General features: G+C 40.4%; 1 protein-coding gene and 1 pseudogene across 6 annotated transcripts; both read right to left on the bottom strand.

Annotated features, from left to right (window-relative positions):
• LOC106700520 (guanylate-binding protein 6-like) overlaps positions 1–5,120 on the bottom strand; it is an 11,669-nt pseudogene extending 6,549 nt beyond the window's left edge.
• A 36,284-nt stretch (positions 5,121–41,404) lies between these two features.
• Positions 41,405–59,074, bottom strand: LOC102281332 (golgin subfamily A member 6-like protein 25). Of its 6 annotated transcripts, none has more exons than XM_070364294.1 (16): positions 58,935–59,074; positions 52,812–52,886; positions 52,255–52,442; positions 50,101–50,149; positions 49,341–49,499; positions 48,802–48,989; positions 47,332–47,413; positions 46,854–47,009; positions 46,325–46,483; positions 45,789–45,976; positions 45,205–45,253; positions 44,527–44,685; positions 43,758–43,916; positions 43,243–43,401; positions 42,764–42,891; positions 41,418–41,806 (listed from the first exon to the last, which is right to left on the bottom strand). In XM_070364294.1, exons 2-16 carry the CDS (start codon positions 52,855–52,857, stop codon positions 41,750–41,752), a joined length of 1,926 nt encoding a protein of 641 aa, XP_070220395.1. In that variant the 5' UTR covers positions 52,858–52,886; positions 58,935–59,074; the 3' UTR covers positions 41,418–41,749. The 6 variants fall into 6 exon arrangements, with proteins under 6 accessions (XP_070220408.1, XP_070220400.1, XP_070220369.1 ...); XM_070364287.1 differs by having other exon boundaries at positions 41,421–41,806; positions 42,707–42,891; XM_070364268.1 differs by having other exon boundaries at positions 41,408–42,891.
• Between the last annotated feature and the right edge of the window lie 13,015 nt (positions 59,075–72,089).

Below are 72,089 nucleotides of genomic sequence, written 5' to 3'. Positions count from 1 at the left end.
ACTAGAACACTTTCTAACGCCATACACAAAAATAAACTCAAAATGGATTAAAGATCTCAATGTAAGACCAGAAACTATAAAACTCCTAGAGGAGAATATAGGCAAAACACTCTCCAACATACATCACAGCAGGATCCTCTATGACCCACCTCCCAGAATATTGGAAATAAAAGCAAAAATAAACAAATGGGACCTAATTAAACTTAAAAGCTTCTGCACAACAAAGGAAACTATTAGCAAGGTGAAAAGGCAGCCTTCAGAATGGGAGAAAATAATAGCAAATGAAGCAACTGACAAACAACTAATCTCAAAAATATACAAGCAACTCCTGCAGCTCAACTCCAGAAAAATAAATGACCCAGTCAAAAAATGGGCCAAAGAACTAAATAGACATTTCTCCAAAGAAGACATACAGATGGCTAACAAACACATGAAAAGATGCTCAACATCACTCATTATCAGAGAAATGCAAATCAAAACCACTATGAGGTACCATTTCACGCCAGTCAGAATGGCTGCAATCCATAAGTCTACAAGCAATAAATGCTGGAGAGGGTGTGGAGAGAAGGGAACTCTCTTGCACTGTTGGTGGGAATGCAAACTAGTACAGCCACTATAGAGAACAGTGTGGAGATTCCTTAAAAAACTGGAAATAGAACTGCCTTATGATCCAGCAATCCCTCTGCTGGGCATACACACTGAGGAAACCAGAAGGGAAAGAAAGAGACACGTGTACCCCAATGTTCATCGCAGCACTGTTTATAATAGCCAGGACATGGAAGCAACCTAGATGCCCATCAGCAGATGAATGGATAAGAAAGCTATGGTACATATACACAATGGAGTATTACTCAGCCATTAAAAAGAATACATTTGAATCAGTTCTAATGAGATGGATGAAACTGGAACCTATTATACAGAGTGAAGTAAGCCAGAAAGAAAAACACCAATACAGTATACTAACACATATATATGGAATTTAGAAAGATGGAAACAATAACCCTGTGTAAGAGACAGCAAAAGAGACACCAATGTATAGATCAGTCTTATGGACTCTGGGAGAGGGAGAGGGTGGGAAGATTTGGGAAAATAGCATTGAAACATGTATAATATCATGTATGAAACGAGTCGCCAGTCCAGGTTCGATGCACGGTACTGGATGCTTGGGGCTGGTGCACTGGGACGACCCAGAGGGAGGGGAAGGGAGGGAGGAGGGTGGAGGGTTCAGGATGGGGAACACGGGTATACCTGTGGTGGATTCATTTCGATATTTGGCAAAACTAATACAATATTGTAAAGTTTAAAAATAAAATAAAATTTAAAAAAATTAAAATAACTGCACACTTCTACATACAATGAAGCAAAACTACTAAAGAAAATATATTATAAATAGTCAACACATAACAGGCCACACAGAAATATAATTTTGAAAAATGAAACTCGCCATTTCTAGTGACCTTCACCCCTTCCCTGAGGGTCTTGGTCCTTGCATAGATAAAGATACATGAACAGAAATTATTTGATTGTTCCTTGAATGTAGGATCCACTTGGCTTTCCAAAATTTCCTCAATATGGGCTAGGAATTCCTTTTCATGTACTGGCTGGTTAAAGATGAAACACTTCCATTTTGGAAAAAAGATGCCCGATACACTCCCTGGATATGTTGGAATTTTTAAGTTTGGAATTCTGACCTAAAGAAGAAAGAAAACAACAGAGTCTTGGCATAAGGCAACTAAAATTTTTATGAGAGGGGATTTTTTTTTATCTTTGGAGTCTTCTATTCTCATAGAACTCCTCTAACATATACATAAAAATTAAAAATCAAATTCACATGAATGGCATATCCCTGGAGAGCAATTTTAGGAAACAGCAGCTCCAAGTAAAGAAACTTACATCTTCAATGCACAGAAATACACATGGTACTCAGTTCATTAGATGTTTATCAAATAAAAGATTTAATGAATGATAATCAAATATCAATTTCCGGTTTACTCCAACTCATCTAGGAAGTAAATCATAGGAAAAAAAATGAAGAAGAACTACAAACAAAAGTAATGGAGTAATGATTAACATGGGACATAGATACCATGTTCAGTTAAGGAAAACTTCATTGATTGAATTCACATAATACAAATAAGACTAGCCATTTTGGGTAGAAACTCTGAAGAATAAAAGGAACCTAAATGTAATTTGAAGAACTTACCACTACTCCATAAACACAGCACTTTTTTCAAGTACTCACCCACCTTTAAATGTAATTCATTACAATGACTTACTAATTTAAAATAGTGACCAAGTAACTAAATATGACTAAATAGTGACTGAATATGTTAAAATAAAAAGAATGATATGATGAGGAAAATAAAATGAAAGATCTGGTTGTTATCAGAAATAATGAAAAAGTATAGATTGAAAGAAGATCATCAGGTTTTTTAAGGTTTAAAGTCACTTTTTGTAGAAGATACAACTATCCACACTTTAGAAAGTTATAGCCTTCCTATCCACACTCTAGAAAGTTATGTCCTTCCTATCTACACTCTAGAAAGTTATACCCTTCCTTGAGACGAATAAAAACTGATGGAAATATCTTTCATTATTATTTTATGCCTAACAATTATGTCATTGTTTTTCTCAACTCAAATCAGTTCAGTTCAGAAGCTCAGTCGTGTCCGACTCTTTGCAACCCCGTGAATTACAGCACACCAGGCCTCCCTGTCCATCACCAACTCCCGAAGTTCACTCAGACTCACGTCCATCGAGTAGGTGATGCCATCCAGCCATCTCATCCTCTGTTGTCCCCTTCTCCTCCTGCCCCTAATCCCTCCCAGCATCAGAGTCTTTTCCAATGAGTCAACTCTTCACATGAGGTGGCCAAAGTACTGGAGTTTCAGCTTTAGCATCATTCCTTCCAAAGAACACCCAGGACCAATCTTCTTTAGAATGGACTGGTTGGATCTCCTTGCAGTCCAAGGGACTCTCAAGAGTCTTCTCCAACACCACAGTTCAAAAGTATCAATTTTTTGGTGCTCAGCTTTCTTCACAGTCCAACTTTCACATCCATGCATGACCACTAGAAAAACCATAGCCTTGACTAGACAGATCTTTGTTGGCAAAGCAATGTCTCTGGGAGAAGCATAATAAGGGAAGCAAGCATCTGGTTCTTGAAAAGTCTTAGTTCCTACTGTATCTGAATGTTAAGGTACAAATTATCTTCAGTACAAACTAGTTTTGAATAATTTCACTTTGTTAAGCCCTATTCTTCTTGGGTGAGCATAACTGTAGTCACTAGAACTTATCAAGGAATAACAGCCTAGATCGCAGTCATCTATGGCCCTTGATCTAGTTTCAAATATAAATGCAACTCCAGAGATGATGGACAGTATTTAGTAGATCCTACCCTCTACTTGACTACTCACTGCCTAGGCCATGCTCTGATACCTCTAATCAGCTTCAAGGCATTGTCCAGGTACTCATCTTCTGTGATAGGGTAAACATGTACCTTCAACTTCAGGGTGAAATCCCGTACAGCCCAGGTAAAGTCTGGAAAGAAATTCATAAACTCTGTGGAATTTTCTACTTCATCCAATTTGGAGAGGACTTGGCCCTGGTGATTTCTGTGAGCTCTGACACATACCTAGGACTTGGTTAAGGAAAAAGAAATTTCTACCCATAATTCCCACATTTTCCTCATAAAAATGATTATAAACATTCTCTTTTGCCCTTGGTCCCCACTGTTCCACCAAAGGCAACTCAGCCACAGGGATGGGAAATCCAATTTGGTCTCCATTCTCATCAATTTCTCAATAAAACTGGGAAGGATACTGTACTTTCTCCAGTGCATCATTGTTGATGGTGCTCATGCTGTTGTTTACTAGAGTACTGCTCAGAAGCACAGCTAGGGCAAAGATCACCCTGGAAAATATATTAGAGCAAGCACTAGCAGTCTTCTCTTCAGAAATTCATTCTTATTTCTTTAATCAGTTTTCCATTTGTTATTTCAGATAGTAAAGTATTGATACAAAGGAAAAACCTTGAAAACAGAATTAAAAGTAAAATCTGAGTTTTGTCAATTACATTGACATTTCCTGTGACCTCAGTTTCCTCATCTAAAAAGGAATTCTGATAATACATTCCACAAAGAGCTCTTTTTTTTTCCTGAATGGGATAAAATGAGATAGTATGAGTGAAAAACAACTTAGAGTGCCTTTGAGCAATTCATTGTTCAATAATAAGCAACATCACATATTCATTTAACAAAAAGTAAGTCACAAGGTATACTATGCTAGTCACAACTGAAAACTCAGAATAGATCTAATTAAATTAAATGTCTATGTGCTGCTACTAAACATTACTTATCTTTATTAGTTATAAAAAGCAGATAAATATGATAGTGAATACACTCAAAAAGACTGTCTCATAGTATTTACAAACATTTTAAAACACTTGAAAAACAAATACAATGAAGATGACAATATATTCAAAGTGTTTACATATTAGCAGTGAACCTAAGCAATGAAATTGATAATCATTATATCAAATAAAAACAATGAATATGTCGAGGGAGACCAAGTAATGGAATAGAAGGATGTGGAGCTCACCTCCTCCTATAGATACTTCAAAAATATATCTACGTGTGGAATAGTTCTGGCAGACTGCCTACTGAACTCTGAAAGAACATCTCATACAATGAACACTGTAAGAAAGATCACCACATAACCAAGTAGGAAGAAAGAAAAAAAGGAATTAGGATAGGAACTGCAGCCCTGGGAGGAAGCTGTGAAAGAGGAAATGTTCCCTCACCCTGGGAATACCCTTAACCAGCCAGGAGATCAACTGGGACAGATAGGGAGGTTTAGAGGCTCAGAGGAGAGAGCACCAGCAAGCTTGCAACAGGCAGAAGACAGGGAGACCAGCACAGAGGGTCCGTGCCCATCACTGCACTCCCCCTCCCAAGATATGCCTTGGCTGGTGCACACAGAGTCTGGGTAGGGATACTCGGGTTTCAGTGGACAGACTTGAGGAGAAGACTGGGACTGGCTCATAGAAAGAGCCTGAAGGGGCAGGAATGTGGTAGGAGCTGCAAACAAGAGTGTTTGCAGGGTGGAGCCCAGATCCGCCATTAGAAGCCCTATTGTTACAGCTTGGATATAGAGGCACAGGGCCTGTCACTGCAGCCACAATCTCTGTCTGCTCACAATGGGTGGCCCCCACCTCTAATTGCTCTGGGAACCCATCAGTACCTGTGAGTTGACCACAGGAAGAGGCAGGGCTGAAATCTGACCCTTGTCCCAGTCAGCCCTGTGACCTGTGTAAACTCAGCACCTGTGGGACATCCAAGTAGATTACTGGTGCTCCCATGGCTAGGGTGGGTCTGATGCCAGCAGCTGTGAGTGTTGTGGGTACTTGCACACTGAGGTGGGACCTGGGATCTGGGCTGATTCCACCGCCTCCATAGCAGGTCCAGGTATGTGATGACAGCAGTCCTGGTGCCTGACCTCAGAATATCTATGGTGACAGATCTGCACTGCTGATTTTGTCAGCACAGCACCTGAGGGGCACCCAGGCTGATAGCCTGCATCTCCACAATTGAGGCAGGGCCAAGAGCAGTGCCAAGAACAGTGTACCCTGTACGCCAGTACAGTGGGTAGCAGGTAGCACCACAGAGTGTACTCCCTGATGGATAGGTCCAGCAGAGGAATACTCAGTGGCTTTTCTCCCAGCCCCTCCTAACACAGGCCACATCTCAGAAACAGATGGCTTCAACTCCAACAACTGGGGAGCAGAGTTTTCCCCCACCAGGGCCATGAAAACCACAGAGCAAAGAGAAGGCCACACTCAACATCCAGTGCAGGCTGTATTCACCACGACACTAATCACATGCCCTTTAATGGGCAGCACACACCGAGGAAAGATGTGGCAGGCACCAGGGCTAAGAACAGCACTCACGCCAAAAACATTAGACTCTTGCAGGCCACACAGGAACTCTCCCACATAAAAACAGCCCTTCTAGACCACAGCAGATAACTGAATTCTTCTCAATTCATTGAAGTTCTCATTCGTTCAGAGAAAAGTAAAATGAAGAAGCAGAGGAACCACTCCCAATTAAAAAATCAAGAGAATTCCCCTGAAAGAACAAACAGTGAAATTCTTTGTTTCACTGTCTACCAGACTCCGAGTTCAAAAAGGAGGCAATAAAAATGCTAAAGGAATCAAGAAAGGCTACCAGTAAAAATGCAGACCCCTATAACAAAAAACTAAAAACTACAGAGACCAGCTGAAATTAGAAAACGCATTTGCCAGGATAAAAGCTACTCTAAAAGCAAAAAATAGCAAACTAAATAATACAAAAAAGAAAAGTAAGTGATATGAAAGATAGAATAATGAAAATCACCCAGTCAGAATAGCAGACAGAAAAATGGGGGGAGGCAGGAAGCAATATATGGGATTATAAGATAATATAAAGCATGCCAATCTACCCATAGTAGGGATCTAAGAAGAAAGAGAAAGGAGGATTTAAAAAGCATTTGAAGAACTTATGGCTGAAATTTTTCCAAACCTAAAGAAGGAAACAGATATTCAGATACAGGAAAGAAAGAGGATTCCAAACAGATGAACCCAAAGAGACTTATACCAAGATACATTGTAATTAAAATGGCAAAATCCACATGATCACCTCAATAGATGCAGAAAAAAGTATTTGATAAAATTCAACATTCAGTCATGATGTTAAAAAAAAAAAAAAAACCTCACTAATGTGGATATCAGATCAGATCAGATCAGTCGCTCAGTCGTGTCCGACTCTTTGCGACCCCGTGAATCACAGCACGCCAGGCCTCCCTGTCCATCACCAACTCCCGGAGTTCACTCAGACTCACGTCCCATCGAGTCAGTGATGCCATCCAGCCATCTCCTCCTCTGTCGTCCCCTTCTCCTCCTGCCCCCAATCCCTCCCAGCATCAGAGTCTTTTCCAATGAGTCAACTCTTCTCATGAGGTGGCCAAAGTATTGGAGTTTCAGCTTTAGCAACAGTCCTTCCAAAGAACACCCAGGACTCATCTCCTTTAGAATGGACTGGTTGGATCTCTGATGTATAGAGGCTTTCTGTTGACTCTGCTATACCAACAACACATTCGCTAATGAACTAATGTGATGAGATCAATTCTTCCTACTTCTGCAGAATCAGGCTCTCCCTCCACAAACCACTCAGTGGTTTGATACCAGGCTCTTATCTTTTCTTGCCTGACCAGTGTTCCATCAAGGTTCTGGGTGACTTAGTATTTTCTGAATGGTGTGCTTTCATGTTTTCCTTCTCTTAATACTGTCTTTTATTTATTTAAATGAATTGGATGAACATCTGCTATGCTCCTGAAACTATCTTTGTTTCCTGGGATAAAATTATTTACAAGCTATGGCTCCTGCTTTCAAAGCAATACTAGATTAACTGTATCAGTTAGGATTAGGTTTAGTTGTGACAAATAGGACAAAAGATGCATAGACAACTTAATTAAATTAATCTCTTATATAAATTCTAGGATTAGTAGTCCACAACTAGTGAGTAGAAATTTGTTTCGTAAAGAACTCTAGCCCAATATATTGTACAGGACAGGGATATATGGCCATTATGTTTTATAATAACTTTAAATGGAATATAACCTATAAAGATATATAATCACTGTGCTGTACACCTGAAACTAATAAAGTATTGTAAATAGATATATCTCAAAAATAAATAAAATAATATAATATTCCCTTAAAAAAGACCTGTAACCCAGAACCTTTCTATCATAAGCTCAACCAAATATAAGAGTGAGTGAAGTCGCTCAGTCATGTCCGACTCTGCGACCCCATGGACTGTAGCCTACCAGGCTCCTCCCTCCATGGGATTCTCCAGGCAAGAGTACTGGAGTGGGTTGCCATTTCCTTCTCCAGGGGATCTTCCTGACCCAGGGAAGGAGCAGCCCAAATATAAGGAGTAGCCCAAGGTCCAAGATGGTGTACCATCATCATTTGTAATCAAAGTGAATTAGAGAATAGCTAGAAGAATAGATCCTTCCTTTAAGAACTAACCACTTCTACTTTTTAAAAAATAGCTCTTAAATTATTAAATTACCATATACTGCCATAAGAGAAGCTGAAATTGCCGTGAGTATTCTGGGAAAACATGTACATAGCAGACAAGCAAAGGTTCTATGAGTATGGGGGAAGGGGAAAATGGACATGAGGGGACAGCTACAAGAATTTTCCAGTAACCACTTCAAACTAGGAAAACCACAGATGATACAATACTGATCACAATTCACTGCTTATCACACTTACAATTATTTCCACTAAAGTCCAAGCTTGGGGGGACAGGTACCATGTTTCTCTTATTCTTGGCTCAGTCCCTATGCTGGGCACATAGAATACACTCAGTCAACACCTGTTAAATTGAAATTATTCTGAGGCAAAGGGGTCTGGGTGAGTTTTATGTATCTGAGAGAAAGTTGTGTATACATAGTAACAATGTCATGTGTTGAGGTGACCTAATTAACCTAGACAGCATATTAAAAAGCAGAGACATTACTTTGTCAATGAAGGTCCAGCTAGTCAAGGCTATGGTTTTTCCAGTGGTCATGTATGGATGTGAGAGTTGGACTGTGAAGAAAGCTGAGCACTGAAGAATTGATGCTTTTGAACTGTGGTGTTGGAGAAGACTCTTGAGAGTCCCTTGGACTACAAGGAGATCCAACCAGTCCATCCTAAAGGAAATCAGTCCTGGGTGTTCATTGGAAGGACTGATATTGAAGCTGAAAATCCAATACTTTGGCCACCTCATGTGAAGAGTTGACTCATTTGAAAAGTCAGTGTATGGCAAAACCACTACAATATTGTACAGTAATTAGCCTCCAATTAAAATAAATAAATTTATATTAAAAAAATAAATTTACTGGGCTAGTGCACTGGGATGACCCAGAGGGATGGTATGGGGAGGGAGGAGGGAGGAGGGTTCAGGATGGGGAACACATGTATACCTGTGGCGGATTCATTTTGATATTTGGCAAAACTAATACAATTATGTAAAGTTTAAAAATAAAATAAAATTTAAAAAAAAAAAATCAAATTAAAAAAATAAATAAATAAATTTAAAAATTGATAAAAAAAAAAGACCCTGATACTGGGAAAGATTGAGGGCAGGTGGAGAAGGGGATGACAGACGATGAGATGGTTGGATGGCATCACCAACTCAATGGACATGGGTTTGGGTAGACTCCAGGAGTTGGTGATGGACAAGGAGGCCTGGCGTGCTGTGGTTCATGTGGTCACAAAGAGTCGGACACAACTGACTGAGTGACTGAACTGAACTGAACTGAATTTAGCTTAACAGTACAAAGAAGAAAAACCTTGAGGAACTCTAAGGGGTGACAGTACAGGGGGAGCATGGGTTTTCAGAGGCAAGGAGACACTGAACAATGAAGAGATGGGAGAAGCCATTGATGGTAAACACAGAGAGATCTCACTGTAGTTGTAAGCAAGGAGGCCAAGAATGATCTTCCTGAACACACATTCACTACAATGATGGACCAGGAGCCAGAGTTGAAGGAAGGAACAGCCATGGGAATGAGGGAGAGCCAGGAATGCAACTCTCTTCCAAGAAGGAAGGTTGGAAGGTATCTGGATTTCAAGAGCTATGTGCTTACATGTTTGGTGCTGAAGGTCATGGCCTCTTCTACTGATACTCCCAAATAATAATCAGAATTAGAAAATAGAAAACTTATACATCTATTTATAAGGAGAGAATGCAAATGTCCCAAAATACCACCAAGAATAAGTATAAATGAAATGTATATGATATTTCATTGTAATCAAACTTTCTCTGTAATTCAGATTATTTTTTCAAAATAGTTTAATTTGAAATAATTAAATATTAAATGTATCATTATTGTATGAGTCTCCAGCAAATACTTATTCTTTGAAATATTTCTCTATGATATCTCTAAATTTTTTTATTGTAAGAACATGTAAAAGCATTTAGTCAGTGTGAAATATTTTTATGTTTTATATATTAAATATTTAAAGCACATCTTTACTTTCAATTTTCTGACTCTGTAGTTTGCTACCCATGTGACCTCTGCAAGGGGCTTAACCTGGCTAACTCACATTTTAAGTAATTGTAAGAGTGTTATAGGTAAAATAATAAATCCTACCTCAAGGCTTGTTTTGAGGTTTTATTGAGATGCTATAAGCTTTTGTCTTAGCAGAACGTCTAGCACAAAATATGCTTTCAGTAGTAGATGAATGACATAATGACAATTTAGTCAATTAATGTATAATATTTCAATGCATTGTATGAACTGTAAATTACAAAGACATGAAGTACAGAAATAAATTTTTCACCAGAACAAAACAGTAATCTGCTGAAAACTTACCATTTCTGCTCACCATTCTTCTATTGGATTTTTTAGACTCTGAAAAATGTCATTTGGTTGTATAAAGCATAACCTCTAATAACTACATTATAATCACTGGATTTGCATTCCCCCTTTTCAGCAACAAGATTAAGGGAAACTATAAAAAGATACGAATTTTATTGCAAACTCTTTTTTAACTAGTCTGTGTTGTATCAGCTCTGAAAGAAGCACAAATTTTAGATTCATATAAACAAAGCAGTGTTAAAAACTCCTGTTCAGAAGAGATTTTCAAAATTTGACATACACAAGGATCATCTGGCATGATTGTAAAACCTAGAGTCCCAAGCCCCAGTCTCTGAGTATAACAAAAGCCACCAGTGATTCTAATATTTCTATGGGAAACATGTCTACAAAAAACTCAGTTTTGACTATAGTAATTTTTTGTTATAAAAATTTGTGATATGATGAATTAAATTCATTCTTACCTGATGATTTTTAAAGCCATTACTGCAGTATTCTATAAATATGAAATGATCTCTTCCAAAGATAATTTTTTTTCTATCTTTGTTCTCTGGATCCATAAAACACCATTTCTGTAAGGGGATGGTATTTGATCAAGGAGGTCTACAGAGAGAATTGAACCCCCATTCTGAAAATGGGTACAGAAGCACTTTTTAAAAGTTTTTCTATAATTGTAGTAAAATACATATAACATAGTATTTACCATCCTAACCATTTTTAAGTAGAAAGTCCGGTGGTATTAAGTACATTCATATTGTGTATAATCATCTCCACCATCCATGGACAGACAGTTTTCATCTTATAAAATTGAAACTCTATAGTCATTACACAATAACTCTCCAAGCCCCCATTTTCCTAGCCCCTGGTAACCACCATTCTATTTTCTCTATATATAATTTTTACTACTCAAAATACTTCATATAAGTGGAATAACACAGTATCTCTCTTCTGTGACTGGATTATTTCACTAAGCATAATGTCCTCAAGATTCACTCTTGTTGTACTATATGTCAGAATTTCCTTTGTTTTTAAGGCTAAATAATATTCCATCATATGTGTGTACCACATTTTGCTTTTCCATTCATCCACTGGTGGACATTATGGTGACTTCTACATTTTACCTATTGTGTGCAATGGTGCTATAAAAATGTATATACAAATATTTCTTTGAGACCCACTTTTAGTTTGGGTGGATATGTATTCTAAACTAGAATTACTAGATTGTATAGAAACTATATTTTGAATTTTTGTGGGAAACATCATTCTTTTTTCCAGTGACTGTATCTTTTTTCATTCCTATCAATAGCACACAATAGTTCCAATTTCACCACATCCTTCCCAACACTTGCTATTTTCTGTTTTTTAATGGTAGTCATTCTAATGGGCCGGAGAAGGCAATGGCACCCCACTCCAGTACTCTTGCCTGGACAATCCCAGGGATGGGGGAGCCTGGTAGGCTGCCGTCTGTGGGATCGCACAGAGTCAGACATGACTGAAGGGACTCTGCAGCAGCAGCATTCTAATGGGCATGAAGTAGTTTCTCTTTTTAGTTTGTATTTGTATTCCCCTTCTGATTAGTATTGTTAAGCATCTTTTCATGTGGTTATTGGTTATCTGTGTATCCTCTTTATGATAGCTGTATATCTTCTTGAAATGTCTATTCAAGTCCTTTGTCCATTTTTAATTGTATTGTTTGTTTCTGTGTTCTTGAGTTTTAGGAGTTCTCTATATATTGTGGATTTAAGCCCTAACTGTATATACGACTTGTAAATATTTTTTCCCACTATCTGAGCTGAAATTTTACTCTATTGATACTTCTGGTGCACATTTTTAAAAATGTCTATGAAGTCCAGTTTGTCTGGGAGAATTACCAGTGAAGCTATCAGGTTCAGGGGTTTTTTGATAGGAATTTTTGATTACTGATTTAAATGGCAACCCACTCTAGTATTCTTGCCTGGAAAATCCCATGGACAGAGGAGCCTGGTAGGCTACAATCCATGGGGTTGCATAAAGTTGGACATGACTAAGCGACTTCACTTTTCACTTTAATTTCTTTACTAATTATGGATCCATAAAGATTTCTGTCATGATTTAGTCTTGGTAGGTTCCATGTCTAGAAATTTGCCCATTTCATCTAGGTTATCTAAGTGTTATTGTTATCACTCATTTCTAAGTGTTTTCCAATTTCTCTTGTAATCTCTTGCTTGATCTACTGATTGTTTAAGAGTCTGTTAATTTCCACACACTAGTTAACTTTCCAGTTTTACTTCTGTTATTGATTTTAAGCTTCATCCACTGTGGTCATAGAAGACATGATACCTAGACTTTAAAATCTACTGAGACTTAATTTGTGCCCTAATATATCATCTCGGAGAAGGCAATGGCACCCCACTCCAGTACTCTTGCCTGGAAAATCCCATGGATGGAGGAGCCTGGTAGGCTGCAGTCCATGGGGTCGCTAAGAGTTGGACACGACTAAGCGACTTCACTTTCACTTTTTCACTTTCATGCATTGGAGAAGAAAATGGCAACCCACTCCAGTGTTCTTGCCTGGAGAATCCCAGGGACAGAGGAGCCTGGTGGGCTGCCGTCTATGGGGTCACACAGAGTCGGACACGACTGAAGTGACTTAGCAGCAGCAGCAATATATCATCTATCCTGGAAAATGGCCCATATGCACTTGAGGAGAAAGTGTGTTCTGATTTTGTTTGCAGAGTATTCTCTATATGTCTGTTGGATTTAGCTGGATTACTTTAATTCTCAAGTCCTCTATTTCTTTGATTATCTTCTGTCTGGTTATTGAATCCATAATAAAGAGTTAGATATTGAAATCACCAGCTACTGTTCTAGAACTCTTAATTTTCTTTTCAATTTGTTCAATTTTTGTTGTGTGTTTTGATAATCTGCTATTATTAGGTACATAAATTCTTCTAATTCTTATACTTTCTATCCATACTGAAATCTTATTAATACATAATGTCCTTCCTTGTGTCTTGTAACTTTTTATTTTAATTTTAAGGTCTATTTTGTCTGATATTAGTATAGCCACCCATGCTCTCCTTTGGTTACAATTTCATGAAATATGATTTTCCATCCTTTCACTTTCAACCTATTTGTATCTTTGGCTCTAAAGTAAGTCTCCTATAGCCAGTATATAGTTTGCTCAATTTTAAGTCAATTTTGCCAGTCTCTGTCTTTTACATTTAGAGTAATTACTGATAAAGTGGTTATTTATATCATTTTGCTGTTTGTTTCCTATTCACATGATAGCTTTTTTGTTCCTCATTTCCTGCATTACTATCTTCTTTTATGTTTAGTTGGCTCTTTGTATTAAAATATTTTAATTCCTCAATGATTTCCTTTTGTCTCTATCCTCCAGCTACTTTTTCCTGTGGTTACAATGGGGGTTCAATTTAATATCCTAAATCTGTGATACACTCATTTCAATTTATACCAGTTTAACTGAATAATATAAACAAACTCTGCTCCTTTACAGTTCTGTTCCCATTCTTTTCCATTGTTGATGTCACAAAATAACACCTTTATACTTTTATGTCCAAAACATAAACTAATTATTGTTTTCTTTTAAAGTATTAGTCTCCTAAATCATACAGGAGAAAATCTGGATTATATATCAAAACTAAAATAATACTAGCTTTTTGGCTATTTTTTTAAATGAATTCATCTCAAAAATAGTTGAAAGCAAAAAGTAGAGTTATAAAATGCTGTTATTGTAATACTAGCTTTTATATTTGGCCATATGAGATCTTTATTTATTCCACTGGTGCTTCTGCCATGAAGAAAATGTACATAGAAGGCCCCTGAGAATATGTGAGTTATTCCAAGCTCTTAATGCTGACATTATCCCTGACCATCAGAGGACCAGAGACATGCCTGATGTCCAAACAAAAGACCAATAAAATAAGAAAATCTTCACTAAAACAAACCTTGGTAACCATAAATACTTGACCCTTTCCCTTTAAACATCCATCAAGACCTTGATAGTTTTTGAGGCCAACCCACTCAACAGCCTACATTCTGGTCCTGGTGGAAACTCTATTCCTTAATTATATTTCAGGGAAACTGGGAGAAAAGAAACAAACAAAGAAAAAAAAATGAGTAACCAAAAGGAAACACAACAGTTCTTTCTGGGGAGTCCCTAACCATCAATCCAATACTAACAGAGATAATCATCACCTGATGACTCTGTGCAAATAGTCTTCAGATCTAGGCTGCTCTTTAGCAGTCTCTGAGTTTAGTCATTCTTCTTGCTATGTTCTTGACACAGTGCGCATAGGTTAAGGCCTAGAATTAAAAATTCATCTATTTTTGGTTCCTAACTTAAAATGAATATCTAAGATGGCTAAAGTACCCCCAATGCTGTGAGGATCTCAGATTGAATGTTTTCGTTGGCACAGGGCAACCACATCCTGTGATGCAATACAGCAACTCTACTAAAGCTGAGGAGGTGGGAGGAAGAGGGAGGAAGAATGGTCATCATTTCTGAGAAGCAAATTCATCACCTCATTGACCATCTTCTCCCCAGACCTAAGGCACATGCTAAGAGAAAATTAATCAGTGAAACCAAGGCTGAGGGACTAGGTCATCCTAACGGAAAATGTTAAGACAGAGATTTCATATATCTTTTGTCTCTTGGTCTTAGTTGTTGATTACAGTTTTAGAACTAGTGATGAGGATAGCAAGCATTCATCAAAATCTGAGTTTTAAAACTGACAATTCTGGTTTGACATATGATAGTTCAATGAAATGCAATATCTATAGAACCATTTATGCTATTTAAGGGACTGAAACAGTCTAAGATTCCAAAAAGGAAACAGAATTTGGTTCTTCTTTCTATGTATCTGTTTAACAATATCCATGAGAAAGAATTCAGAATCAAACCCTACCCTCAGTTGGGTCTGCATAACTTAGACATGTCTACCACAAGACTTCATTAAGAAAGAAGAAAGAACTACTTATTTTCCAGGAATGCTGAGTTGGTCCTTCACAATTTTCAAACTTTACCGAGAAAGAAGCTTCTCCCTGGGGTGTCAGAGGCAAGCTTGGGCCAGAGCAATGACTTACAGCCAAGGCCAGGAGACAACATGCTTTTTCCCAACTTTTAAGGTGTGACTTGGGGTAAAAGTGTGGCTGCCATGTTTAGTTTGCCCATTTGTTTTGAGGTCTCGTTTTTTCCTTTAGTTCAGTACAGTTCAGTTCAGTTCAGTTGTTCAATTGTGTCTGACTCTTTGCAACCCCATGAACCACAGCATGCCAGGCCTCTCTGTCCATCACCAGCTCCCGGAGTTCACCCAAACCCATGTCCATCGAGTTGCTGATGCATTCCAACCATCTCATCCTCTGTCATCTCCCTCTACTCCTGCCCTCATTCTTTCCCAGTATCAGGGTCTTTTCAAATGAGTCAGCTCTTCTCATCAGGTGGCCAAAGTATTGGAGTTTCAACTTCAACATTAGTCCTTCCAATGAACACCCAGGACTGATCTTTAGGATGGACTGATTGGACCTCCCTGCAGTCCAAGGGACTCTCAAGAGTCTTCTCCAACACCACAGTTCAAAAGCATCCATTCTTTGGCGCTCAGCTTTCTTTATAGTCCAACTCTCACATTCATACATGACCACTGGAAAAACCATAGCCTTGATTAGACAGACCTTTGTTAGCAAAGTAATGTCTCTGCTTTTGAATATACTCTCCAAGTTGGTCATAACTTTCCTTCCAAGGGGTATGTGTCTTTTAATTTCATGGTTGTAATCACCATCTGCAGTGATTTTGGAGCCCAGGAAAAAAAAGTCAGCCACTGTTTCCACTCTTTCCCCATCTATTTGCCATGAAGTGATAGGACTGGATGCCATGATCTTCGTTTTCTGAATGTTGAGCTTTAAGCCAACTTTTTCACTCTCCACTTTCACTTTCATCAAGAGGCTCTTCAGTTCTTCTTCACTTTCTGCCATAAGGGTGGTGTCATCTGGATATCTGAGGTTATTGATATTTCTCCCGGCAATCTCGATTACAGCTTGTGCTTCCTCCAGCCCAGTGTTTCTCATGATGTACTCTGCATGTAAGTTAAATAAGCAGGGTGATAATATAAAGCCTTGACATACTCCTTTTCCTATTTGGAACCAGTCTGTTGTTCCATGTCCAGTTCTAACTGTTGCTTCCTGACCTGCATACAGGTTTCTTCCTTATTCAATAAATAAAGGCAACCAGAACTGCCTGAGCCAAGTATGATTTTCACTCAAAAAAAAAAAAAAAAAGGTAGACAGTGAATCTAGTGTGGAGCCCTGGTTGAGAACCAGTAATGAGTCTCTCTTAATGCATATGCAGGAGAAGGCAATGGCACCCCACTCCAGTACTCTTGCCTGGAAAACCCCATGGATGGAGGAGCCTGGTAGGCTGCAGTCCATGGGGTCGGTAAGTCGGACACAACTGAGCAACTTCACTTTCACTTTTCACTTCCATGCATTGGAGAAGGAAATGGCAACCCACCCCAGTGTTCTTGCCTGGAGAATCCCAGGGACGGGGGAGCCTGGTGGGCTGCCGTCTATGGGGTCACACAGAGTCGGACACGACGGAAGTGACTTAGCAGCAGCAGCAGCAATGCATATGCAAGTGAGGAAACTTGAGGTCATGGATGGAGAAAATGCCTCCTGCTCCTACCTTCCCCACAAATATATAAGAAAAGATCTTAATTTCTCATCTCTTCAGGCAGGGTTCTCTCCACTCCATCTGCTGCTGTCTTGGTTATATGACAGGATGTGGGGCTGTCACCTTCTAGCTACCATTGGTTCAAATGGAAAAGCTAAGCTTTCCCAGAACTAAAGCCAGTATCCGAACATTGCAGTCCAAATCATCAGGCTACCTTCTTCCTCTCCTCATTCCTCACATACTTTTTGAATCAGAAATTGAGAGATCTCATTTCAAGACTAATGTGCATGCAAAAAAGAGTTGACAAATTAGTATTTCTGCTCCACAGTTCTTCAGATCAGTGAGTTCTATTAAAAAGCTCCCAGTTGTTTCTCACTCATCTTTGTACTCTTTCCTCTGCCCATTTTTCTGTTGCTATTTTATGGAAATTGAAAGCAAACTAAGGAATTTTCTTTTTCACTCTCACAAGGAAAACAGAGCAGAAAAATCAAACCTAAAAATAACAGTAAGTTATGTATTTTTAATAGGGACCACACATTTGCAAACAATGCAGGATAAAAAACAGACTTAGACCTTATAGATAGATGATTACAGAGAGTGAGAATGAATTATTTCCAATAAACACAGCTTTGTAGAATCTTTAGAATATTAGATATGGTTAACATAAGACAGAATTTTTAAAATATTTAAATTGTATGTCAAGGACCATATTTTCTGGCCATATGCCAAGAGAGGTGAGTCAGAACATGTTGGAGGAGGGGAGAAGGGGACAGTAGGAAGCAGTCCCTACCACAGCCTCTACAACGGGGTGGAGGTTTATTCCCTCAGTCCTATAAAGGAAGTCAGCTCCCTTTCTGCAGATGAGGTAGGCTATGCTTCCCTTTTTTTCATGCAGCGGTTTTTGCTAAAGCCTGCAGAGGTGCTCGAGGAACAGCAGCCCACCCCAGGGACACAAGCTGCCCCACAGAGCTCCTCACCCACTGTACACCCTTGTACCTTGCATTACAACCCACAGACTTCCCGCTTGCTGTGTGGGGTCAGTGCCAGGGGGTTTATTGTTAAGTTATTAGAAATGTGCTCGGAAGGCAAAGTTTAGGAGTAAACTCATCTGGTGTGTGCAGACACTGCAGCCTGGGGACAATTCTCAGCTCCCCTGCCTCACCTCTCAAACTCCTCTGGTGTTTGGCTCCCCCTGAAGAAGTACTCATCTTTAGAAACTGAAGTCCCGCCTGTTTTTTTGTTTGTTTGTTTTTGTTTTTAATAGTCATCCTGTAAAGGAGAAGTGAAATTGAAAGGATTCAGGCAAAACCCAGTACTCCTGTCCAACACAGTTGGCTTAGGTCAAGTTTTCTTTCTTTTTTTAAATTTTATTTTATTTAACTTTACAATATTGTATTGGTTTTGCCATATATCAAAATGAATCTGCCACAGGTATACATGTGTTCCCCATCCTGAACCCTCCTCCCTCCTCCCTCCCCATACCATCCCTCTGGGTCATCCCAGTGCACCAGCCCCAAGCATCCTGTATCGTGTATCGAACCCAGACTGGCGACTCGTTTCATATATGATATTATACATATTTCAATGCCATTCTCCCAAATCATCCCACCTTCTCCCTCTCCCACAGAGTCCAAAAGACTGTTCTATACATCAGTGTCTCTTTTGCTGTCTCGTATACAGGGCTATTGTTACCATCTTTCTAAATTCCATATATATGCATTAGTATACTGTATTGGTGTTTTTCTTTCTGGCTTACTTCACTCTGTATAATAGGCTCCAGTTTCATCCACTTCATTATAACTGACAGCCTTCAGAATGGGAGAAAATAATAGCAAATGAAGCAACTGACAAACAACTAATCTCAAAAATATACAAGCAACTCCTACAGCTCAATTCCAGAAAAATAAATGACCCAATCAAAAAATGGGCCAAAGAACTAAATAGACATTTCTCCAAAGAAGACATACAGATGGCTAACAAACACATGAAAAGATGCTCAACATCACTCATTATCAGAGAAATGCAAATCAAAACCACTATGAGGTACCATTTCACGCCAGTCAGAATGGCTGCGATCCAAAAGTCTACAAGCAATAAATTCTAGAGAGGGTGTGGAGAAAAGGGAACCCTCTTACACTGTTGATGGGAATGCAAACTAGTACAGCCACTATGGAGAACAGTGTGGAGATTTCTTAAAAAACTGGAAATAGAACTGCCTTATGATCTAGCAATCCCACTTCTGGGCATACACACTGAGGAAACGAGAACTGAAAGAGACACGTGTACCCCAATGTTCATCACAGCACTGTTTATAATAGCCAGGACATGGAAGCAACCTAGATGTCCATCAGCAGATGAATGGATAAGAAAGCCGTGGTACATATACACAATGGAGTATTACTCAGCCATTAAAAAGGTCAAGTTTTCATGATCCCACAGTGAAGGTAGAACTGCAGGGATAAATGTGAGCAAAGCAACAGTATGCTGAAATAGTTCAACAACTTGTCTCCCAGGGTACTTTGGGGAGAGGCAGTAGATTTGGGGATTTTAATTTAATTCTTTGAATCTCTTTTCATTTCTCTCTTTTAAGTGTGCTCTAGTTATTATTAACATAAGTACTTTTTCATTAACAGTAAGTGTATGTTTGAAACTACTGTTTTTACAGTCCAGAAATAATTGCTATTATTTTGTAGCCTGTTCTTCCATTTTTCTTTTTTGGGGGGATGGATATGTAGAGGATTATAGAGGTCTCGAGTTTATATATTTTGAGTGTTTGCTTAAAGTAAAATAATAGAAAGGTACAAGTTAAAAGTGAAAAATTATTCAAATGAGCAAAGAAATCATAAATTTATTTGATGATCATAAATTTCTTTCATAAAATATCCATAAACAAAATTTTTAAAGCGACAAATGCCACAAATATTTTCTCTCGGATTTCTGGTTTGATCTTCTGTTAAGTTTCTTCCCCCCATATATGATTTTTACTATCAAAAATTTTTATAAATTGCCTTTCTTTGGATTTTTTTAATTGGACAATGTTATCTTTTCCTGCAACACTTGGTAGTGCATTTTACTGGTCCATGTAATACAAATGTGAAGCTATTGCTATTGCATATTAAAATATGAAGAGAGAAAGTTTCTCATATCCAATCTAAAATTTTATAAAATAAAACAAATGATAGGGTGTTAAAAATGATGTTACAAATAAAGCACTTATTTTCTACAAAAGTAACAGCTAATTATATCTGGAAGTTTATATATGGCTTCACTGAGGAAGTATCATTTCCTTTGGATCTTAAAGGATGATTCATATTTCAAAAAAGGTAGCTGGAGGAAATATGTTTTAAAGCAAATAAAGGCAGTGAGCAAATATACAAATGGGGAAATGCTAGGAATCAGCCAGGTCCACGTAGCCAGTGAAATAGGCTCACTGAGAATGAAGTTGAAAGACCTGGCTCATGGACTGTATTCCACAAGCAGGTAGAGACTTTAAAGACTATTAGGCATGCTCAGAGTCATGTTTGAGCTTCCTCATTCTGGTAGCAGGAAGAGAGAATAAAGTGAGGACACAGGAAATAGAGATAGTTTAGGGGGATGGTGTTACAGCTTAAAAGACATATTATGATCTCACCATTCTAGGTTTCAAAAAGTCATTCAGAGATTCAGATTCCTCCAATTGTGTTGTTAAGTACCCACTAAGATGTTGTATACATCAGCAAGGTCAAAGATTGACTACTGTCACATTATCTGATATCCCGACAATAAGATGAATAGGAGTGACTGACTGAGTTCTCTGGAGCAGACCCATAAGTAAGGTATATATACTTCTATTCATCCTTCTATTCATCCTCAGTGCACATGTCCACACCTGGATGCAGAAGCAGCTAGAAAAATATAATCTCTACCTGGGTTTCCGTGAGTCCATCTCATGAAAGAGAATCATACAATGCTTATAGCTGAAAATTCTGTCATATGCACCAATATCACAGACAGATTTTTTTTTAACTTCCATAATTAAACTTAGCAGTTTCTTGAGTTAGGTGAGTACTGTGACTCTGTACTTACTGAGACACAGAAACCGACAAAGAGTGTTGGGCATCCACCCAAGTCCAAAAAAAGAGTCCTTCCTTACAAACTACATTAAAGAAGACTGTCTTCTCTTTCTTTCTCTCTCTCACTCACTCACTGGCTTATTCTCTCTGGTTTTTGGTTCTTATTCTGTTCCACGAGCCTATAAAATAAAAGTAAGACCTTAGAGTCATCATGCAAAATGCTGGTTTGGACGGATCACAAGCTGGAATCAAGATTGCTGGGAGAAATATCAACAACCTCAGTTATGCAGATGATACCACTATAATGGCAGAAAGCAAAGAGCACCTAAAGAGCCTTTTATGAGGGTTAAAGAGGAGAGTGAAAAAGCTGGCTTAAAACTCAATGTTGAAAAAACTAAGATCATGGTATATGGTCCCATCACTTCATGGCAAATGGATAGGGAAAAAGTGGAAACTGTAGCAGATTTTATTTTCTTGGGCTCCAAAATCACTGTGGATGGTAACTGCAGCCACTAAATTAAAAGACACTTTCTCCTTGGAAGAAAAGCTATGATCAAGTGACATATGTCACTTGATAAAAGTTATGTCTAAGTGACAGCATATTAAAAAGCAGAGACATCACTTTGCTGACAAAGGTCTGTATAATCCAAGTTATCATTTTTCTAGTAGTCAAGAACGGATGTGAGAGTTGGACCATAAAGAAGGCTAAGAGCCAAAGAATTGATGCTTTCAAACTGTGGAGCTGGAGAAGACTCTTGAGAGTCTCATGACAGCAAAGAGATCAAACCAGTCAAACCTAAAGGAAATCAATCCTGACTATTCATTGGAAGGACTGAAGCTGAAGCTCTGATACTTTGGACACCTGATGCAAAGAGCCAACTCACTAGAAAAGACCATGATGCTGGGAAGAATTGAGGGTAGGAGGAGAAGCAGGTGACAGAAGATGAGACGGCTGGATGGCTTCACCAACTCAATGGACATGAGTTTGAGCAAACTCCAGGAGACAGTGAAGGACAGGTAAGTATGATGTACTGCAGTCCACGGGGTCACAAAGAGTTGGACACAACTTAGCAACTGAACAACAGTGAGCTCAGAGATGAATAATATAAGACTAGTTAGCTCTTTAATCTAAATCAGTACTTTATTATTGCTATTTTGTTATTGTTTTCATGTTTTAATGTTTATTAACTTATTTCTAATATTATTTTACTGTTTATAACTTACTATTATTATCATTATCAAAAGAAAATACATTTGGAGTCTTTCTCCCATCTTCTATGGTAGAAAATTATTACCAGAAAAAGTATCTCTTAAAAATATATTCTGTGAGTCTCATTCACAAAAGTATAATATTGGCAAAAGAAGAATTATTAAAATAATCTCCTAAACTGAAGAAAGTTAATGAGATGTGATTTAACCAAAATGAAGTTTTTTTCATGTTCTACTTAATTCTAGGAAAAAATATGTAGCATCTTGTTTTAGAAAGTCTTTATTTGACACCAGCTGTATTCACCTTTGGGGTCTAGTGGAAATTCTTAGGTAGGAGAGTCTCATTTTAACATCCTGTATGCAAAACTTTGTGGAAGACAAATCTACTGTGTAACAACCCTTCCAGAGCAGCACAAACTTGAAGCAGTTTCAGTTCAGAAATCTATTTACTTGCTTGGGGCCACCATCAGTGATGTAGCACTGGCCTAAGTCTCACTTCAGAAAAGAGTGAAAAAGGGGAAAGAGGCCCTATGTCTTGAACATGAGTGGAAAAGAAGTAAAATAGACCTGCCAGGGCCTCTCAGAATGGAATAATGTAGGCATGAGGAATAGTGGCCCTTAAGGGACAAGATGCATGGGCTTGGAGAATTCTAGAATTGGAGAGAGTAGCCCAAAATGTCAAAACAGTAAAAACAAAGCAAAATGAAAACCACCTTGAATATTGCTTGGCATATAAATAGACAAAATAAAAGACTAAACTTTCAGAATTACACAAAATGTAAGCAATGAAAATGGTTTGGTGGGTTGGCTGATTAAATATACCACTGTGTTCACAAGCTAGAATAAGATTATATCACTAGAGGAAGAGTACTCACTCTGTTTTTGCAATATCAGGAACAGAGAACTTGAAATCTGGAATATTAGGGATTTTTAGTTTGTAGGATGAATACTTAGGGGGTGGCAGAGCTACTGGTAAGACCTCCTGGACACAGGCATATTAGAACTACATATAGATCCATGAAAATCCGATTTTGCTCATGTGCCTTTCTGAGAGGCCCTGCGTGTCTATTTTACCTCTTCTCCCCTCATGTTCAAGACATAGGGCCTCTTTTCCATCTTTCACCCTTTTCTGAAGTGAGGCTTATGTTGGTGCTATATCACTGATGGTGACCAAAAGGACTCTCTGGGGTACAGCCTCAGAATCATGGCCATTCCTCCCACAGAGGACAGTTCATTGACACTGCTCTCACTCTCTGGAGAACAGTTCCTGAGTGTGTATTCAGTAGCTCAGCTCTTTGCAACCCCATGGACTGAAGCCCACCATGGAATTTTCCAGGCAAGAATACTGGAGTGGGTTGCCATTTCCCACTCTAGGAGATCTCTCTGACTCAGGAATTAAATCTGTGTCTCTTGCATCTCCTGCATTAGCAGGTGGATTCTTTAGCACTGCACCACCTGGGAAGCCCCATCCTCCAGTGCTTGTCTCAAAATCAGTCTTATACAAGGAAGTCAGTCTCTAGGACGCTCTCTCTTGACACATGGGATCTAATAGTGAGTTATAGAACTCTCCAAGATTACATGGCATGGACTTCTATTCCCTGCCCAAGGAATCCATTCTCAGAGCTCTTTTTTGTTATCTTTTACATGACAGCCTTCTTCACTTTGCTAAGATGACTTGTGGGAATAAAAACTCATTTATCTAATTCAAGCAGACTGTGAAATTACACAGCCTCCCAAGAGGGAAAGCAAATTAAAGAATACTTTTCATTATTTCCTATGACATTTGAGTGATATCTATGGCTGGTTGACATCATGCTATCTCATTGACTGATTCCTTCCCGCATGACTTTGTAGTCCTGGGGAGGGTGACATCTCACCTTTTGGACCATCATTCAATCAGAGATAGAGATGCATATAGCACCTCCTATAAGCCCATTGAAAAATATCAGTACAAGACCTTCCAGACAGCTCATGTGAATATAATAGATTTTACTGAAGATAGGGGAGAATATCTTTATTCCTAAGATTTATTTTACCATCACAGACTTAGTGTACATCATGAGAAAGGCTGGGCTGGAAGAAGCACAAGCTGGAATCAAGATTGCCGGGAGAAATATCAATAACCTCAGATATGCAGATGACACCACCCTTATGGCAGAAAGTGAAGAGGAACTCAAAAGCCTCTGATGAAAGTGAAAGAGGAGAGTGAAAAAGTTGGCTTAAAACTCAACATTCAGAAAATGAAGAGCGTGGCATCTGGTCCCATCACTTCATGGGAAATAGATGGGGAAACAGTGGAAACTGTGTCAGACTTTATTTTTCTGGGCTCCAAAATCACTGCAGATGGTGACTGCAGCCATGAAATTAAAAGATGCTTACTCCTTGGAAGAAAAGTTATGACCAACCTAGATAGCATATTGAAAAGCAGAGACATTACTTTGCCAACAAAGGTCCATCTAGTCAAGGCTATGGTTTTTCCAGTGGTCATGTACGGATGTGTGAGTTGTACTATGAAGAAAGCTGAGTGCAGAAGCATTGATGCTTTTGAACTGTGGTGTTGGAGAAGACTCTTGAGAGTCCCTTGGACTGCAAGGAGATCCAACCAGTCCATTCTGAAGGAGATCAGCCCTGGGATTTCTTTGGAAGGAATGATGCTAAAGCTGAAACTCCAATACTTTGGCCACCTCACGCGAAGAGTTGACTCATTGGAAAAGACTCTGATGCTGGGAGGGATTGGGGGCAGGAGGAGAAGGGGACAACAGAGGATGAGATGGCTGGATGGCATCACTGACTCGATGGACATGAGTCTGAGTGGACTTCGGGAATTAGTGATGGACGGGAGGCCTGGCGTTCTGTGATTCATGGGATTGCAAAGAGTCGGACACGACTGAGCGACTGAACTGAACTGAACTGATGACCTCTTCAGTGCACCAAAGCCCAGCCCTTTCCACCTTACTAGCTTTTGTCTCCTATTCTCATTTTGTTTTTTCCTCTACTTACTACTTTGTGTGAGGGAGTAATTAAAATTTATCTGACAAAGCAATTTAAAAACATTTTTTTGCTTAGTTTTCTGGTAATAAAACCTAGCAGGACCCTCCCAGATACAAAAACCCCTCTATATCCCATGTAGGGAAAAAAGGCTTTAGTCTTCTAGGGCTTCCGTGAGTTCCAGGGAGTAGGTTCAAACAGTTAATAACACAATAGAGTCACAGGACTCCTAGTTCATCCTGAAGGGCTAGAAATAACATCATATACATATCTCTGAGTTATTCTACAGAAACTAAGACTCCAACACCACCCAGTTGTGGATGTGACTGGTAATAGAAGGAAAGTTTGATGCTGTAAGGCAATATTGCATAAGAACCTGGACTGTTAAGACCATGAATCAAGGCAAATTGGAAGTGGTCAAACAGGAGATGGCAAGAGTGAACGTCAACATTTTAGGAATCAGAAAACTAAAATGGACTGGAATGGGTGATTTAACTCAGATGACCATTATATCTACTACTGTGGGCAGGAATCCCTTAGAAGAAACAAAGTAGCCATCATGGTCAACAAAAGAGTCTGAAATAAAGTACTTGGATGCAATCTCAACAATGACAGAATGATCTCTGTTTGTTTCCAAGGCAAACCATTCAATATCACAATATTCCAAGTCTATGCCCTGACCAGTAATGCTGAAGAGGCTGAAGTTGAATGGTTCTATGAAGACCTACAAGACCTTTTAGAACTAACACTCAAAAAAGATGTCCTTTTCATTAGAGGGGACTGGAATGCAAAAGTAGGAAGTTAAGAAACACTTGGGGTAACAGGCAAATTTGGCCTTGTAATACAGAATTAAGCAGGGCAAAGGCTAACAGAGTTTTGCCAAGAGAACACACTGGTCATAGCAAACACTCTCTTCCAACAATACAAGAGAAAACTCTACACATGGACATCACTAGATGGTCAACACCAAAATCAGATTCATTATGTTCATTGCAACCAAAGATGGAGAAGCTCTATACAGTCAGCAAAAACAAGACCGGCAGCTGACTGTGGCTCAGATCATGAACTCCTTATTGCCAAATTTAGACTTAAATTGAAGAAAGTAGGGAAACTACTAGACCATTCAGGTATGACCTAAATCAAATCCCTTATGATTATACCTTGGAAGTGAGACATAGATTCAGGAGATTAGATCTGATAGACAGAGTGCCTGAAGAACTATGGACAGAGGTTTGTAACATTGTAGAGGAGACAGGGATAAAGACCATCCCCAAGAAAAAGAAAAAAAAAATGGCTGTCTGAAGAGGCCTTACAAATAGCTGTGAAAAGAAGAGAAGCAAAAAGCAAAGGAGAAAAGGAAAGATATAAGCATCTGAATGCAGAGTTCCAAAGAATAGCAAGGAGAGATAAGACAGCCTTCCTCAGTGATCAGTGCAAAGAAATAGAGGAAAACAATAGAATGGGAAAGACTAGAGATTTCTTCAAGAAAATTAGAGATACCAAAGGAATATTTCATGCAAAGATGGGCTCAATAAAGGACAGAAATGGTATGGATCTAACAGAAGCAGAAGATAGTAAGAAGAGGTGGCAAGAATACACAGAAGAACAATGCAAAAATGATCTTTATGATCCAGATAATCATGATGGTATGATCTCTCACCTAGACCCAGATGTCCTGGAATGTGAAGTCAAGTGGGCCTTAGGAAGCATCACTATGAACAAAGCTAGTGGAAGTGATGGAATTCCAGTTGAGCTATTTCAAATCCTAAAAGAGGATGCTGTGAACGTGCTGCACTCAATACGCCAGCAAATTTGGAAAATTCAGCAGTTGCCGCAGGACTGGAAAAGGTCAGTTTTCATTCCAATCCCAAAGACAGGCAATGCCAAAGAATGCTCAAACTACTGCACAATTGCACTCATCTCACATGCTAGTAAAGTAATGCTTAAAATTCTCCAAGCCAGGCTTCAACAATACATGAACTGTGAACTTCCAGATATTCAAGATGGTTTTAGAAAAGGCAGGAGAACCAGAGATCAAATTGCCAACATCCGCTGGATCATCAAAAAAGCAAGAGACTTCCAGAAAAACATCTATTTCTGCTTTATTGACTATGCCAAAGCCTTTGACTGTGTGGATCACAAAAAACTGTGGAAAATTCTGGAAGAGATGGGAATACCAGACCACCTGACCTGTCTCTTGAGAAATCTGTATGCAGGTCAAGAAGCAACAGTTAGAAGTGGACATGGAACAACAGACTGGTTCCAAATAGGAAAAGGAGTTCATCAAGGCTGTATATTGTCACCTTGCTTATTTAACTTCTATGCAGAGTACATCATGAGAAACGCTGGGCTGGAAGAAGCACAAGCTGGAATCAAGATTGCCGGGAGAAATATCAATAACCTCAGATATGCAGATGACACCACCCTTATGGCAGAAAGTGATGAAGAACTAAAAAGCCTCTTGATGAAAGTGAAAGAGGAGAGTGAAAAATTTAGCTTAAAGCTCAACATTCAGAAAAATAAGATCATAGCATCTGGTCCCATCACTTCATGGCAGAAACCATGGAAACAGTGGCAGACTTTATGTTTTGGGGCTCAAAATCACTGCAGATGTTGATTGCAGCCATGAAATTAAAAGACACCTACTGCTTGGAAGAAAAGCTATGACCAACCTAGACAGCATATTAAAAAGCAGAGACATTACTTTGCCAAAAAAGGTCTGTCTAGTCAAGGCAATGGTTTTTCCAGTGGTCATGTATGGGTGTGAGAGGTGGACTCTAAAAAAGCTAAGCGCTGAAGAATTGATGCTTTGAACTGTGGTGTTGGAAAAGACTCTTGAGAGTCCCTTGGACTACAAGGAGATCCAACCAGTCCATCCTAAAGGAAATCAGTCCTGAATATTCATTGGGAATACTGATGCTGAAACTGAAACTCCAATACTTTGGCCACCTGATGAGAAGAACTGACTCATTGGAAAAGACTCTGATGCTGGGAAAGATTGAAGGCAGAAGGAGAAGGGGACGACAGAGGATGAGATGGTTGGATGGCATCACTGACTCAATGGACATGAGTTTGAGTAAACTCCAGGAGTTGGTGATGGACAGGGAGCCCTGGCGTGTTGCAGTCTATGGGGTCGCAGTGTCGGACATGACTGAGTGACTGGACTGAACTGAAGGCTTCCACCCACGTGGAGGATGATGACTATGTGCTGACCACAACCTCACAGACCCCAGACTGGTTGAAATCGGAAGGTTACAATATCACCTTCTTACCTCACTATCAATATATCAGAAGTAATCACATACCCAGCAAATTTCACATTTAAAAACTCTTCCAGGAAAACCATCACAGAGTTCAGGCATTTTGAGCAGGAGACACCCAAACTCTTTGCGTGGCTCTTGCAACAAATTTTCTCTGCTCTAAACTCCAGTGTTTGGTTTGTTTGGCCTGGCTGTGTGTCAGGCACAGTAACTTGAACAATGTTGACACTTATATTATTGTTTTCTCCCCCTCTGCTCCAGAAGGCAGTCAATGAATTTTTACAAGCATGCACATTTCCCTCTCTCTCTCAAGAACTGGGGGTTGGATGTTAAAATAATGAATCTTTGTTTTATCTTTTGATAATTTTATCTCTGATGACTCAACTGGTAAAGAATCCACCTGCAGTTCAGGAGACCCAGGTTTGTCGCCTGGATCAAGAAGACCCCCTGGAGAAGGGAATGGCCACCCCCTCCAGTAGTCTTGCCTGGAGAATCCCATGGACAAAGGAGTCTGGTGGGCTATATAGTCTTTGGGGTGGCAGAGTCAGATGCAACTCAGTGAATAGCACTGTCACTTTCATAAGAAGAATGAGGCATGTGGAAAATTCTAAGAGTTCAAATATTGGCCAGATACCTTTGTTTTGGAAACCTTGTGGGCAAATGTACACAAGACAACAGACATGCGTTAAATTGAATTGCACACTTCAAATCACACCACTCTGGGGTTGGGGAAGTTCCCAGCTAAGCAGCAGCTGCACAACCCATGGAATTTTTCTGGTCAGTGAAATACAATGTACCTCAGAGGAAGGGTGTGGTGCCTAAAGAAAATAAGAGGGTGTATTTGGGGAAAGTGATTAATTACTGTCTGAATGGTTTTCAGATTTAGATTCTATTTATTTAGGTTCAAAATTAGGAATTGTTTTCATCATACAGAAAGGCTGCTGATTTCCTAGAAATAAGCCTATTATAAAAAGAACTCTTCTTTCAGTTTCAGTCTGAATTATGTTTACAAAGAATGGCCTTGAATGATACAAGATTTATTACTTCGGGCTGAAAACCTTGTTAAGCTAGAACAGTTTAAAACTTAATTACTGTTTAAAACTTAATTATTTAAACTTACACAATATTATATGTCAACTATATCTCACTAAAGCTGGGGAAAAGCCATGACTGGAAGTGTGTGCAATTTGGAGGCAGCAAGGGAAGAACATTACATTTCAGAGTTCCAGCCCCTCTCATTGTCATTTTTCAAGAGCAAGTATCTGGCACTTAGCATTCTAATTCTCTTACAAACAGGATGGTAATTTTAGGAAGCCCCAGATTGGTTTATTTTTTTTAATATAAATTTATTTATTTTAATTGGAGGCTAAATACTTTACAATATTGTATTGGTTTTGCCATACATCAACATGTATCCGCCACGGGTGTACACGTGTTCCCCATTCTGAACCCCCCTCACACTTCCCTCCCTGTGTTGGCATGCCCTGGTATCATTTTTAGCAGTCTCCAATTCGTTTCTCAGCACTGGCTGAGACGGACCGCGCAGAAGCACGCAGGCTGAGACAGACCTTGCAGAAGCATGGCCGAGAGGAGCCACCCCTCGCCCAAGGTCAAGGGCTGCGACCGAGAGTGCCAGGCTACGTTGGCACAGGAGCGGCCGAGAGGAGCTACCCCACGTTGAAGGTCAGGGGCAGCTTCCAAAACAAGCTACCACACACTCGAGTCCAGGGCGGCGGCCTGGAGGAGGTACCACACGCCCGAGGTCAGGGGAGGCAGCCGAGGCAGCTGCACAGGCAAGGAGGGCCGAGAGGAGCTACTCCACGTTCAAGGTCAGGAGGGGCAGCTGTGAGGAGATACCCCTACTCCAAGATAAGGAGCAGTGGCTGCGCTTTGCTGGAGCAACCGTGAAGAGATACCCCACGTCCAAGGTAAGAGAAACCCAAGTAAGATGGTAGGTGTCCTGAGGCATCAGAGGGCAGACACACAAACCATAATCACAGAAAACTAATCAGTCTAAAAACACGGACCACAGCCTTGTCTAACTCAATGAAACTAAGCCATACCGTGTGTGGCCACCCAAGACGGGTGGGTCATGGTGGAGAGGTCTGACAGAATGTGGTCCACTGGAGAAGGGAATGGCAAACCACTTCAGTATTCTTGCCTTGACAACCCCATGAACAGTATGAAAAGGCAAAATTATAGAATACTGAAAGAGAAACTCCCCAGGTCGGTAGGTGTGCAATATGCTACTGAAGATCAGCGGAGAAATAACTCCAGAAAGAATGAAGGGATGGAGCCAAAGCAAGAACAATACCCAGTTGTGGATATGACTGGTGATAGAAGCAAGGTCCGATGCTGTAAAGAGCAATATTGCATAGGAACCCAGAATGTTAGGTCCATGAATCAAGGCAAATTGGAAGTGGTCAAACAGGAGATGGCAAGAGTAAACATCGACATTCTAGGAATCAGCAAACTAAAATGGACTGGAATGGGTGAATTTAATTCAGATGACTATTATATCTACTACTGTGGGCAGGAATCCCTTAGAAGAAACAAAGTAGCCATCATGGTCAACAAAAGAGTCCCAAATGCAGTACTTGGATGCAATCTCAAAAACAACAGAATGATCTCTGTTCGTTTCCAAGGCAAACCATTCAATATCATGGTAATCCAAGTCTATGCCCCAACCAGTAATGCTGAAGAAGCTGAAGTTGAATGTTTCTATGAAAACCTACAAGACCTTTTAGAACTAACACTTAAAATAGATGTCCTTTTCATTAGAGGGTACTGGAATGCAAAAGTAGGAAGTCAAGAAACACCTGGGGTAACAGGCAAATTTGGCCTTGGAATACGGAATGAAGCAGGGCAAAGGCTAATAGAGTTTTGCCAAGAGAATGCACTAGTCATAGCAAACACCCTCTTCCAACAACACAAGAGAAGACTCTATACATGGACATCACCAGATGGTCAACATCAAAATCAGATTAATTATATTCCTTGCAGCCAAAGATGGAGAAGCTCTATACAGTCAGCAAAAACAAGACTGGGAGCTCACTGTGGCTCAGATCATGAACTCCTTATTGACAAATTCAGACTTAAATTGAAGAAAGTAGGGAAAACCATTAGACCATTCAGGTATGACCTAAATCAAATTCCTTATTTGATTTAGTGGAACTGAGAAATAGATTTAAGGAACTAGATCTGATAGATAGAGTGCCTGATGAACTATGGACGAAGGTTCATGACATTGTACAGGAGACAGGGATCAAGACCATCCCCATGGAAAAGAAATGCAAAAAAGCAAAATGGCTGTCTGGGGAGGCCTTACAAATAGCTGTGAAAAGAAGAGAAGCGAAAAGCAAAGGAGAAAAGGAAAGATATAAAGATCTGAATGCAGAGTTCCAAAGAATAGCAAGGAGAGATAAGACAGCCTTCCTCAGAGATCAATGCAAAGAAACAGAGGAAAACAACAGAATGGGAAAGACTAGAGATCTCTTCATGAAAATTAGAGATACCAAGGGAATGTTTCATGCAAAGATGGGCTCAATAAAGGACAGAAATGATATGGACCTAAAAGAAACAGAAGACATTAAGAAGAGGTGGCAAGAATACACAGAAGAACTGTACAAAAAAGATCTTCATGATCAAGATAATCACAGTGGTATGATCACTCACCTAGAGCTAGGTGAGTGGAATGTGGAGTCAAGTGGGCCTTAGAAGCATCACTATGAACAAAGCTAGTGGAAGTGATGGATTTCCAGTTGAGCTATTTCAAATCCTAAAAGATGATGCTGTGAAAGTGCTGCACACACATTTGGAAAATTCAGCAGTGGCCACGGGACTGGAAAAGGGCAGTTTTCATTCCAATCCCAAAGAAAGGCAATGCCAAAGAATGCTCAAACTACTGCACAATTGCACTCACCTCACACGCTAGTAAAGTAATGCTCAAAATTCTCCAAGCCAGGCTTCAGCAATATGTGAACCATCAACTTCCAGATGTTCAAGCTGGTTTTAGAAAAGGCAGAGGAACCAGAGATCAAATTGCCAACATCCGCTGGATCATCAAAAAAGCAAGAGACTTCCAGAAAAACATCTATTTCTGCTTTATTGACTATGCCAAAGCCTTTGACTGTGTGGACCACAATAAACTGTGGAAAATTCTGAAAGAGCTGGAAATACCAGAGCACCTGACCTGCCTCTTGAGAAACCTATATGCAGGTCAGGAAGCAATAGTTAGAACTGGACATGGAACAACAGACTGGTTCCAAATTGGGAAAGGAGTACATCAAGGCTGTATATTGTCACCCTGCTTATTTAACTTCTATGCAGAGTACATCATGAGAAACGCTGGGCTGGAAGAAGCACAAGCTGGAATCAAGATTGCCGGGAGAAATATCAATAACCTCAGATATGCAGATGACACCACCCTTATGGCAGAAAGTGAAAAGGAACTAAAAAGCCTCTTGATGAAAGTGAAAGAGGAGAGTAAAAACATTGGCTTAAAGCTCAACATTCAGAAAACTAAGATCATAGCATCTGGTCCCATCACTTCATGGGAAATAGATGGGGAAACAGTAGAAACAGTGTCAGACTTTATTTTGGGGGGCTCCAAAATCACTGCAGATGTTGATTGAAGCCATGAAATTAAAAGACACTTACTCCTTGGAAGGAAAGGTATGACCAACCTAGATAGCATATTCAAAAGCAGCGACATTACTTTGCCAACAAAGGTCCATCTAGTCAAGGCTATGGTTTTTCTAGTGGTCATGTATGAATGTGAAAGTTGGACTGTGTAGAAAGCTGAGTGCTGAAAAATTGATGCTTTTGAACTGTGGTGTTGGAGAAGACTCTTGAGAGTCCCTTGGACTGCAAGGAGATCCAGCCAGTCCAGTCTGAAGGACATCAGTCCTGGGTGTTCTTTGGAAGGACTGATGCTAAAGTGGAAACTCCAATACTTTGGCCACCTCATGCGAAGAGTTGACTCATTGGAAAAGACTCTGATGCTGGGAGGGATTGGGGGCAGGAGGAGAAGGGGACAACAGAGGATGAGATGGCTGGATGGCATCACCGACTTGATGGACATGAGTTTGTGTAAACTCCAGGAGCTGGTGATGGACAGGGAGGCCTGGCGTGCTGCAGTTCATGGGGTCGCAAAGAGTTGGACACGACTGAGCAACTGAACTGAACTGAACTGAACTGCATGGATAGAGGCGAGAAAGTTTTGAACAAATACAAGTGAAAACCAGTATTGCCATGAAGACTACTAGAAAGGTGATTCTGGTGAAAACTCAGACAGAAATGGTCAGCATGGTATTCAAATCTGGAGGAAAGATAATCCTTTTTATAAAGTGACAAAAATTAACTCCCTCAATTTGTTCATATTCTAGTATGTGGTAGAAGGTAGATGAAACTGGATAGTTAACGAGATTTCTAAGAAAATTATTGAGAGAGAGGCTTGGTTCCTTCTAACTGTTCATAGTGAAATGTGAGAAAAAAGATAGTCATGGAGATGGAATCGTTAAGGAAAGAGGAACCAGAATGCAAAGATTTCAAAAATTCTCAAGCTGACCACACTACAAAATATAAGAAAGTGTCCAGTAGAGAACAGTAAGGATGTGGTGGCAAATATACCATCCAACAAGGAAATCAGTGTGGTGTGAATCATAAATTTAATTAACCATCTCAAAAAAGGCAAAAATAGAGATGAGACTATATCCACAGAAGAACTGCCAGCTGGAACTACAGGAAATAGAGAAATGGGATGAAATGAAGAAAGAGGGTTGGACTACTTAGACTCAAGAGAACTGTATCTATTATTCTGCTAATATGCACTATCCTTTAAGACAAGGGAAGAACCCCAAATGCAATTCAGAGGTCATCAGGGCTGCCACTTCCACCACAGAGTGTGTGGACATGTGAAATAGGGGTGCAGAGCTGCCTTTATTTTTATTTCAAGGGGTGGGGAAAATGCCCAGGAGAGAATGTGTGGCAGAATGAGCTCCACCCTACAGAGCTGCAGGCTCATGATCTCTGCCAGGCAGAGTAATTTTCACCAGGAAGAACCACGTAATTTTCACCAGGCAGAACGGTGGAGGCAGGGATGATGACTGAGTCCGGGGGCAGGATCTTGCCTGAATAAACATAGAAGGCAGTGCATTGAGAAAAAGAGAATTATTCTCGTGCCTCCAGATATAGAATCCTTGCCTTGCTAGGATTTATGCTTGCTTGAGACATTCACACCTTCCTTCTTTCTTTCGACTTTTTTCCTTTGGATTGGAATGTGTGTCCTTATGTTATTTGTCCATGCCCCGCCATTGTATTTCGAAGGCAAATAACTTGTCTGGTTTAAAGGGTTCACAGCTGGAGAATTTTGCCTCAGGACTATTTTTACCCTAATTTCCACCCATATCTGATTTAGATGATATTTCAGTAAGACTCCAGACTTTAGATTTTAAAGTTGATTCTGGAATGTGTTAAGGCCTTTGAGACTGTTGGGATAGAATGAATATATTTTGCTTGTGAAAAGGACAATATTGGAGGGGTCAGGGATAGAATGCTCTGGATTTTGTTTGTATCTCCCCAAAATTCATTTGTTAAAGCCTAAATTCCCAATGTGATAGTAATTGGAGGGTTTTTTGGGGAAGTGATTCGATCATAGAGTGGAACCTTCATGAATGGACTTATGCCCTAATAAAAACAGAACAAAACATAGGATCTTGTTGCTTTCTGTCACATGAGGATACAATGAAAAAATAGACATCTACAAACTACAAATCACAATGTCACCAGACATAGCACTTTGAGTCTGTACTTTCCAGCCTTCAGAGTTGTGAGAAAGCAATTTTTGTTATTTAAACCTCCAGTCTATGGTTTTTCCAGTAGTCATGAATGGATGTGAGAGTTGGACTCTAAAGAAAGCTGAGTGCAGAAGAATTGATGCTTTTGAACTGTGGTATTGGGGGAGACTCTTGAGAGTCCCTTGGACTGCAAGGAGATCCAACCAGTCCATCCTAAAACAGATCAGTCCTGGGTGTTCACTGGAAGGACTGATGTTGAAGCTGAAACTCCAATACTTTGGCCACCTGATGCAATGAGCTGACTCCTTTGAAAACACCCTGATACTGGGAAAGATTGAGGGCAGGAGGAGAAGGGGACAACAGAGGATGAGATGGCTGGATGGCATCACCGACTCAATGGACATGAGTTTGTGTAAACTCCGGGAGTTGGTGATGGACAGGGAGGGCTGGCATGCTGCAGTTCATGGGGTCGCAAAGAGTCAGACACGACTGAGCAACTGAACTGAACTGAACTGAAGCCATCTAGTCCGTAGTATTTTTGTTATATCATCCCAAATTGACCAAGACTGTTAGTGTCTAAGTCCTTGTCCTGTCCTAACAAGAATACTATTAAGCCAATTTAGCAAGAATTTCCCTACCTTTGTCTTTTAGCAATTTCTTATCCTCTGACCATCTAACTCTGCTTTTCACCTATATATTCCCAGCTGGCTTTGCTATATCTGGAACTGAGCTCAGTCTTTTTTCTCTATTGCAATAGCCTTGACCCTTATTGCAATAATCTTGAATAAGTCTTCCTTAGCATTTTCACATGTGTTAGTATAATGTTTCTATTACAGTCTGGTGCTGCAGCTCATATAAGATCAGATTCATCACTGCACACCCAGAACTATAACCTTGTGCTCCAGTTATAAACCTTTTAATACTGTTTTCATTTCTGACCAATTGAGCGGAGATGTGTTAGTGAGTTCAACTCCTAATCCTGTGTTCTAGATGATAGCACAGTAAGGACAGACTTTGATTCTTAACTATATGTGTATAATCTTGAAACTATTAGAATTACAGATTTCTGTGATCTAGAAAATGAGAATTTCTCAGTTGACTGAACACCCCATTCTTGAATCCCTGCAGACTACTTTTATCTTAGAGAAATTCTGAAACAAAAGGGTTCCAAGATCATGCCTTCAGACCCCAAGCCTTTCTTGGCCTTCCCAAAAAACACCCCTTACACCCCGAGCTCCAGTCACTCCATACTCCTCTCTCTACTCTCCCTTTTCCTTCCCCTCTCAGAATGCTATCTTGAAACTTCCCTGCTGGCTTAGATGGTAAAGAATCTGCCTGCAATTCTGTAGACCTGGGTTCAATCCCTGGGTTGGGAAGATCCTCTGAAGAAGGGAATGGTTATCCACTCCAGTATTCTATCCTGAAGAATTTCATGGACACAGGAGCCTGGGGGGCTACAGTCCATGAGGTCACAAAGAGTTGGATACAACTGAGAGACTAAATGTTCAAAGATAAATGTATTGCATCTATACCTTCTGTGTGTATGTGTGTGTTAGTCTCTCAGTCATCTCCAACTCTTTCTAACCACTATAGCCCTCCAGGCTCCTCTGTCCATAGGATTCTCCAGGGTAAGAATACTGGAGTGAATAGCCATTCCTTTCTCTGGGGATCTTAGTAGATAATGCTAAATCCAGTTCCAAACAGAACCAAACTGAGAAAGTAACATTTAAAATTTAATCTTCAATCAAATTCCATGACTAAAGACTTCCCTAAGTCCCAAAGAAAAAGAGAGAAATTTGTTGAACAATTCAAGAAATATTGGATGCTTACTCTCTGAGATTCCCTTAACATATCAATTTATCCATTTATTTGTAGAGGAGACTTTCTATGGTTTAAGAAAGCTAAATGGACAATTATTTTGGAAGACCTTAAGAGATCTCAAACCATTGCAGAGCCCAGTCAGAGAGTAAGGAAGTTTTAAAGAATTATTATAAAACATTCCGAGTTTGATGCTGTTAAAATTGATTGGTCATGAATTCAAAATTGTAAACAATTAAAGGATGAAATTGTGGCAAATTATCATCAACAATGAGAAACTACTTTGAAAGAGTAGTGAAAGCTTGACTTTACCATATAGCTTGTGCTCTAGCCATGGTTTTCTACATGGTCTAAGACTTAAGCTTTATGGCACAACCAAAAAAGTCTATGTTTAAAATGCTGACTGGATGGAGGGGATATGAATGATTCATGTTGCTGTATGGCAGAAACCAACAGAACATTGTAAAGCAATTATTCTCCAATTTAAAAAAAATAAAATGTTGACATGTCTGAACTTCACACAGTACCTCAACAGTGTGATAGTAATATCTCTAAAAGAAAAATTAGAAGATACACCACTAAATTATTTTAAACTTAAAGAATCCCCAAAACTGGCCTCCACTGACCAAGATACCTACAAGTACTGTAAAGAAAAAGCCCTTTGGGTTTGAGAATGTCCATTCCTCAGAAAGAAAGAAAAGACCCAAAAAGTCTCTTCACAGGAGGAATACTAACTCAGGTCTGAGGGAGCAGACTTTCCTTATCCTGAATTCCCAATAAATTCATGGTGATGTTACCCATGTGAGTTGAAGGGCATCCTACTATATTTCTTATCAATATTGCAGTGACATATTTCACCCTTAACATTGCTTCATTCCCCAGCTTCTTTCTCAAAGTCACCAAATTTTGTCCATGGTGGGCTTTGATAATTTGCCCCCAGTCCCTCATTATCTTTAAAGGATCCCTTCAGGGCCAATACAATTTCCTTCTTAGAACAGCTACCTTCATAACTTCATGAAATGGGGTTAAACTTCCTTGTGATCCTGAAGGACTTCTTTCACAAGTCTCCTATTTGTTCCCTTCACACCTGTTTCCTCTAATGGCTTCCTAAGTTTCCTGACTTCCCTAAGTTTCTCTGTCATCTTTGGCCTAGTACCTATCTTATAGAGAACTTAAGGCATTGAGTTCTGAACTGAAGGCAGTCCATCCTAAAGGAGATCAGTCCTGGGTGTTCATTGGAAGGGCTGATGTTGAAGCTGAAACTCCAATACTTTGGCCACCTCATGCGAAGAGCTGACTCATTGGAAAAGACCCTGATGATGGGAAAGATTGAGGGCAGGAGGAGAAGGGGACAACAGAGGATGAGATGGCTGGATGGCATCACCGACTCGATGGACATGGATTTGGGTGGACTCTGGGAGTTGGTGATGGACATGCAGTCCTGCCGTGCTGCGGTTCATGGGGTTGCAAGGAGTCGGACATGACTGAGCGACTGAATTGAACTGAACTGAACTGAAGGTAATTAGTAGAAAGAACTTCTCCTCTTTGTAGACAAGGAATTCCACTATTATCTGGCATTTATGTGGTGCAGAACCCCATAATAGAGTGCTATAGTAGGTAAACGTAGATCTATCCATGTCCCTCCCTAAGATTCCCCAAGATTATTTAACACCAGAGTAACTTGAAGGACTCTGCCCAATAAGTCAGGGATTGCTAGATAAGGGACTCCTGGTTCCTACTTCTAGCACATGCAACACTTCCTCTCTGGTTACTAAAAGGCCAAATGGAAAGGGGTACTGGCTATTCCAAGACCTGTTAATATGTTTCCGTTCAAATTTAATAGACCTCTATTAGATATACTATCAAGAGGATAACAGCCAGCACACACTGAGGAACGATATAGCAGGTACTCATACAAAAAAACAAAAAAACAAAAAACACAGTCCTCACACCAAAATTACTAGACTCATGCGGGTCACACAGGGACACCCTCCATGTAAAAACAGTTCTTCAAGAGCACAGTATGTGTGTGTGTGTGCACGCGTGCCTGCTTGCGCTCAGTCGTGTCTGACTCTGCAATCCCATGCACTGTAGCCATCCAGGCTCCTCTGTCCATGGGATTTTCCGGGCAAGAATACTGGAGTGGGTTGCCATTTCCTTCTCCAAGGGATCTTCCCAACCCAGGGATTGAACCAGCGTCTCTCGCATCTCTTGCATTGGCAGGTAGATGCTTTGCCACTAGTGCCATCTGGGAAGCCCACAAGAGCACAATAGATAATTGTTCTCTGAAGAGAATTCTCTTGATTTTTTGATCAAAATAAAAAAAATTTGATTTTTTTAATTCTCTTGACTGCTTCTTCATTTTACTTTTTTTCTGACTCTTTACATATTTTTCTGACTCTTTGAATTTAGGAGTAAGAGCACTGTTACTTCTAGGGAAGTAACTTTTTGAAGGGAAGAGAATTTCCTTCAAAGAACAAACAATGAAACAAATTTCTCTGGTATATCAGATTATGAATTCAAAAAGGAGCAGTGAAAATACTGAAGGAATTAAGAAAGGCTATAGATAGAATTGCAAATTACTGTAAAGAGAAACAAGCAACTATAAAGAGGAGTCAACTGAAATTAGAAAACTCATTTGCAGAAATAAAATGGGAGTTAAAGCCAACAAATAGCAAACTGGATAATGCAGAAGAATGGATAAATGCTCTGGAAGACAAAACAACAGAAATCACCCAATCAGAACAGCAAACAGAAAGATAAATTAAGAAAAATGAAAGCAAGCATGAGATACTATAAACTATCCCAATCTACACATAATAGGGATCTCAGAGGAGAAGAGAAAAGGGGATCAAAAATGTATTTGAAGAAATTATGGCTGAAAACTTCCCAAGCCTAAAAAGGAAACAGATATTCAGGTACAGGAACCATTCTTCCCTTCAAAGAGTTACTTCCGTAGGAGTAACAGTGCTCTTACTCCTAAATTCAAAGAGTCAGAAAAATATAAGTAAAATGAAGAAGCAGAGGGGCCATTACTCAAATAAGATGAACCCAAACATATCTAGACATATTACAATTAAAGTGGCAAAAAGTTAAAGAGAGGATTCTAAAGGAAGCAAGAAAAAGAAGAGTTAATTGCAAAGGAACTCCAGTAAGTCTATCAGCTGATTTCTCTACAGAAATTTGCTGGCCAGAAGGGAGTTGAAAGATATATTCAAAGCCCTGAAAGGGAAAAACTTGCAACCTAGGATATTCTACCCAGCAAAATTACCATTTAGAACAGGAGGAGAGATAATTTCTCAGATAAACAAAAGCTACAGAAATACTAAACCTATCCTAAAAGAAATATCGAAAGGTCTTCTCTAAATAGAAAAGAAACAATAATCTATAGGAAATGGAAAATCACAATAGGAAAGTAAATCACTTAAGCCAATATACAGATTTTTAAAAATCAAAGAAGTTTCTGTGAAAGTGGTGAGAACAAAAATGAACAAAAAATGATAAACATGAAAATGTAAAAGAGGACATCAAAATCATAAAATGTGTATCTTTGAGTTTTATGTCACTTAAAAATAAATTCAAGTTTCCACATTTATTTTATAATTATCTGACATTTACTGTTTTTATCAAGATTATTTTTAATGTTTAAATCTAAAGTCAAGCTGGAATATTATTTTTGCAAGATTTATAAGTGATCTAGGCACTCTCATTCTATATGGCTGTCCAGTAGACTGACAGCACTTCATGTACTGTTTATATTGTCTCACTGATCTGAAATAACACTATTCACACAACCTTAATCAGGTATGTTGTTGGTTCTATTTTTAGACTATGCAGCATGCTGTTATTCTTTGTCTTCAGATTTATGCCTTGATGGCACATTGTTCTAATGACTGCAGTTCTATAAACTTCATTTATAGAAGAAATTATGGCTGAAAACTTCCCAAACCCTGTACCCCTTCTGAATTTTCATGGCTTTTTAATGTGTTTGATCAGCTCAATTTAAAATTTACAATCAGCTTTTGTGAAATTTTAACTCAAAACACATAAAATTTACAAGTGAAGTAACACAGTTGTTTTGTATAAGAAATTAGTCCTTTCCTCTCAAGAAACCAGTATACATATTCATTTGTATAATTATTCATATGTGACTTTCAGAAGCATTACTTAATAAAATTTTTCTTTTTTTCAAGATATTACAAATTTGACCTCTTTGTCTTCTACTCAGTTGCTTCCATTTCCACTTAAATTAATTATCCAGCCACACTAATTCTTTCCTTTGTGGGCCAGGAATTGATGTTCTATAGTAGATGATTTTTCTACTTTTTACATTAAAACTTTAATGATAAAAGAAAAAGTACATACATAGATAGAAATAATCCAGATCAAAAAAGCACTTGTGAAAACTTTTAATATTACCAGAATTTAAAAGAAACAAACAAAAAATCTGAGTAATTAGTGACCACACATGTTTTATATTCTCCCAAACAGAGATTAAAACAAAAGGCTGTGAAGTATTTTCTTTGTCATTATCTTCCTGTGTCTATGAAGTTCAGTACTTTTCAGTGTTTTCCTCATTATCCTTGTCATTATCATTGTTCACTGCAGCCTAAAAATGTATGATGTGTTAGTAAACAGAAAACTTTTCAAAATCTCAATATTTCAAAAACAAGGTTTTCCATTAACAGTTTATTTTCTTTTAAAGAGTTCTTTCTTAAAGGATCATGAGAAGTTATTATGCTCATCAGAAATATCTCCTGGTTTCGGTTTGGATGGTGAGAGGATGCATAGCACAAACTTACTCACACCCATCACTAGGGTTTCCCTACACTCCTAACCAGGCAAGAGGACAATTGTTATAAGACATTTCAGCCATGTTTATGCTATTTGGGTAAGGGCCTTCCTCGTGAATGGCACAAATTCTCTCCACATCTTAGAAATACTGAGAATTCCTAAATTGATCAAGAAAACTGATATAAATAATTCCAGATGGGAGAAGACAGAACTTCTGTACTGAAGGCTGACTCTGGCAGTTTAAACTCACCTGGGGACAACTGCAGCCAAATTAGGAGCTGGCAGTTGCCCATATTTCTAAGTCTGTGCATATTTGAATGCTTTAGGTTAGCAAGGATCTATATTAGGGTCTTTGATGTAGTAGCAGCCTGAAAACTAGCAGGAAGCTTAGTAACGTGAACCAATATCTGCTTCTGAGAACATCCACCTGAAAACCCTAGGAATCCCTCTTAATACTGGCTCCAGGAAAAGTCCAAAAATCAACCAGGAATCCCTCAAAACAGCAGCACAAGCCCTGGGAAAGTTGTCTATAAAATTCTTGAAAGTATCAAGTGTCCAGACATAAACCATTTAAATCCCAGGGTTTCTAGTGAATCTAACGCAGTAAAGAATCATGGTGCTTCTCTCTACAACTTTGCTTTAATTTTCACCCATCCCTTCCTGAGGTTCCAGGGCTCTGTTCCACAGTCACTGCCCAGACCCAGACCAGACTCACCTCCAGCATCTCAATCCTCTCATTCATCTTTCTCAGAAAATTGTCTCTTTCTCTCACCTCTTCTGTCATTTGGACTCTAAATACCTTGAAGGCTCTTTCTTGGTCCTCAAACTTTTGTTGCAATTCTTTAAGCTTTTGCTCTAAAAGCTTTTCCCTCTCAGCAGCCTCTCTTTTGGCCTGCTCTTCTGTTCCAGGAAAATTATACATAGGGAAGAAAAAACAGTCAGAGGTACAATCCCCAACCCCCAACCCACCACTTTCTCAGTGACCATACTTTCTTGAAAAAAGCAGATGGGCATGTCTGAATTCACCTGTGCCCACACATCAAGGGCAGGTGTGAGAGTGTGCTAGGACAGGTGCTGACCAGCTGGCTGGACCCACAACCATAACTGGCCTGTTGTGTTCATAGGTAGTACAGTGTGTTCAGAGAAGGAAAAGAAGGGCCCTGCTTCTGGAAGTTCCTCCAGTCAGAGTTCTCAGAGAAACACTGCAGGAACCTCCCCAACCCACTGTGAAATGAGCTCTGCCCTCAGTACCTGCTGAGGCCTTTTCATTTTCTCTCATCTCCTCTGTCATTTCAGTTCTAAATTTCTGGAAGACTCTTCCTTGGTCCTCCAAATTTTGCTGCAATTCTTTAACCTGTTTTTCAAGAGACTCCTTTTCCCTCTCAGTGGCCTCTCCTCTGATCTGCTCTTCTGCTCCAGGAGGGGTTTAGAGAAGGAAGGAAACCACAGTCAGACCTGAGAGCTACAACCCCCCAAATCCCAACCCTCCATATCCTCAGTAACCAAACTGTTCTGAAGAAGCAGGTGGACATTTCCACCTGTGCCTGTGACCACACATCAAGGGCAGATTTGGGAACATGCTAGGGAAGGCCCTAATTGGCTGGATGCACCCACACCCACAACTCTCCTTGGTATTTTCAGATGAAGCAGAGTGTGTTCACAGAAGGAAAAGAGCCTCCTCATTTCAGTAAGTTCTTTCCATCAGAGTCTCAGAGGGCACTGCAGGAACCTCCCCACCCCACTGTGAAATGAGTTCTCCCCTGTACCTGCTGAGACGTTTTCACTTTCTCTCATCTCCTCTGTCATTTCAGTTCTTAATCTCTGGAAGACTCTTCCTTGGTCCTCCAAATTTTGCTGCAATTCTTTAACCTGTTTTTCAAGAGACTCCTTTTCCCTCTCAGCAGCCTCTCTTCTGATCTGCTCTTCTGCTCCAGGAAGGGTTTAGAGAAGGAAGGAAACAACAGTCAGACCTGAGAGCTACAACCCCCCAAATCCCAACCTTCCATATCCTCAGGGACCAAACTGTCCCAAAGAAGTAGGTAGACATGTCCACATACACCTGCTGCTGCTGCTAAGTCGCTTCAGTCGTGTCCGACTCTGTGTGACCCCATAGACGGCAGCCCACCGGGCTCCTCTGTCCCTGGGGTTCTCCAGGCAAGAATACTGGAGTGGGTTGCTATTTCCTTCTCCAATGCCAGCATGCATGCATGCTAAGTTGCTGCAGTCGTGTCCGACTCTGTGCGACCCTATGGGACAGCAGCCCACCAGGCTCCTCTGTCCACGGGATTCTCTAGGCAAGAATACTGGAATGGGTTGCCATTTCCTCCGCCACACCACATACACCTAGGAACATGCTAAGAAAGGCCCTGACTGGAGGGCTGGACCTACAACCACAACTCTGGTTATTTTCAGATGAAGCAGTGTGTGTTCACAGGAGGTAAGGAAGCTCCCTGTTTCAGGAAGTTCTTTCTGTCAGTCTCAGAGGGCACTGCAGGAACTTCCCCACCCCGCTGTGAAATGAGCCCTCCCCTGTACCTGCTGAGGCTTTCTCTCTTTCATTCAACTCCTCTGTCATTTTGTCTCTTAATACTTCGAAGACTTTTTCTTGGTTCTCCGATTTTTGCTGCAGTTCTTTAACCTTTTGTTCAAGAGGCTCGTTTTCCCTTTCAGCTGCCTCTCTTTTGGCCTGCTCTTCTGCTCCAGGAAGATTTTAGAAAGGGAAGAGAACAACAGTCAACCCCGAGAGGTACAGCCCTCCACTCTGTTAGTGACCAAACTGTCATGAAAAATGAGATACTACTACTACTACTAAGTCACTTCAGTCGTGTCCGACTCTGTGCGACCCCATAGACGGCAGCCCACCAGGCTCCCCTGTCCCAAGGATTCTCCAGGCAAGAACACTGGAGTGGATTGCCATTTCCTTCTCCAATGAAAAAGGAGATGGACATGTCTAAATACACCTGTGACCACACACAAGGGCAGGTTTGGGAATCTTCTAGGAAAGGCCCTGACTGAGTGACTGGACCAGCAACCACAATTAGCCTTGTTTTTTCAGATGAAGCAGAGTGCATTCCCAGAATGAGAGCTCCCAGCTTCTAGAATTCCCTCCTGTCAGAGTTTGAGAGGGCACTGCAGGAGCCTCCCCACCCCACTGTGAGCTGAGCTCTCCTCTCTACCTGCTAGGTTTCTTTCCTGCATCACAAAGGAGCTCACCTTTCTTCATGTCCTGTTCCTCTAGTGTTTCTAGTAACTTCAGTAAGCGCTGGAGATCAGAAAGAGGCAAAGACATGTCAGGCAGGTCTCACCTGTGCTGAACTTCCACTGAAATATTCTGAGAAATGAACTCCTCTGAGTAACATTCCTGTGTTGCTTCATATTTTTCATAGGCTGGATTTTACTGCTTGCAACCCTTCTGGTAACATTTGATCTTGGATAATATGTACAAATTTTCAAATTTTACACCACACTCTTCTTCCAGGAACATTCCATAAAGCACATTCCCCAAGTGAAATCACTATACATACTTTGGTAAATTTGTATCAATGATATCATACACTTTCAATATTTGAAATTTATGGTTTGTGAAATATAACTCAATAAAACTGTAAGAACTTGAAACTTGAAGTTTAACTTAAATTGTTAAAGAATCTTGTTTAAAACTCAGGGCCTCCAATGAATTAGAAGCAGTGAAGAACAATAGTGCTTCTCTCTATGACTTTGTTTTATTTTTCACCCACCCCTTCCTGAGGGCTCAGGCTTTGTTCCAAAGTCACTGCCCAGACCCAGACCAGACATACTTCCAGCATCTGAATCCTCTCATTCATCTTTCTCAGAAGGTCGTCTCTTTCTCTCATTTCCTTTGTGAGTTTGTCTCTAAATCTCTCGAAGGTTTTTTCTCGGTCCTCCAACTTTTGCTGCAATTCTTTAACCATTTGCTCAAGAAGCTTCTTTTCCCACATAGCATCCTCCCATTGGGCCAGCATTTCTGCTCCCGGAAGATTTTAGAGAGAGAAGAGAAGAAAACAACAGTCAGCACTGAGAGCTACAAGCCCACAACCAACAACCCTTGCTTTCTGAGTAACCAAACTGTCTGGGCAAAGCAGATGGACATGTCTAAATTCACCTGTGACCACACATAAGGGCAGGTGCGAGAATGTGCTAGAAAAGGGGATGATTGGTTGGACCTCTAACCACAATTCACCTTGTTATTTTCAGATGTAGCAGAGTGTGTTCACAGAAGGAGAGGAAGCTCTATTTCTGGAAGTTCCTCCTGTTGGAGTCATAGAGGGCACTGCAGGAACCCACCCTACCATGAGCTGAGTCTACCCTATACCTGCTGAGGTCTTTTCTCTTTCTCTTTGCTTCTCTGTCTTTTTGACTCCTAATTCCTCAGAGACCCTTTCTTGGTCTTCCAGCTGTTCTTGCAGCTCTTTAACCTTTTGCTCAAGAAGTTCCTTTTCCCTCTCAGCTGCCACTCTCTTGGCATACTCTTCTGTTCCAGGAAGATGTTAGAGAGATGAGGAAACAACAGGTAGATCTGAGAGTTATAACCCTTCACACACCACACCCCTCCCTCCACAACCGTCTAATTTCTCAGTGATCAAACTGTCATTAAAAAGCAGATGGAAATGTCTGGATTTACCAGTGTTACACACCAAGGGCAGGGTGGGATATCTCCTAGGAAAATCCCTGACTGGCAGGCTGGACCTACAGCCGCAACCAGCATTATTATTTTCTGATATAACAGAGTATGTTCACACAGGGCAGGAAGCTCCCTGCTTCTGGAAGTCCCTCCCATCAGACTCCTAAAGGGCACTGAAGGAACCTCCCCACCCCACTGTGTGCTGAGCCCATTCGTGTACCTGCTGAAATCTTTTGTCTTTCTCTTGTTTTCTCTATCATTTTGCCTACACATTCTTCGAAGTCTTTTTTTTGGTCCTCCACCTTTTGACTTATCTCCTTATACTTTTGCTCAAGAAGCTCCTTTTCCCTCTCAGATGGCTCTCCTTTAGTGCATTCTGCTCATCCAAGAAGTTTTTAGAGAGGAAAGAAAACAACAGTCAGCCCTGAGAGGTACAACCTCTACCCACTAAACCTTCACTTTCCCAGTGACCAAACTGTTGTGAAAAAGGAGATGGTCATGGCTGTAGTCACCTGTAACTACATATCAAGGGCAAGTTTAGGGAATGACTGGTTGACTGGGCCTAAAACCACAAGCCACCTTATTTTCAGATGAAACAGAGCATATTCACAGAAGTTCCAGAAGTTCATCCTGTCAGAGTTCTCAGAGGGGACTGCAGGAACCTCCCCACCCACAGTGAGCAGAGCCCTCCCCCATACCTGCCAAGGTCTTGGCTGCATTACAAAGCTCATCTGTCTTCTTGCAGCATTCCCCTAGCTCATCCTTTATCATCCCCAAGATCTGGAGACACAGAGAGGCAGACACGTCAGGCCGGTCAAACATGAACTCCCCATTGATATATTCTGAGAAAAGAACTATTCTCAATAATATTACCTGGTTGTGTTCAACTGCCTACAAGTTTCTAAAATCCTGCCTACCTCACTAACTCTCCAGCCTCCTCTGCTAGTGTTGCTTCCACCATCCATGAAGGTTCCACTAGTCAGAAAAATGGGCAGTTTTACAAATATTTAACCTTGGTCCCCTTCATATTTTCTGTATGCTGTTTTTCCTGCTTCTGGCTCTTCAGATAACATTCTACCATAGAGAATATGCACAAATTTTTCAAAATTTACATCACACACCTTTTCTGGGAACATTCACTAAACCACCTTCCCTATATGAAATCACTGTACTTTTATGTGCATAAATTTGTATCAATCATACATGTACATTTAATTAAATATAGTTGTACATTCAAATCCCTGAAATCTATGGCTTGTGAATTACATCTCTATGAAACTGTTTAAATAAACCTGAATCTCTGCATCTCAGAAAAAAAGTGCTGAAATACTATAAGACATACTGGTAAGTATCTTTATTCCTTGAGTTTCTAGGTGAAATGTAGGGATTTTAATATAATGTCTATAGTTCCTCACAGCTGTAGCTTCCTCAGATTCTATCTATAGTGCATGAATAACAGCAATACAACTAAAAGCATAATAAAGATAAAGAAAGCTTTGGTAGGAGAAGCTCTGCAGAGGAGCTTGATTTGCTCTGAATGGGAGTAAGTACACAGTAAAAGTAACAATCTCAAAATAACTTGTCTTTTCTAAGCATATAAGGAAATTATGCAAGTGTTTAGTCAAGGAAGACATCTGTACTGACATTGCTTCAGAGGTCAGACAGATGTCCAGAGAAAGTGCTTCAGTTTGGAATAGAATATTATAGTCTATTAGAACTCTTTCAGAGAAATCAGGATCCCCCTACAATGAATAGCACTAAATCTGTGTCAACTGTTAAGAAAAATGATGAGGTACTATTTCAGTAACTTATCCTACTTGCCTTAAACATACTCAGAATGTCTACTTGTTAAACCTGGGAGCCCCATTTAATACTGATTCCATGAGATCAACCAGGAATCTCTCAAAACAGCAGCACAAGGCTTGGAAAAGTTATTTATATTCTATAAATGTTTGGAGATACCAAGGTCCTCAGGGACTCTTCAAAAACTGTGAACTGAACCCAAATGACTGGATATAAGCCATTACAATCCCAGAGCTTCTAGTGAATTGAAAGCAAAAGAGAATAGTTCTTCTCTCTGTGATTATGCTTTAATTTCCACCCACCCCTTCCTGAGGTCCCAATACTTTTTCCACAGGCACTGACTGCCCAGACCCATACTAGGTTACCTCCAACATCTCAAACCTCTCGTTCATCCTTCTTAGAAGGTTTTCTCTTTCTCTCATCTTTGTCGTTTTGAGTCTAACTTCCTTCAAGATGGCACTTCTGTCGCCCTCCATCTTTGACTGTAATTCTTTAGCCTTTTGTTCAAGAGGTTCCTTTTCCCTCTCAGTTGCCTCTCCTCTGGCCCACTCTTCTGCTCCAGGAAGGATTTAGAGGAGGAAGAAAACAACAGTCAGATTTGAGATCTATACTCTCCAGCACCCAACCCTCCTTTCTTGACCAAAATGTAGAAGCAGGTGGACATGTAAAACATTTCAAGTCACTTGTGACCACACATCAAGGGCAGTTTGGGGAGTGTTCTAGGAAAGGCCCTGGCAGCCTGGTTGGACCTACATCAACTTACCTTGTTGTTTTCAGATATAGCTTAGAGTGTGTTCAGAGAAGGAGAAGAGGGTCCTTGTTTTTGGAAATTACTCCTGTAGCAGTCTCACAGAGCACAGCAAGAACCTCCCCACCCCACTGTGAGCAGAACTCTCCCCTGTACCTGCTGAGGTCTTCTCTCTTTCTCTTATCTCCTTTCTCACTCTGGCTGTTAATCTCTCCAAAACTCTCTTTTGGTTCTCCAACTGTCTCTGCAGCTCTTTAACCTTTCGCTCAGAAGGGTCTTTTTCCCTCTCACTTGCCTCTCTTTTGATCTGCTCCTCTGTTCCAGGAAGATTTTTAGAGAGGAAAGGAAACAACAGTCAACTCCGAGAGCTTCAACCTCTCATCCCCCAAACCTCCACATTCAGTGACCAAACTGTCTGAAAAAAGATAGACATGTTTGAATTCACCTGAGACCACACATAAGGGCAAGTGTGAAAACATGCTAGGAAAGGCCATGACTGGCTGGCTAGATCTACAACCACAACTGTCCTTGTTATTTCAGATGTAGCAAAGTGAGTTCACAAGAGGTGAGAAAGTTCGTCCTTCTGGAAGTTCTCCTGTCAGAGTCTCAGAGAGCACTGCAGGAACCTCCCCTCTCTACTGTGAGGAGAGCCCACCTTGTACTTCCCCTCTCTACTGTGAGGACAGCCCACCTTGTACCTGCTGAGGTCTTTTCTGAATCATGAAGAATCTTTCTTTTTTTCAAATTTTAATCAACATTTTATTTTTTTTAATTGGAAGAAAATTGCTTTAGAATGTTGTGTTGGTTTCTGTCATACAACATGAATATACAACATGAATATACAACATAATTATATATATACACATATACATATACATATATCCACCCTTTCTTGAGGCCTCTCTCCACTCCTCACCTTTCTTCATGTAGTATTCCTCTTGTTCTTCCCTTATCTTTCTTAAGATCTGGAGACACAAAGGAGCAAAGACATGTCAGGCCGGTCAAACTTAAACTTCCACTGAAACATTCTGAGAAATGAACTGTTTGAAGCAACACTTCCTGGTTGCTTCTCACTGCCTACAGGTAAATTTTCCAGATCCCACCTACCTGGCTACCCCTGCAGCCTCCTCACCATGGTGCTTCCCCTCAACATGCTAGCTTCCACCCATCAGAAGAATGTGCAGTTTTATAAGTATGCAAACTTGGAGACTTTTATATTTTTCATATGCTGTTTTTTCTGCTTTTAACTCTTCTGATAACATCCCACCTTGAATAAGATGCACCAGTTTTTCAAAATTTACATCATATGCCTCTTTCAGGAAGATTTCAGAGAACACCTTCTCCATGTGAAAATTAGTGTACATTCACATGAGTAATTCTTATCAATCATGTATTTTTAAGAAATGAAATTTTATTGGTAGTTTTTTTTAATTATCTCTCAATAAAACTGTTTAAAGAAAACTTGAATTACTCCATCTGGGAAAATAGTCTCTTTGTGGCTACTAATAAGTGTCAACTCCTTGAGCCATGTTTGCAAGATGTTTAATTTACATTATATAATCTCTATGGTTCCTTGCAGTTGTGGCATCCTGAGATTCTATCTACAGGATATGGTTAACAGTAATATAACTAAAAGCAAAGTAAAGATGAAGACTCATCTGGTAAGAGAATCTTCCCAGAGAAACTTGGTTTCCTGTGAATATAGAGAATGTACACAAAAAGCAACAAGCTAAAAATAAGCTAGGTGTGTTCCAAGTAGATACGGAAACTTTGGGCATGTTCTGTCAAGGACATCTGAGTGTCTTTGCTCTTCTTCAGAGGTCAGACAGTTTTCCAGAAAAGGTGCCTGAGTTTGGAACAGGAGAAGATCACTTGGAGTAATATAGTGATTTAGACTCTCTTAAAGGAATCAAGATCCTGCTACTATAATGGTGGTTTAGTCACTAAGTTGTATCCAACTCTTGCAAACCCATGGATTGTATAGCCCACCAGGCTCCCCTGTCCATGGGGTTTCTCAGGCAAGAATACTGTACCGGGTTGGTCTTCCCAATCCAGGGATTGAATCCAAGTCTCCTGCATTGCAAGTGGATTCTTTACCACTGAGCCATCAGGGTTTGAATAGTAGTAAATCTGTAGCCAATAAGATGGCATTGAGGTAAAGTGGGTGACATGAAGAATCAACTATTAAGACAAATTACATGTACTGCTCCAGTAACATCTCCGGCATCTTGTAGGTACACTCAGAATAACCACCTGATAACTCTGCGAATCCTATTTAATACTGACTCCATGAGATTATCCAGGAATCCCTCAAAACAGCAACACAAGCTCTGGGAGAAGTTTTTATTTTTAAATTAATTAATTTATTTTAATTGGAGGCCAATTACTTTACAGTATTGTGGTGGTTTTTGCCACACACTGACATGAGTCAGCCATGGATGTACGTGTATCCCCCATCCTGAACTCTCCTCGCATCTCCCTCCCCATCCCATCCCTCAGGGTTGTCCCAGTGCACCGGCTTTGAGCGCCCTGTTTCATGCATCGAACTTGGACTGGTGATCTATTTCATATATGGTAATATACACATTTCAATGCTATTCTCTCAAATCATGGGAAAGTTATTTATAAATGCTTGGAGGTTCCAAGGTCCTCCTGGAATCTTCAGAAACTCACAGTGATCAGAACCCAAATGCTTGGATTTAAGCCATTAAAAGGGCTTCCTTGGTGGCTCAATGGTAAAGAATCCAACTGCCAATGCAGGAGACACAGGTTTGATCCATGAGTTGGGAAGATCCCCTGGAGAAGGAAATGGCAACCCACTCCAGTATTCTTTCCTGGATAATTCCATGCACAGAGGAGCCTGGCAGGCTACAGTCCAGAGGGTTGCAAGGAGTCAGACACACTTTAGCAACTAAATAACAAACCATTAAAAACTCAGAGCTTCTAATGAGTCAAAAGCAGTCAAGGACCATGGTGCTTCTCTCTATGACTTTGCTTTAATTTCCACCCATCCCTTCCTGGGGTTTGAGGACTTTTTCTACCATCACTGCCCAGACCCACACCAAGTTACCTCCAGCCTCTCAATCCTCTTGTTCATCCTTCTCAGAAGCTTGTCTCTTTCTCTCATCTTGCTGGTGATTTTGACTCTAAATATCTTGAAGGCTCTTTCTTGGTTCTCTAACATTTGTAGCAGCTCTTTAATCTTTTGCTCAAGAGAATCCTTTTCCCTCTTAGCTGCTTCTCTTTCGTACTGCTCTGCTGGTCCAGGAAGATGTTAGAGACAGGAGAAAACAAAAGTCAGTCCTAAGAGCTACAACCTCTCATCCCTCAAACCTCCACCTTCTCAGTGACCAGACTGTCTTGAAAAAGCAAATGGACATGACATGTCTGACTTCACCTGTGACTGTACATCAAGGGCAGGTTTGGGAATGTGCTAGGAAAGACTCTGACTGGCTGCCTGGACCTACAACCACAACTCTCTTTATTATTATGAGATGAAACAGAGTGTGTTCATAGAAGGAGAAGGTCCTTGCTTCTGGAAGTTCTTCCTGTCAGAGTCTCAGGGGCCACTGCAGCAGAACTGTGAGCAGAACTCCACCCTACTGTGAGCAGAACCCTCCCCTGTACCTGCTGAGGTCTTTTCTGTATCATGAAGGATCCCATCTTTATTCATGCAGCTTTCTTCTAATTCTTCTTTTAGCTCTGGAGACAGAAAGGGGCAAAGACATGTCAAGCAGGTCATATCTAGAATTCCATTAAAGTGTTCTGACAAGTGAACTGTTCTGAATAACATTCACTGGTTGCTTCCAACTGCCTACAAATGCAATTTCCAAGATTCTGCCCACCTCCCTACCCCTGCACCTCCTTGCCAGTGTTGCCTCCCCTCAACTCCACCAAACCACATGCTAGCTTCCACTAGTCAGAAGAATGTGCAGGTTTACAAATAGGTAACTATAAGCCCTTTCATATTTTTCACAATCTTTTTTCTGTTTGTGGTTCTTCTGGAGACATCCCACCCTGGATAGTATGTAAAAATATTTCACAGTTTACATCCAACACATCTTCCAGGAAGATTTCTGAAAACACCTTCTCCATGTGAAATCACTGTACATTTACCCTGGTACATATGTTCAGTTCAGTTCGGTCACTCAGTTGTGTCCGACTCTTTGCAGCCCCATGGATAACAGCATGTCAGGCCTCCTTGTCCATCACCAACTCCCAGGGCTTACTCAAACTCATGTCCCATCGAGTCATCATGTGACATCCTTTGTCGTCCCCTTCTCCTCCCACCTTCAATCTTTCCCAGCATCAGGGTCTTTTCCAATGAGTCAGTTCCTCACATTAGGTGACCAAAGTATTGCAGTTTCAGCTTCAGGATCAGTCCTTCCAATGAATATTCAGGACTAATTTCCTTTAGGATGGATTGGTTTGATCTCCTTGCAGTCCAAGGGACTCTCAAGAGTCTTCTCCAACACCACAGTTCAAAAGCATCAATTCTTTGGCATTCAGCTTTCTTTATGGTCCAAATCTCACATCCATACATGACTACTGGAAAAACCATAGCTTTGACTAGATGGATCTTTGTTGGCAAAGTAATGTCTCTGCTTTTTAATATACTGTTCTAGGTTGATCATAGCTTTTTTTCCAAGGAGCAAGCATCTTTTAATTTCATGGCTGTAGTCACCATCTGCAGTGATTTTGGAGCCCAAGAAAATAAAGTCTCACTGTTTCCACTGTTTCCCCATCTATTTGCCTCAAAGTAATGGGACTGGATGCCATGATCTTAGTTTTCTGAATGTTGAGCTTTAAGCCAACTTTTTCACTCTCCTTTTTCACTTTCATCAAGAGGCTTTTTAGTTTTTCTTTGCTTTCTACCATAAGGGTGGTGTCATCTGCATATCTGAGGTTATTGATATTTCTCCCAGCAATCTTGATTCCCACTTGGGCTTCATCCAGCCTGGCATTTCACATGATGTACTCTACATATAAGTTAAATAAGCAGGGTGACAATATGTAGCCTTGATGTACTCCTTTCTCAATTTGGTACATTTGTATCAACTGTAAATTTTAAATGCATTAAATTTATGGTGTTTGTTTTACACCTCAATAAAACTGTTTAAGGAAACTTGAATTACTCCCACCTCAGAAAAAGAAACTGAAATACTCTAAGACTACTAGCAACTTTCTAAGCCCCCTGAGTCTTCTGTATGAAATGTTGGTTTATATTATGGTTGCTCACAGTTGTAGCATCCTAAGATTTTTCATATTATGGTTCCTCACATTTGCAGCATCCTGAGATTCAATATATAGGACATGATTTACAGTAATACCACTAAAAGCAAAGTAAAGAAATATCTAGTAAGAGAATCTTCCCAGAGAAACTTGGGTTACAATGAATGGGAGAGAGTACACAGTAAAAGCAACAAGCTCAAAATAACTTAAGTGTGTTTATAAGTTTCAGTCAAGGAGGACATCTGAATTCTGTACTGACTTTGCTTCAGTGGTCAGACAGATTTCCAGAAAAATTGCCTGACTTTGGGAAAGTGTGAGTGTTTGTTGCTAAGTTGTTTCCAACTCTTTGCAATCCCATGGACTGTATACCTCCAGGCTCCTCTGTCCATGTCTTGTCAGTATTCCAGGCAAGAATACTGGAGTGGGTTGCCATTCCCTTGTCCAGGAGATCCTCCCAACCCAGGGATCGAACCCATTGCAGGTCTCCCGCATTGCAGGTGGATTCTTTACCATCTGAGCCACCAAGGAAGCACTGAGCTTGGGAGAGAAGGCCACAAATTGTAGTAATATAATCTATTAGAACACTCTACTCAAAAGAATCAGAATCTTTCTACTATGAATGGTAGTAAACCTGTGGATAACAGTGTGGCTTCAAGGTATCAGAGGTAACATGAAGCATCAACCATTAAGACAAATTATCATGTACTACTTCAATGACTGGTTTGTCATATTTGATGGAGTAGTCCATTGTTGTTGTTGTTTAGGTGCTAAGTCGTGTCCGACTCTCTTGTGACCCCCTGGACTGTAGCCTACCAGGCTCCTCTGTCCATGGGATTCCAGGCAAGAATACTGGAGTGGGTTGCTATGCCCTCCTCCAGGGGATCTTCCTGACCCAGGGCTTTGAACTTGTGTCTCCTACACCGGCAGACGGGTTCTTTACCACTGAGCAGCCAGGGAAGCCTGGAGTACTCCATTACATCTTCTCTGTAGGCCATCTTTGACAGGACCATTTTTGTGGAAACCTCCTTCTGCATAGCTGCTCAGTTTCCACACGAGGATAGAGGTTCTCCAAACAAGGAACCACCATCATTGAAGGCATCCAGGAAGGTCGCCACAAGCATTCACAGTACTGGATAAGTCAGCCATGATGAATGATCAATAACTCTGAAACTACAAATCTGTACAAAACTACACATCTAAATGATTTTTTAATCATTTACCATATCCATGTAGTATCAACGTGAATGTGAGCAAACTCCACGAGATAGGAGAGGACAGAGGAGCCTGGTGTGCTGCAGTCCACCAGGGGTCTGCAGGTGGACTGCAGGTGTGCTGCAGTTTGTGCAGGGGTCACAAACAGTCAGACGCAACTTAGCAACCAAATAACGACCAAATATTTGGTAGGAAATTTGGTATTTCCTACGCAACTTAGCGACCAAATATTTGGTAGGAAATTTGGCATTTCCTACCAAACAATAAGTAGGAAAATCTTCATAAACCACATCTCCTGCTACTAAATTAGTGATTTCCTTTCTATTAATCTTTATGGATCTCCAAGTCACTGCATTTTAAAAATGAAAGTATCTTTTTTCAGGTAACATACTCTGGTGTATTCTGAAAGAAGAATTTCCCAGGAAAACATATTAAAAATAAAACAGAGCAGTGAAGCTAATGCTGAGGGAGGACCTGGGACTAAGATGACCTTGGGAACACAAACCATGAAATGTTAAGACACAGATTTCATGCATCTCTTCTGTTCCCTGGTCTTAGTTGTTGAGAACAGCTTAGAATTAGTGATAGGGATAGCAAGTATTCATCAAAATCTGTGATGATTGACAACTCCAGTTTGACATATGACAAATCAATGAAATACAGTATCTTTAGAACCATTTATACTATTCAAGAGATTGGAGGAGTTTGGGATCCAAAAGGGAAACAGTTTTTGTTTCTTTTCTTTTTTAGAAGTCATCAAAATCCTTTTGGCCACACAGTTTAACAATCACCCTCTGTGTAGGGAAATTGGGTCATCAGAAAATTGGTTTTGTTTTTCCAAATAGAAATGTGGGTCAACATCAAGAAAAAGATGTATGTTAAAAAAAAAAAAAAGAAAAACATGTGTGTAATAAACCAATAAAAAGTATATCTTAATTAAAAAGTCAATGAAGAATATCTGTTCTTCGGTGAAGTATAACTGTTCAAAAATATCCATGTAAAAAGACTCAGAACTGAACTCTTCCCTCAGGAGGGTCTGCACAACTCTTGGACATGTCTACCACAGGACTACATTAAGGAAGAAGAAAGAAAGAAAGAAAGTAGCTCAGTCATGTCCAACTCTTTGTGACCCCATGGACTGTAGCCTACCAGGCTCTTCCGTCCATGGGATTTTCCAGGCAAGAATACTGGCGTGGGTTGCCATTTCCTTCTCCAGGAGAGCTTCCCGACCCAGGGATTGAACCCAGGTCTCCCGCATTGTAGGCAGATGCTTTACCATCTGAGCCACCAGGGAAGTTTGAGATAACTTCCCAGGAAGAAGGAAGCACTGCTTGTTTCCCAGAAGTGCTGAGTTGGTCCTTCCCAATTTTCAGAAAGTATCCAGAAACAAGCAGCCCCACGGGGTGTCAGAGGCAACTTGGACCTGAGCAATGGCTTACAACCAAGGCCAGGAGGCAACATGCTTGTTTCCCAACTTTTAAGGGTGTGACTGGGCATAAAATGAGGCTGCCATGTTTAGGCTGCCTATTTGTTTTGGGGTATCATTTTTTTTCCTTATTCAATAAATAAAACCAGCCAGAACTGTCTGAGTCAAGTATGGTCTTGGTCTTCACTCAAAAAAAAAAAGGTGTAGGTAGTGAATCTAGTGTGGAGCCCTGTTGAGAACCGTGATGAGTCTCTCAATGCATATACAAGTGAGAAAACTTGAGGTCATGGATGGAGAAAATGTGTCTTTCCCCTACCCCCTCTCCAAAGAACCAGGAGAAGATCCTACTCTCTCATCTCTCCAGGCAGGGTTCTTTACACACCATGGGCTGCTGTCCTGGCTATGTGACAGGATGTGAGGCTGTCAGCTCCAGCTACCACTGGTACAAATGGAAAAGCTGAGTTTTCCCAGAACTAAAGCCAGCATCTGAATCCTTCAGTCCAGACCATCAGGCTATATTCTCTCTCACCTCTCCATTCCTCACATACCATTTTGAAGGAGAAATTAAGAGTTCTGATCTCAAGACTAATTTACATGCAAAAGAAAGTTGACGGATTAACATATCTATTCCAGAGCTCTTCAGATCAGTGAGTTCCAGAAAAAGCTCCCAGTTATTTACCACTCATCCTTGCTCTCTTTTTTCCTCCCACTTTTCTGCTGCTATTTTATGGAAAGTGTTAGTTGATCAGTCTTGTCTGACCTGCAACCCCATGGACTGTAGCCCACCAGGCTCCTCTATCCCTGGAATTCTCCAAGCAAGAATACTGGAGAGGGTAGCCATTCTTTTCTGCATGGGGATCTTTCCGACTCAGGGAACAAACTCATCCCTTGCATTGCAGGCAGATTCTTTACCTTCTGAGCCATTTTACAGAAGTTGAAAAGAAACTGAGACATGTTTTTCATTCTCACAAAGGGAATAGAACAAGAAACTGAAACTGAAAATAATGTTTGTGTTTTTGTCTTGCTTTGTTTTTGGTAAGGACTACACATTTGGAAACAATGAAGGAGAAAAAATAGGCTTAGACCTTATGGTTTATTTTAAGGGAAAGTGTGAGAATGAATTATTTCACATACATGCAACTCTGCAGAATTTTTGGAATATTATACATGGTTAATATGTAATAAGAATTTTTAAAAATAAACTTGTATGTTGCTGCTGCTACTAAGTCGCATCAGTCGTGTCCGTGTCCAACTCTGTGCGACCCCATAGATGGCAACCTACCAGGCTCCTCCATCCCTGGGATTCTCCAGGCAAGAACACTGGAGTGGGTTGCCATTTCCTTCTCCAATGCATGAAGTGAAAAGTGAAAGTGAAGTCGCGCAGTCATGTCCAGCTCTTAGCGAGCCCATGGACTGCAGTCCACCAGGCTCCTCCGTATGTTGAGGACCTTCCTTTCTGTTTTGCCACTACCCAGCAGAGTAATCAGGAGGTGTCTTAGGTGGGAGGAGGAGGGAAGAGGGAAGAGAGAGGAGGGGGCAACCCCACTCAGCTCCTCTTTTAGGAGGCGGGATTTAGTCCCTCAGTCCTAAAAAGGACTTCAGCCCGCTTTTCCGAAGGTGAGGCGGGGTGGATTCCTCCTCCCAAGGGAGGCTCTTTGCAGCAGCCCGGGACTGAGTCCCCGGGAGGAGCAGCGTATGCAGGGACATGATTTCGCAGCCGCATCAGATCCAAAGGAAGACGCAAAACGGCCCTCACACCCTCCCGCCCAGGCAGCCGGCAGCCTCCCCTCCCGCACGCAGTGTGGGGTCTACGCCAGGGGATCCACTGTTGTTAGCTAACAAAAATGTGCTTGGAAGGGGAAGTGTAGGAGGAAACTTACTTGGAGCACCGGGGTATCAAATTCCCAGCTGCTTTGGCTCTTCCCTGGGGCTCCCCTTGAGTCTGGTTCCTCCGGAAACCTGCTCTGCTCCTTAAAAGTTGAAAGGCGAGCAGGTTTTTACAGCCATGTGTTATGGGTGAGGTTTCTGAGTAATGAAACCGAAAGGACACATGCAGTATCCTACAGTTAATTGCTACAGGTTTTTTTCTTTCTTAACTGAGGCTAGAGACTCAGAATGTGGGCAAAATCCAGGCAGCTCCCTCCTTCACAGTTGTCTTCGGGGCCCTTACTCCACAGTAGGAATACAGCAGCCGATGTAATTGTTTCTCAGGCATAATTTTGGTAAGGCAATAGAGGGGTTTTGGGTTTTAATTTTTTGCTTTGAATCTTTTTTTTTTTTTTCCTGTCTGTCTCTCTTTTAAAAGTGCCCTTATTAATTGGGCTTCCCTGTGGCTCAGCTGGTAAAGAATCCGCCTGCAATGCAGCAGACCTGGGTTGGATCCCTGGGTGGGGAAGATCCCCTGGATAAGGGAAAGGCTACCCATTCCAGTATTCTTGCCTGAAAAATTCCATGGACAGAGGAGCCTGGCAGGGTATAGTCCATGGGGTCACAGAATTAAACCCAACTGAGTGACTAGCACTTTCACTTTTCATGCATAGCTTCACTGAGGAGGTATCATTTCTGTTGGATCTTAAAAAGTGAGTCAGTCTTTTTAAAAAAGTAACTGGAGGAAATAGATTTTAAAGCAAATGAAGGCAGTGAGCAGATGTATTAAAGTAGGGGCTACTCAGCCCCTAAGTAATCAGGTCCATGTAACCAGTGTAACAGACTCACTGAGAATAAAGTTGAAAGACTTGGTTCATAGACTGTATTCCGCAGGCAGAGACTTTGAAGGTTACTAGGAATGCTGAGTCATGTTTGAGCTCCCTCTCTCTGATGACAGAAAGAGAGAATAAAGTGAGGACACTGGAGATAGAGATGGTTTGGGACGGTGATTCTATAACTTAGAAGACATATTACAGTCCCACCACTCTAGGTTCCAGAGAGTCATTCAGAATTTCAGGTTCCTTCCATTCTGCTGTTTGGTACCCACTAAGACATCACAAATATGTGGAAATTCAAAGGTTGACTGCTGCCACATCAGCTGATATCCAGATCAGTTCAGTTCAGTCTGTCTGTCATGTCCAACTCTTTGTGACCCCGTGGACTACAGCACGCCAGGCTTCCCTGTCCATCACAAACTACCGGAGCTTGCTCAAACACGTCCACCGAGTTGGTGATACCATCCAACCATCTCATCCTCTATCGTCCCCTTGTTCTCCTGCCTTCAATCTTTCCCAGATAGTAAGATGGATAAGAGTGACTGGTGGAGAACAGGCTCAAGGTTCTCTGGCATAGACCCACAAGTAAGGTACATATACTTCTAATCACCTGGATGCAAGAGCAGGTAGAAAAGTAGGATCTCTACCTGGATTGCCATGAGCTCATCTCATAAAATAGAATCAATCATAGTGTTTACAGTTGAAAATTCTGTCAAACCACTAAAAGTATACCCAACAATATCAGAGACAGATTTTTAAAGTGTCTTAAACTTGTAACTTCTAGAGTTGAAATTTAACTGGGTTAAGGATAGTGACCCTGAACTTACTGAGACACAGATACTGACAATGAGGGTCGGGCACTGACCCAAGTCCAGAGAAAAAAATTTTTTTTCCCTCATCAACTGGATCACAGCATCCTGCCTGCCCTCTTTTTGCCTCACTCTTTTGTTTTGGTTTTTATTTTGTTCCATGAGGCTATAAAATAAAAATATGATTTTAAAGATGTAGAATATACAGCTAGCTAACTCTTTTAGTCTTTAAATCAACATTTTTATTGTTATTTTATTATGCATCATATTTTAATGTTTATAATAACTTATTTTAATATTATTTAATTATGCTAATTTATTATTATTACTGAAGAAAAATACCCTTGGAGTTATCTCCCAGCTTCCATGGGAGAACTCCAGAAAGAGTTCCATGGAAAATTATTGCAAGATAAAATATCTTTTAAGAAATGTATTCTATAAATCTTGTTCACAAAATATAGTATTGGTTAAGGAAGAATTATTAAAATAATTTCCTAAACTGATGGAGGATAAAGAGATGTTATTTAACTGAAATGAAATTTTACTCATCTTCTATTTAACTCCAGAAAAGATGGCCAACCCAGCATCTTGTTTTAGAAATAATATGTTAATACAGTCCAGCTGTCCCCTGGAGGAAGAGTGTGGTCTCTAAGGAGAATCTGCAGAAGCACTTTGGGAACACAGATTTAATTGACCAGTTTTCACATTCTGCTACAGATTTAGATTTTCAAAATCAGGCTCTTCCTTTCCTCATACAGAAGAGCTGCTGATTTCCTAGAATGGAGTCTGTTACAAAAGGAGCTCTTCATTGCTTTCAGTTTCAGTCTGGATCCTGTTTAAAAGAAATGCCATTTCAAGTGGCCTCAAGTGATATAAGACACTGGCTGGCTGGAAAAACATTATGCTGGATCATTTTAAAACCTAACTACTGTTCACCTTAAACTATGTGTCTGTGTGCTGTCACTTAAGTCATGTCTAAGTCTTTGCAACACCATAGACTATAGCCCACCAGGCTCCTCTGTCCATGGGATTCTCCAGGCAAGAACATTGGAATGGGTTGTCATGCCCTCCTCCAGGGTATCATCTCTACCCAGGGCTCGAACCCACGTCTCTCATGTCTCCTGCACTGGCAGGCTGATTCTTTACCACTAGCACTGCCTGGGGAGCCCTCATCTTAAACTATGTTTTATGTCAATTATATCTCATTAAAGCTAGAAGAAGAAAAAAGTCATGACTGCAACCATGTGTCATTTGGTGGGAGTAAGGGGAGAAACATCATGTGAAATAAAGTTCATATTTTATGGCAAGAGAAGAAAAATTTAATCATATAAATTTTCTGTGCCCTTTGCCCTCCTGTCTCCCTCCTATGGTGCACTGTGTATCTGCATTATGTATCAGCAAAACTTCCACCATGGGCAGAAATACCTGCTCAGCCATAAACAGCAACATTCCCCTGTTCACCAAGACAACGCCTTAAAAATAACATTCCTTCCTGATCTCATAAAGGGCCATGATGACTCTTCATTCTAGGTTATGTGAACAACCAAAACATGCCATTTAATGTACAGCTGCTGCTGCTGCTAAGTCACTTCAGTCGTGTCTGACTCTGCGTGACCCCATAGACGGCAGCCCACCAAGCTCCCCTGTCCCTGGGATTCTCCAGGCAAGAACACTGGAGTGGTTTGCCATTCCCTTCTCCAGTGCATGAAAGTGAAAAGTGAAAGTGAAGCCACTCAGTCATGTCCGACTCTGTGAAACCATGGACTACAGCCTACCAGGCTCCTCCATCCATGGGATTTTCCAGGCAAGAGTACTGGAGTGGGTTGCCATTGCCTTCTCCATAATGTACAGCATCTGTCCTCAAAATCTTTTATCACTGACTTGACTTCTAACAGGTGGAACAGTTCTTTGAGCTTTCTGAGATTCTCTTCTCGTTATAATCCTCAAATCTGACTCAAATAAAATTTCTGATTTCTTCCATAGATCAACAGATTAATTTTTCATCAGCAACTGCATCAAAGAGTTACAGCACCTTTCATTGTTATTTTTTCAAGAGCAAGTATATGGCACTTAGCATTTTAAGTCTTGCTTTTAATTCTAGGAAGCCCCAGACTGGTCTATTTGTAAGGTTGGTGGCATGACGTGGTATCAGTTTTGCCTATCTGTGTGCCCAGTCGCTTCAGTCATGTCTGACTCTTTGCGACCCCATGAACTGTAACCTGCCAGGCTCCTCTGTCCACAGGATTCTCCAGGCAAGAATACTGAAGTGTGTTACCATGCCCTCCTCCAGGGGATCTTCCAGACCCATTAATAAGCAACAAAAAGCAGAAATTAGCATTAATTAAGCAGAAATTAGCATTAATTAAGCAGAAATTAGCATTAATTAAGCATTAATAAGCATTAATAGCATAAAATGCTTAATAAATAATTAATAATGTTTAATAAATAAATATATAATAAATACATAATGCTTAATAATAATTAAGCATTAATAAGCAACAAAAAAGCAACAAAAAGCAGAAATCTGAGGAAGTACAGCCTGAATTTGCTAACTGAATCCTATTACTTTTATTTTCTACACCAAATCAGGCAATTTAAACATCTTAGGGCAAAGAAGACATCTTCTGTAGACATTGTTAAGTGGCTCCTTCCTCCATACTTTTCTTCAACCCTGAAGACTGGTCAAGCCCAGGAGCACCAGTTATGAGACTGGGATGTGTTTGCATAGAGATGGTTTCAGTTATTCCAGCTTGGTAACTCCCGATGGTGCTGATTTGGCCCCCAGGTGACATTTGACAATGTCTAAGGACATGTTTGCTTGTAACTGGCTTGGTTAATCATCTACTCTGGAAAGTTTCCCTGGAATAAATGGGAGCTTCTCTGCCCAAAATGAACGGCCCACAGCCAATGCCTGCTGTGGGATATTGATATCCAACCCTTTGCTGCAAGGAGGAACCAACTCTGGTGCTGGTTGTGCTAAAGTGGTCACATGGGACCAGCTTGAAGCCACTTTCCACCTGAGACTGTAACCTTTTTTATTTTTATATTCTTTTCCTCTCCCCCTTCTCTCAGTCCCCTTCTGAAAGCACTCACTCAGTGAGTCATTTGTATGAAACTATAGCTCTCAGTCTCTGCTTCTGAGGAAACTGACCTAAGACGTTACAAAGCTTCCTTTGTGGTTTAGTATATGTAAGCTTCATGTGAAGGCTCCAAATCTGTTTTAAAAGAATGAGTATTATGTTTCAGGGTGAAGGTTCTACAATTAAACATTAAGCCAAGTTTGTTCATTAAGTTTTTAAGACATTTTCTAATTTCTCCGATTTTTCAGTCTTTTATTTTCTGAATTACTGAGATGTGTAAGTCACTTTTATGTTTCACAGTACAGAAATTAAAAGCCTTCTCTGTTCTTTATCTGATTGTGACATAAGTGAAAAACATTCATGCTTAAATCATCACACTCAAAATTATTCACCTTTACTCTCCTCCAGAATAATTCAAAGACTTTAGAACACTTGATCTGTGGCCCCAATCTTCCTGAACTATTTAATGTTAATTCTATCTTCTCATTTTTCAGTCCGAGCATATATTATTATGATTGTTTCATGCAGTCAGTCATTTATTGATTGTTTCACATTCTACTGCTGTCTTAGATTTTCATTTGCTTTTGCACTCCAGACTTCCTGTCTCTTGGAGCTTTTTACTCCTGCATTTCAATTAGAGTTGATGTGCTCATGGTAAACTCTCCACCAGATATGAATTTTGTACCCATTTTTGAATGTTTTTTTTCCTGCATATATCTAGGTTAACAACTATCTTTTTCTTTACCTTGCACTTTCTTTTCACTTCCACTGATGCTGCTGAGAAGTCAGCTTTCACTCTGTCTTGCTGTGAACTAAATATGTTCTTCTTCTGTAAATATTCTGCAGATAGTCTCATTTGCATGCCATAATTTCATTCTGATTTCTCAGGTGTATATTTACCATTTTTTCCACTTGGATTTAATCTTGCATTTGCACATGGATGATTTTTAAAGTTCTGGGAAATTCTCTGACATTGTATCTTCAAATATGGCCTCTGTCCCATTTCTCTTTCCCCGGCTACTACTTTTGATTCCATATCAGTTAGACATCTTGTTCTATTCCCTCCATTACCAACCTATTCTTCACCCTGAATTGCTTTTTATGATGTTTCCCCACCTCAATCAATTTCTCTTCCTTTGGGTCTGATCTGCTTCTTAGCCATATAGCTCCTCCCAAAGACAAAGATACCCTCTTGAGGCTTTCTCGGAGTTCACTTTTCCCATCAAGTAGAACTTGACTTTAATCCTTGTCCTTTCCTAGCCCAACTTTAGTAAGAATCCTGCTAGGTTAGTTTATTGAGATTCCCCCATCCTTGATTTATGATTAAATTCCTCATCACTCACTCTTGATGTTATGGACTAAATGTCTGTATCCTTCCAAGATAGAATTTGATATCAACAACTGAGGTGCTAAAGTTCAACAAACACCTTAAAATGTGGAAGCAGATTTGGAACTAGGTAATGGGTAGAGGCTGAAAGAGTTTTGAAGTAGATGCAAGAAAAAGCCAATACTGCCATGAAGAGAATCATGTAAGGGTGATTCTGGTGAGAACTCAGATGGAAATGAGGAACGTGTTTTTTAAACTGAAGGAAAGATAATTCTTTTTGTAAAGTGACAAAGAACCTGCCCCAATTTCTTCATGTTCTACTATTTAGTAGAAAATAGATGAAACTAGAAATTTAGTTGAGATTTCTAAGTGTTGAGAGAGAAGCTTCATTCCTTCTAACTGCTTTATACTAAAATGTGAGAAGACAGAAAATAATGAAGTTGTAAATGCTAAGGAAAGAGGAACCAAAATGTAAAGATTTTGAAAGCTCTCACTCAGGCTGACCACATTATAAAAAATAAGGAAGTACACTCAGAAGAGCACAATAAAGTTGTGGTGGCAGAACCATTTGATAAGAAAATCAGTGTGGCGTGAGGCATGAATTTAATCAGCCGTCTCAACACAAGGCAAGTATAGAGATGGGACTATACCCACAGAAACACTGCCAGCTGGAACTACAGGAAACAGACAAAGTGGGATGAAATGAAGAAAGTCTGTTGGACTTCTTAGATTCAAGAGAACGGGACCATAGAGCTCTTCGTCAGTTAATAAGTACTCTTCTTCAAGACAAGAGAAGAAGAACCCCAAATACAATTCAGAGATCGTCAGGGCTGCCACTTCCACCTCAGGCACAGAGTTCATGGACATGTGGTTTAGGAGTATAGGGGTGCCTTTATGTTGATTTCAAGGGGTGAGGAAAATGCCCAGCAGAGAATCTGTGGCATATGACCTTCACCCCACAGAGCCACAGGCACATGACCCCTGCCATGGAGAGCCTCACCCACACAACCCCCACCAGGCAGAACTGTGGGGCTAATGACTCAGTGAGCCTGGGGGCAGAATTCTGCCCCAATAAATATAGAAGGCAGTGCATTGAAAAAAAAAAAAAAGAGTATTATTGTCCTTCCTTAAGATCTAGTAGAGCTTGCCTTGCTAGGAATTTAGACTTGCTTAGGACCCTCACACCTTCCACCTTTCTCTCCTATTTTTCCCTGTGGGGATGGATTGTATATCCATCCTTATACTATTTGTCCATGCTCCACCATTGTATCTTGGAAGCATGCAGCTTGTCTGGGTTCATGGGTTCACAGCTGGAGAATTTTGCCTCAGGATGATTCCTACTGCAAGCCTCATCCATATCTGATACAGAATATACTTATGTGAGACTTTGGTCATTATATTTTAGAGCTGTTACTGGAATGTACCAAGAATTTTAATTTTGAGCCTGTTGGGATAAAGTGAATGTATTCTGCACATGTAAAGGACATGTATTTGGTGGGGCCAGTGATGGAATGCTATGGACATCATGTTTGTGTTCCCCCAAAATTCATGTTAAAGCCAAAATTCCCAATGTTATAGTATTTGGAAATGGGCTTTTTGAAAGTAATTAGATCATAAAGAAGAACCTTCGTGAATGGATTTCAGTCCTAATAAAAAGATAATGAAACATAGGATCTCTCTCTGCTCTCTGCCACATGAAAATACAATAAGAAAACAGTTATCTACAAACCACCAGACACAAGATCCACTAGCACATTGATCCTGTACTTCCCAGGATCCTGTACTTTCTCTAGAACTATTACAAAGTAATTTCTGTTGTTTAAGCCACCTGGTCTATAGTGTTTTTATTACAGCACCTGAACTTACTAAGACTCAATATCTAAGCTGTTGGTCTGTCTTTAGCAGTCCTATTAAGCCAGTTTAACAAGAATTTCCTTATCCTTACCTACCTGTCTTCGTGCTGAGTCGTGTCTAACTCTTTGTGACCCCATGGACTGTAGCCCACCAGGCTTCTTGTTCATGGAATTTCCCAGGCAAGAACACTGAAGTGGGTTTGCCATTTCCTACTCCAGGGACCAAACCCACATCCCCTTCGTCTCCTCTATTGGCAGGCAGAGTCTTTACCGCTGTGCCACCTTCAGTAATTTTTTATGCCCTGACCCTCTAACTCTGCTTGTCAGCTATATATTCCCAACTGACTTTACTATATTTGTATCAGAGCTCAATATTTCTTCTCTATTGCAACAGCTTTGACCCCTTTTGCAAAAATCTTGAATAAAGACTTCCTTGCCATTTTAAGAAGTGTTAGTATACTGTTTCTATTACAGTCTATTGCTGCAACAGATTCACCATTGTGCTCTGCAGAACTTTCACCTTGGACTTCGGTTGTACACCTGTTAAAATTTTTTCTTCATTCCTGACTTGATTAGAGATCAGTTACTGAGTTCAACTCCTATCTCATTGCTTCAGATGATAGCACAGTAAGGACAAATTTTTTATTCTTAACAGTCTGTGTATAATCTTGAAACTGCATTAGAATTTCAGACATCAATGATCTAAAGCATGAGAGCTTCTCAGTTCACACCCCTATCTTGAATCCTTGCTGACTACTTTTAACTTAGAGAATCCCAGTAATAAAAAGATTCCAAGATCTTTCATTCAGACCTTGAGATCCTTCTTGGCCTTCCCAAAACACTATCGTCTACACTCCATTCTCCAGTGTCTCCATATTCCCCTCTCCACTGTCCCTTTTCCTTCTGCTCTTAAAATGCTCTTCTGCCTTTAAGTTAACCTCCAAGGTAAAAGTATTGAGTCTCCACCATCTGTAGATGATGCTCAAGACACCCCCACCACTTACTCACAATCAAAACCGAACATAGACAGTAACATTTAAACCTTGGTCTTAGATCAAATTTCACAACTAAAATCCACCAAGTCCCCAAAGGAAAGAGAGAAATTTATTTAACAATTCAGGAGTTGTTGGGTGCTTACTCTCTGAGATCCTCCAACTTATATCAACTTATCCTCTTATTTGTGGTATGCCTTTCTTTAGTTTTGGAAAGCTAAAGGAACTACTATCTTGGAAAACCTTCAGTTCAGTTCAGATCAGTTCAGTTGCTCAGTTGTGTCCGACTCTTTGCAACCCCGTGAATCACAGCACACCAGGCCTCCCTGTCCATCACCAACTCCCGGAGTTCACCCAAACTCATGTCCATCGAGTCAGTGATGCCATCCAGCCATCTCATCCTCTGTTGTCCCCTTCTCCTCCTGCCCCCAATCCTTCCCAGTATCAGGGACTTTTCCAATGAGTCAACTCTTCACATGAGGTGGCCAAAGTATTGGAGTTTCATCGTTAGCATCAGTCCTTCCAATGAACACCCAGGAGTGATCTCCTTTAAGAGATCTCAAACCACTGCAGAGTCCATTCAGGGGGTAAAAAAGTCAAAGAAAAATCATTAGAAGACATTCTGAGTTTTATCCTGTTAAAATTGATTGGTCATGTATTCAAACTTGAAAACAACTAAAGGAGAAACCTTGACAAATTATCATCAGCAATTAGACATTACTTAGAAAGAGCATTCGGGACTTGAACTCAGTTACCAAGCAGCCTTTGCTCTAGTTACAGCTTTCTGAATGACCTAAGACTCAAGCTTCATGACACTACTCCCTCAAAAAATGGCTATTGTTAAAATACTGAAATGTCTGAACTTCAGACATTAGCCTAGCACTATGAGGGCAACAGTTCTTAAAAAACAGAAAATGCATAATCAAATCATATGACTTTATTTATTAAAGCAATTAGGAAAAGTTAAATGAAGACAAAACCCCATAATACAGGCCTGCACTGACCAGGATGCTTGCTGGTATTGCAAAAAAAAAAAAAAACTATTGGGTTTGGGAATGTCCAGCCTTCAGATGGAAAGAAAAGAACCCAAAACCCTCTTCACAGGAGAAATACTAACTCAGCTCTGAGAAAGCAGACATACCATGCCCTTAATTCCCACTAAATTCACCAGATGATGTTACCCTTGTGAGTTGAATGGCATCCAATCTTGTGACTATTTCACAATCATGTGATTGGCACCCAATCACAATATCATAGATATTGGAATGACACATTTCACTCTTAACACTGTTTCTTTTTCTGGCCCCTTCAAAATTACCAAACTGCCAGTAGTGGGCTTTGACAATTTGCTTCACAATTTGCCTGCCAGACTCTCAATATCTTTATAAGATCCCTTCAGTGTCAATAGAGTTTTCTTCTTAGATCAACTACCCCAATAACTTTGTGAATTGGGGTGTTAAACGTCATTGAGACCCTGAAGGACTTCTTTCACACGTCTATTCACTTCCTTCACACCTGCTTCCTCTAATGGCTTTGCCCGATTTCACTAATCTTCTCTGTCCTCTTCAACCTCGTACCTATTTTGCAGAGGACTTAAGCCAATTAGTGGACAGAATTTCACCTCATTGTAGACAAGAAATTCCACTGATATTGGCATCTATGTGGTGTAGAACCCCATCATAGAATGCTATCATAAGTAGAGGTACATGTCTCCATGGTCCTCCTCACAAGTCCCCAGTGTAATTTAGCCTTAGATGGATTTGAAGGACTCTTCCCAATAATTCAAAGATTTTTAGATAAGGGACTTCTGGTTCCTATTTCTAGCCCATGCAACACTTTCATTCTGGCTGTTAAAAAGCCAAATGGAAAGGGTACTGGCTCTTCCAAGACCTAATGTACTAATATGTTCCCTTTCATCTAGGAGAAAAGGAAAGACAGCTCTGCCGAAGACCAGCCCCTGCTGATCCAGGGTATTCGAAGGGGAGACGGCGTCGGCGACTATTTATTTATTTATCAAAGATATAAAGAGTAATAGAATGAGGATAGCTCAGTAGGAAAATTCAGTGGAGAAAAGAGGCTGAGTAGCTTGGTTTACGCGGAAAATCAATATAACCCGTGACACCAGGTTAGCTCTGACCACGGAGGCCGCAGGCGCCCTCTCGAATAGCGGAAGGTGCCCCACCTTAGACACGTTCTCGAGTGGGTCTTAGAAGCCCAGGCAAATAAGTGGTCACAGAGGATATCCACGCTCCAGATGGAGACTTCAGCCGGAAGTTAAAGGAAAGAATGACATGGGGAGACCAAGCATTGGTGAGCAAGGCCCGTAGCTTTATTTTTAACAGGGGCTTTTATACCCTAAGTTACACATAGAGGATAATAGGGGATGCAAAGTCAGCAGTCTTTGATTCTTATCAAAAACCAGGGTTTCTTTCCTGCAAATTTATCGTATACAAATGGTTTAGGTGATTTACATCATCTTCTGGCCAGAAGGCCTACTAACATTTTATGACTCTTGACAAGAACTTATCAACAAAGACTTATTTTCTCTAAGAGTAATTATTTTAAGGTTTGGCGCCATCTTCCAAAGATAAAATTGCATTCCTATAGAGCGGATGTGTAATGGGTTTACAACAAAGAAAATAATTTATTACCTTAAGGGTCTAAAGTTACTAACACCAAGGCCACTACTTATTTTTTCTACATACCAACTATATTAATTAATACACATTCAAGGATACAATTCAGGGGATGTGAAAACTTGGCAACAAGCATTGGCTCATCAATGAAATCCTTTACTAGTTTATTCTGACAGTGTCTAACTCTCTGAGAGGCTCTAAGCTATTTGAATATCTTAAGCTTCCCGTGCCTCTTGAGGCTGGGAGACTGTAAACAATCGTATGCATAGCTGTAGGAGTCCGGGTAAACTTGTCAGGCAAGTTAGAGAGCCATCTGAGGGGTTTGGATTTAAACACTCCTAATTGCCCAGGAACTTTATTAATTGGAGCTGTAAGTTAACTCTTTGACAGAGAGAGCGAGATGGTGGTAGGGGACAGCCCCCAGTAAAGTCAGAGGTGAGAGCACAAAGCAATAAAGTAGGCAGACTCTGGTTTTTTGGGGGGTAGATGCTCGAGAATATCCGGGCGGACTCCTGAGGCTCGATCCCGCCTTTGCGTATGCCGAGCCTCCTTCCTCATGACCTTTGTCACGAGTGGAATGCCTCACCGGCTCCCGGCAGAGCTCTATTCTGAGCTCTATCAGTGTTCCCCTTCCTGCATTCAACAACCCCCAATCCACCCATGTCAGACTTTCCCCTTCCCATTCTAGCCCTTAAATGCTACACAACCACTCAAGGTTTAGGCTTCTTTCCTCTCTGGGACTTTTGAGAAATGTAGGAACCTCAAATGCAACTACCAGAGGCTGATAAGATTAATTGCAACAAAGCGGATAATTTATCCACTCAGATGAGTTTTTAAAACACCCAGACAGCTGTTAGTCTATAGTCTTCATAAGATTACATATCATGGCAAAAGAAAAAACTTACAAGTCTCTTTCAACTTTCGCTATATTTCACCAGTTTTGATAAGTTGTATTTTCATTTCAATTCATTCATTTTAAAATTTCCGTTGAGACTTGTTTGACTTATATATAATGTAGAGGTGCATTGTTTAGTATCCAGCTATTTTAGGACTTTCCAGATATCTTTCTGATATTAGTTTCTAGTTTAATTCCACCATGATCTGAGACATGCGTTGTAACATTTCTATTCTTTTAAATTGTTAAGGTGTGTTTTACCATCCATAATGTGGTCTTGTTGTCGTTGTTGTTCAGTCACTCAGTCATGTCCAACTCTTTAAAAACGATGGGCTGCAGCATGCCAGGCTTCCCTGTCCTTCACCATCTCCCAGAGTTTGCTCAAATTCATGTCCCTCGAGTCAGTGATGCCATCCAACCATCTCATCCTCTGTCGTCCCCTTCTTCTCCTGCATTTCCCAGCATTGGAGTCTTTTCCAGTAAGTCCGCTCTTCCCATCAGGTGGTCAAAGTAATGGCGCTTCAGCTTCAGCATCATTTCTTCCAATGAATATTCAGGACTGATTTCCTTTAGGATTGACTGGTTGGATCTCCTTGCTGTCCAAGGGACTCTCAAGAATCTTCTCCAACACCACAGTTCAAAAGCATCAACTGTTTGGCACTCAGCTTTCTCTGTGGTCCAACTCTCACATCCATAAACAACTACTGGAAAAAACATAGCTTTGACTATATGAACCTTTGT

Source organism: Bos mutus, chromosome 3 (genome assembly GCF_027580195.1).
Source record: "Bos mutus isolate GX-2022 chromosome 3, NWIPB_WYAK_1.1, whole genome shotgun sequence".
Classification (NCBI taxonomy): Eukaryota; Metazoa; Chordata; class Mammalia; order Artiodactyla; family Bovidae; genus Bos; species Bos mutus.
This window is presented reverse-complemented; position numbering and strand designations above follow the sequence as displayed.

Bases quoted from the DNA above. Each gene is read 5' to 3' on its own strand.
- LOC102281332 (XM_070364268.1), bottom strand. From the start codon at position 52,857: ATGAATAAAGATGGGATCCTTCATGATACAGAAAAGACCTCAGCAG. The intron at 50,150-52,254 runs GTAACTTGGTGT...TTGTGTCTCCAG, and splicing joins AGAGGATTGAGAGGCTGGAG to ATCTTAAGAAAGATAAGGGA. The intron at 47,010-47,331 runs GTATGGGGGAGG...TTGGATGAGCAG, and splicing joins TGCAGCCAAGACCTTGGCAG to AATGCACTAAAGGAGAGCCA.